Genomic DNA, 69330 nt, shown 5'->3' on the forward strand with positions numbered 1-69330 from the left:
AACTCTAATTCCAGGACTTAAGAGATTTTCAGGGTCCTGTAGGGAAAACCGGCTTTGGTTGCTGTTTTTGACTCCCTCCCACTTCGAATTAGACAAGGTGCCTTTAACAAAGTTGTTGGAAATTAAAAGTTTTGAAACTCTTATTTGGGCAGAAACTTAAGTTTGTATAAAGAATTTCAAGCTTTAAAACAAACTCCAAAAGAGAGCTTCTTAGGTTTATAAGGTCATTCACTTTTTAACTTAGGGATTTCTCACTGGTTTAGAGTTAAAGCACTTAATTTAGGTAGAGTTGTTACAGTTGTGCTGATGATAGAAGGTCAACTGGTGAATTTGCTGTGTTCTTAGGTTCAAATCTTATCTCCTGGAGTGCATGCAAGCAAGCCATGGTTTCTAGATCAAGCACTGAAGCAGAGTATAAGTCAATGGCGAATGCAACCGCTGAAATCATGTGGGTACAAACATTGTTGAAAGAACTTGGAGTGTCTGCGCCGAAAATAGCAAGGCTATGGTGTGATAATATTGGTGCAACATATCTTTCAGCTAACCCTGTCTTCCATGCTAGAACAAAACATATAGAAGTGGACTTTCATTTTGTTCGAGAGAGGGTTGTTCAAGGATTGCTGCAGATTCAATTTGTATATACAAAAGATTAAGTAGCAGATAGATTTACGAAGCCTCTTCCGGTACGACAGTTAGAAAGCTTTAGGCGCAATCTTAACTTAGATAAGTTGTGATTAAGGAAGAGTGTCAAACATATACAGCTTTCCATCATGTATCGCAACAACCTAGAGCTGTCAAGTTAGTTTGGATAGAGTAGTTAGAGATATCAGCCAGCTTGTTGCATGCGTGACTTGTAAGCCCCGGTGGAGGCTGTTTCCACCTCTATAAAACCACGAAGAGCGGTTTGAGAAGGTTCAACGCTTCCACCAATTTCGACCAGGCAAACAGGGGTGCATTTACGGGCAAACGGTGAGGGTCGGTAGTACACGACAAATTCAGAGGTTCGTAAGGAGATGAGACCTGTCTGCATCTCTGAACCTGAACGGCATTAACAAGATGCGTACAGTTTCAGGGGGCACCATGTTTACTTTCTCCTGGGCATGGGGAGGAGCGGATTCTTCCTTCCTTGGCAACGGAAGCGGCAATGGCCATTCTCCGAATCCGCACGTTTGCTTTTATCTGCGAGCACAAGCTATCGGTTGCAAGTTGCGCCGCAGACCCGTATGCTGCCGGCCGGCCATCCCCGTGCGGATGCAATGCATGCGCCTGCTACTAGTACCAGCTTTCAAGATACTGTACGGCGTGTGTGTACGGCGAAGCCTTGAGTCAAGGTACTGACTACTGAAGATAGTGTCGTAACTTCCTTGATGTGCAGGTGCAGAAAAGAATGTACCCCCGGATCTTGGAAACGTGGTACCCTACCACTACCGGTCACCAGAGCATTAAGGCATCTCCGATGTATAATACCTCCTCCGATTCTATAGATACGGCCCAAAATAATTTGATTTCACATATATGTGTAAATGGTGGTTGAATTTATAAATAGGACCCACATCCCGCCCTCCCTCTCTTCTCTCTCCCACTCTCCCCATATTATACTCTCTCCATCCTAAATTACTATTCATTTTGAATTTTCTAGATACGAAACTTTTAATATGGATCTAGATGTATGTATGTATAGATACGTAGCAAAAGTTATGTATCTAGAAAAATCAAAACGAATAGTAATTTGGAATGGAGGGAGCATTACATGGAATCTGGTCTAATTCCATATGGAATCAATCTCACAATGTATAGAAACTGGTTTTATAAAAGAGAAATATATGGAATTAGGACCTCCCAGGCCCTAACATGATCCGGTAGACGGGCAGAGCAGTACGGTCACGTGCACAGAACCCGTACAAAGAGCCTGTCACGTGCTTATCATTCATGACTAAGGATCTGTTTGGTTCATGGATTAAAGTTTAGTCACTGTCACATCGAATGTTTAGATACTAATTAGAAGTATTAAATATTTGGTTCACGAGACTAAAGTTTAGTCCCTGTCACATTGAATGTTTAGATACTAATTAGAAGTATTAAATATAGGTTGATTATAAAATCAATTGCATAAATGAAAGTTAATTCGCAAGACGAATCTATTAAGCCTAATTAGTTCATGATTTGACCATGTGATGCTACAGTAAATGTATTATGTAGCATCACATGGTCAAATCATGAACTAACCACGACTTATAATGCAATTAGTTTTATAATTAGTTCACGTTTACATTCGATCTGATCCGAATTAAAAATTAATCCATGTATCAAATACCCCAAACCAGCCATCGCCCGTCGCCATGTTGCCGGTGGTCAGCTTGCCGCGCCGCCGCAAGCTCCGCAACGGCGCCAACGGAGGAGCAGAGGGGAGCGCACGGCCGAAATGATTTGGGGGACACACGGGCGCCCACGAAACCCGAGACGGAACTGTGCCCGCACAAGCACCTCATCGTTCCGCATGCTGCCCAGAAACAGCACCCAAAAGGCAGGCAGGCAGGCAACGCGATGCGACGGGAGGAGGGAAGGGGGAAGGAAGCATCCGGGGCGGCGCACGAGCAAAATCCAACAGCCAGCCAGGCCCCGCTTTGGCTCTCGCATCGCTAGTGGCGAGCTCGTGGCTCAACTCCTACTCGCATCGCCAGCAGCGAGTACTAGGCTTTGAACGGAAAGCGCGGCGCCACCACGAGCATGCCGGCTGCCAAATGCCAACGCCTTTCCTTCCCTCTGACCGGTGTCCGGTAACCTCATCACCCTTATCGATGCCTGATCTGCAAGTAACGGTACTGAAACACAGGAGAACTCCTCGTGCACAAACCTGTAACGGGCGATCGACACCGTACCGTAGTAGTAACTGGATTTGGATTTGGATTTGGATTTGGAATCCAGCGTGCGGATATTCGCGGGACCCGCGTCCTCGGCCCCACCGGTCCGGCGGTCCCCACCGCGCGGAGAGAGAGGGGAGCGGGACGCCGGGAATGGCACGGCACGGCACGGCGCGCGGGCCCAGACCCCACCACCAGCCCCACGACACGTGTCGGGGCCGGTGCCCACCAGCCGCGCCGCGAGCGGGGGGCGGGGCCAGGTCCAGGAGGGGACCCCACCCACGCCTACCGCCGCGCAGGCCCCCACCACGCGGCGGGGCCCCGCGCCACCAGTCACGTGACGGGCAGCCCGTGCCCGGCTGGCTGGCTGTCCCCACCCATGACCCACACCCCCCAAGCCGGCGCGCCATCCCCTCTCTCTGCCTGCGAGGCTGCGAGAGGAGGGAGGGAGAAGAGGCGGCAGCGCACGGTCCGCGAGGGCGCGCGCTTTGACCCACCACCACACCACTTTGCTTGCGCGCGCCCGGGCCCCCACCACCGCACCCCCCAAACCACCACCCGCTCCCGGCCCCACCGCCGACCCCAAAGGAAAGCAACCGGCCCCACCCTCCTCCGGCCGTGTGCGTTAAATTTTGCCCCCACGTACGCACGTGCTCGCCGCTCCGCCTCGCCTCCCTTCCCTCACCTCCCTTCTCCGTGCACCTCGGCTCCACAGACCAGAGCAAAAATGGCGACACGGCGAAAACACAGAGAGATTCTCATCTCGGTTATAAATTAAAATTAGGGAAAGGTCGTTAATTAACTTGATAATCAGCTGCTCCTTTCGTTTGCATATTACATTAAATGCTGCCTGCGTCTTCTACCTCTTTCATCTTCTTCTTCTCTCTACCACTAACACTGGGTCACTGAGCGAGCCTACGACGGACGGAAAGCACACTCACACGGCCGCGTAATTACTAGTTCATCATAAGGAGGATTGCGAAAGGGGAGAAAAAGGAACGGTGATTTTAAATTAGAGGGAAAGGAACCTAAGCTTTGGGGTTGGACTTTCTGGGCGCGCACGCCGCCCGCCGCCGCCGTGTTTACTCCTCCGGGCTGGAGTCGGACACCGGCTCCTCGTCGTCGTCGTCCTCGTCCTCCTCCGGGTGGTCGACGTTGTTCCGGCCGCTGCCACCGCGGTGCTGGTCGTGGGAACCGGACCCCGGGTGCTGCAGGTGCAGCTGGTGCTGCTGCTCCGAGTTGCTGTTGTGGGACATGCTGGAGACTTGCTGCTGCTGGAAGTCGGCGACGTTCACCGCCGTCGGGAACACGGCGGCGGTCTGCGCGCCGCCGATGTTGATGAGCTGCGGCGCGGACTGGATGGCCCAGAACTGGGTCGGCTGGGTGGCCGCGCCCCCCGCCGTGGCGCCGGGCTGGGGGACCATCCACACGGCAGTGGCCTGCGGGATCATGCGGCTCCCGGCGCCGCCTCCGCCGCCGGGGCTGCCGGCGGCCGGGACCGCGAACACCGGGACGAGCCCCTGGGGCGCGCCAGAGGCGGTGATGGGGGCGAGGCCGCTCGGGACGGAGATGGCCGCCGCCCCGCCGGTGCCCTGCAGGAGCGGGTCGGCGATGACGGGGTAGTATGCCGCGGGCGCCGCGGTGGCGAGCGGGGACGCGCCCGCCGCGGCGCGCGTGGGCTGCAGCTTCCTGCGGCGCTTGTTGGCGGAGGACTCCTCGCCGTCGACCATGGCGAGGGACGAGGGGCTGGAGGAGGAGGAGGACTGCGTGGGGATGCGGAGGACGCCGTCGACGGTGGTGGCGATCGCCGGGACCGTGCCGGTGCCGGTGGCGGCGATGATGGCGGGCTCCGACTGCTGCAGCAGCCACCGGATGGTCTCGCCGTCCGACTTGTGCCCTAGCTCCCGCGTCAGCTGGAAGATCCTGGCCGCGCACGCCGCCGGCATGCGGATCCGCCGCCCGCGGCCCTCCACCTTGGTGTGCCGGTCGCGGTTCCGCGGCGGCGGCTTGCCCCGCACCACTGCCATCCCGCCGAAGTACTCCACCGGCTCCGGCTTGGGCACCATGAACCCGTGCATGGGGATCGCGCCCATCGCCATCCCCGCCGCCGCCGCCGCCGTCGCGGCCCCCACCACATGCTGCTGCCGCGCGGCCTCCCCCTCCTCCGCCCTGTCCTGCGCCTGCGCCTCCATGGCGCGAATCGAAACGAGAGAGAGTGGGAGGGGACAGAGAGAGAGATTGGATTGCGCTCTTGTAATCGCTCGCAAGGCTCGGCTCGTCCCTCTCCTCCCCGCGTGTGAACGCGGAGGTGGTGGGGCTCGCCTCGGACGGTTTACTTGGCTCGCTGCCTGCGCGTCGGGCGAGAGAGAGAGAGCTAGATTTATCGGGCGGTGTCACTTGGCGGTGGGACCATGACGCCCGGGGCCACCGCCCCACCGGGTCGCGGCGTGGGGCCACTGCTGACCTGTACAGGGGCCCGCCGCATTAATCTGCGCGCCCGGCGCGCATCCGACGGCCCAGGGCGCGTTGTCGCTTGCCCCCAGCTTCCTGACGCGCGGGCCCCGGCGCGCATGCCGGTCAAATTTGCAACGCATTCATGAATAATTAAGGTGTATTATGGGATCGGCCATCCGGATTAGGGCAAGCAATTAGCATGGGCATGGCCTCAAGATTCGCATCCGTGCCTGACTCGGGACCTCCCAGCTACTCCAAAGCCTTTCTGACAGGTTGGACCAGCGGTGGAGATTATAAAAAAAATAGCGTGGGGACTTTTAATGACAGGTGGCCCCGGCACGGGGTAAGTGGGGGCTGTGGTGGTGGTGCAGGGGCCCATCGGCGGCGGGACAGGCGGGACCGGGCTATCCTGTGACACGCGTCGCGGGATGAGTGGAGGTTACGGTCCGTGTAGCGTGTATGGGACTCTGCGCGCGGGCGGGAGCAGGGGATCCGCAGCGGGACCCACGGGGTGCGCTGGGCCCCGGATTGGCCCAGCTGGATCCAACGCGAAAAGTGGGGACCACCTGCCGGTAACCGAGATCGGGGCCCATTCGTCCAGAGATAGCGTGAGGGGGTCCACTGCGCAGTGGATATGAGTGGAGACCGCGTGCCTCGATGGTCCAACTAAAAATGAAGTATGCTTGTGCAACCTTTGGGATAGTTCATCCATACCTCAACTGTACGTTGAGTGAATATGCATGTGTTTATGATCATGAAGTGAATTGTCTTTTCAAAAGGTTATGGTTTTTCTGTAGGTTTCCGTGGGGTTTATTCTCGGTTTTTTGAGCGTAGGTAGCAAGCTCCTATCATGGAAGTATATTGGTCAAGTTATCTAGGTTTACTCCGTAGCATGTGCATGGTTTTTTTTGCTTGCTTTAATTTAGGGTAGTTCTTAAAAGACTACTGTGCATAACTTATTGCGACTATGTAAAAGATGTATTGCAACGGTATAACTTTGAGTTAGTGTTCATCACTAAGTAGTATGTATGAAGCTTAGAGATTCCTCAAGATGAAAAATAGAAAACAAAATATTAAAGGTGGAAAGAGAAAATTCCTTGTAAGCAGGGGGCATGCGCTCACCTAGTTGCATGCTAACGGCGGAGATTTATTTGTTTTCTTGCCTAACATCAGGCCAAAGAGTGCATCACCCGCCGTTTGGTCCACCTACATTGCCATGTCATGCGCTTGGGAAAGACCAAACTTGCGCCAGCGACACCTCAGTTGACGTTGGCACTGCCGGTGAGACACCCAATTTCAAGTCGAATAGTTTGTTTCATCATTGCCTGTTGTTTGTATGCGTTTTGGATGAATTTTGATTGGGTTTTTTCACATTAAATTTGTTCCTGGATAAGAAAAAAAGGTAAAGAAACCAAAATATTTTTGGATTAAGATGGAACCTGCACAAATACTTAGAAATCAATCTATTTTTTCATCTTATTCCAGATTGCTCACTATTGGATGAAGACATTATTTTGTGAAAGTACCAAAAACATTGCTTTCTCCCTCTAATGGGAAAACGAGTATGGGATTAGTGTTAATATCATCATTTTTTGTTTGAAGTTCTTTATCTCAAAGCCAATCGTATGATGGCTAAAGAAATATCTTATCCCTATCAACTCTTTTTAAAATCTGAATCTCAAAGCGGGATCAGATGGCTGAAGTTGCTAGCTTGACGATCGTATTAGTACATTTCCCTGGCTCTACATCATTTATGATCAAGTGTTTCCACGTCGTTAGTCACGTGTCCTACACTACATGAGTGGCAACACACCACCATGCATAGAAAAAACCGCCCTCGTATGAGAGAAGTCTCTCCGAAGTATGAACGAACCTTATCAAAAGAAAACTAAAGCTTAATTAAGGGACAGAAACCTATCAAAAAATTTGCAAGTTGGCCTAATGCCATGTCATAGTGCCAAAGTTTTGTAGCGGGCTTCATATCGGTGTAGTTGGGCCTAATGCCATGTCATAATGCCAAAGTTTTGTATTTGTCCCAAATTGCATAAACACACACTATTATTGTTGTGTCAAATGTTAGCAAAATAGTTAGTGTTCGGCAGTGGTGCAGTGGATATCAAACTGACACATCTCTTGGCATTGTCCGCTCACGTGTTGCAAACTTGCAATATCCTCCAAGATCAAGAGCGATGCACTAAAAGGATGCTGGTGCACGCTATTCCCACTCGCAAATGTACACAATACCTTGAAATCAACAGCAGCAAAATGCAAAATTACGTTGTTTTATATTTACCTAGTGTCTAAACTTCTACTCCCTCCGTCCCAAATTTTAAGTTGTTTTAACTTTCTGACATATGTTTAACTTAGAAAAATCAAAATAACCTGCAATTTAATACGGATGGAGTAACAAATATCTTAGTTGTGTTATTGTTCATCCAAAACGGTACCTGTATTCGTAGATGTGCCTAACCAATTCATCAAGCAAACCAACTAGTGAGTTTTTCTCCCCAACATTTACTATAAGGGCGATGCAAAATCCCAAAGACCGGTTCCACGAGACGGGACAAGAGGAGGCTGGACAAGTGGAGAACCGAGAACCCAATTACTGCAATTACCCAAGTCTGAGAGCGCACGCAGTCACAACCCCACACACCACCACCACCACCACCAAGGCGTCACGACGTCGCGTGCGAGAGCCGAGAAGCGTCGAGGGATCGAGTCTAGCCGCGGCGGCAGTCGGCAGGGGAAGGAGGAAGCCCTCGATCGACGGGATGGAGGAGCGCAAGGACGTCGGCATCCTCGCCATGGACATCTGCTTCCCTCCCACCCTGCGTCCACCAGGTGAGCCGCCCGTCCTCACCGCACATCGATTCGCTGGTCCCCGCGCGCTCTGTCTCCTGTGATGCGAATATGCGATGCTGCGGCGCATGGCAGTCTCCGAGCATCCGAATGCGGAGATCAGAGCGGTGCGAATTTTCCTGGGAACTACTCGTGATCGTGACCCTTTTGGGGGGAGTTACTGCTTCGAGGGGTTTTAGGCTCGACTGATGAAATAGTTTTTGGTTTGAGGAGGTGGTTCGCAAGTGGAAATTCTTACAAATCGTGTGCGCGCAGATCATTAGCGATGGTGAAGTGTTCTGATTTCTATAAGAGGAACTCGAGTCCGATGCACCCGCTGCATCTATCACGTCAGATGTTGCACACGCGGCCAGGCCTGATGTTTCGTCCCCTTCAGCAAGCGCGTTAATTAAGGACTGAAATCGATGCGGCGTTAGGAGGAGGGGTTGGTTCATGCACCATGATCGTTAGCGCTGACGCATTTAGTCGATGACTGCAGGAAGCGCTGGAGGCTCATGATGGAGTCAGCACGGGGAAGTAAACAATTGGGCTTGGCCAAGATTGCATGGCTTTCTGCAGTGATGTGGAAGATGTAATCTCTATGAGGTAATATTCGTAACTTTCGATTCCCCTCTTTTGTTGGAATTAGTCCTCGCAAGGAGTACTACAAACTAGCAAGCGATTATCGCAAAGTCCTATGTTCTTCATGTAGCGCTCTGGCTGTTATGCAAAATGGAAATGAAGAGAAATTCTCTCAGCTTGACAGTTGTCGCGTCGTTGCTGCAAAAGTACAACGTTGATCCTAAGCTAATTGGCCGCTTGGAGGTTGGCAGCGAGACAGTGATAGACAAAAGCAAGTCCATCAAAACATGGCTGATGCAAATTTTCGAGGTTTGTCCCCTGAGACCCAATTACCCAAAAGAGAAAAGAAAACAGACTCCACCTAACCCAAAGTTGCAAAGTGACATTTCATCATTTTACTAGCTCTATTTCAGTTTCACCTAATAATTTGTCATTGTCAACATTTGTTACCAAATACAAATACAGGAAAGTGGTAATACTGACATTGAAGGAGTTGACTCGAGCAACGCATGCTATGGTGGAACAGCTGCCCTGTTAAACTGTCTGAATTGGGTGGAGAGTAAATCATGGGATGGACGTTATGGCCTTGTCGTTTGCACAGATAGCGCAGTTTGTCACCCTAAATCACCTAGTTGTCAATGTTTTCGTTATATCCATTTTGTCCCAGTGCAACATTTAGCACTCAACTGTCTTATGCAATTATTTATGTTCAGGTTTTATGCGGAAGGACCAGCTCATCCTACAGGGGGTGCTGCTGCTATTGCAGTGCTTATTGGTCCAGACGCTCCTATCTCTCTTGAAAGAAAATATAGAGCTTCTCACATGGCTCATGCTTACGATTTCTACAAGCCAGATCTTGCTAGTGAATACCCGGTAAGGATTCTGCCTTTTTGGCTCTCATATAAATGCTTACTTTGGCATGCTAATTGGGGCTTCTCTAAATAAAAAAACATTACTTTTGGTTATTCATTTATCAGACTATAGACTTTCGACATTCCGTTGCTTATTTTTTTGGACTTGACTAGGTTGTTGATGGAAAGCTATCTCAAACATGCTACCTGATGGCTCTGGATTCATGTTATAGACGATTTTGTACCAAGTAAGATTGCTGCCATCATTAATATTTTGATCATCAGTAACATCCTATTCACGCATTGTGGCTGTGAAATCAGGTATGAAAAGCTAGTGGGACAGCAATTCTCAATATCCGATGCAGATTATTGTGTGTTTCATTCTCCATATAATAAGGTACGGTGACTTAACACTTGCTCAAAGACTACCAAATATTTTGTAGCTGACTTGTTCTTCACAATTTCCTTTTATTACTGCAGCTTGTGCAGAAGAGTTTCGGTCGACTTTTCTTCAATGATTTCATGCGCAACTGCAGGTCCATTTTGTTCTCACGCTTAAATTGCAATCATTTTCCTACTTAATGTGTTGCATTTTGGTCTGTCAGCCAAATCATGTTCTGGAGTTCTCTAAGACCTCCCATTTTTGGGGCTACAAGTTACCCTTTTTTATTTAACACTTTTAGTCCCCAGATAAAGTCTCTTATCTGTTTTGTTTTCTTTCTTCGACACTATCTCAGTTGATAACGATGCTAAAGAGAAGCTTCTACCTTTACAAATTTGTCTAGTCAAGAAAGTTACCAAAGCCGTGACCTGGAAAAGGTTCTTTCTTATTTGGAGTGAAATAACTCTTAAAGCTTAATTGATGTAAGCAGTAAGCACTAAACTAATTCTACCAAACTTTCAGGCCTCTCAACAAGTATCAAAGCATTTGTATGACATCAAAGTTCAACCATCAACTTTGCTTCCAAAACAAATCGTAACATGTATACTGCATCTCTGTATGCAGCATTGGCATCTGTAATCTACAATAAGCACACCAGTCTGGCAGTCTAATGAGTCTCATGTTTTAGTGCATGCCTTTGTGTACTTGTCAATTCTAGGCACAGCTAATTTTATTTCTTGTGCAGGCTGGCCAACGAATCATCATGTTCTCTTATGGCAGTGGCTTGACATCTACATTGTTCTCATTGAGATCACATGAGGGCCAGCATCCCTTCAGCCTAGCAAACATTGCATATGTGCTTGATGTTACAGCAAAGCTCGAGTCAAGATATGTGGTATGGTCTTCCATCCCTTAATTCTTCACTCGGTCTGATACTAGATATTGTCTTGTTGAAAAGGATAGGAACTCATCATGTATTGCATTATCATGGATCAAACTATTAACGCATATGGTATCTTGGAGGCCTATAGGGCTTCGAAATTCATTTCAGAGTGAATCACTTGGGCATGTTAGTACTATAGCTTCTAGCTAATTGCTCACAGGAACTGACCAAATATTTTTAGATGTTTCTTGACCACAACACCAGGTACCAAAACAGAGGAGGGAAACATCGCGTGCTTACATAATTTTCCTATATTCCAAGAAAAGATTGCTGAAAAATAGAAAGAAATTTTAAAGCTAACTGTGAATTTGACCAACAAACCCTGCTGGGGTTTTGAAGAATTTGTACACAAATACAGGGACACTAACTGCATCAGCCGTGCTTTGGCTCATCATGTCTCTTAATGCTATAATGAAAACGAGTTATATGAGCAAACTTGTCCCTAAAATTGATTTGATCACCTGAGAAGTTCCCTTTTCACCTTTTTTTTTTTTGCTAAGCTGTCTAACTTGATCACTTGTTTGTAACTAGACATCACCTGAGAAGTTCGTCGACACACTGAAGCTGATGGAACACCGTTATGGAGCAAAAGATTTTGAGACAAGCAAAGACATAAGCCTGTTGCTACCTGGTACATTCTACCTTACAAAAGTCGATTCCATGTATAGGAGGTTCTATGACAAGAAGGCGTCCGATGACATTGTTGGGGGGAAAATCAAGGTCAACAATGGCATAGCAAATGGCTTATAGTGGCGAAAACATATAACAAAATAATGTTGCTAGATCGTTGGCATTATTAACTGTAACTGCTGTTCAGTTTGATGTATTATGTTCAGAATTCCCAGTTTAGCCATCCTGTAAATGATTATTCTCTGAAACTATTCACCCTGGTCCTAGCCCCCTGGTTCCTCTGCTCTTTATCTTTGTTATTCGGTTGTGCTTGACCGGAACTTATGAACCCATATTCTAGATATTTTTATTTGGAAAGCAAACTCTACACTATACATCTTACAGTTTACACTGAAAGAATGGCTGAAAGGAAGAGCACGGCACACACACTGACACTGCCGAGCTGATCCCAAAAGAATGCTGCTTTACAGTGAACTGAAACTGTACCAATGCGCCAAGCTGAGCTGAAGCTGCGGCTGCAATCTGCGCTACTACACCTCGACCGTCCTCTGGTTGAGCGCGGTGTACCTCCACCTCTCCTTCTCCACGAAGTCGGCGTCCAAGAACTTGGCCACGAACGCCCACAGCCTGTAGGCGTCCTCGAAGTTGCTCAGGAACCCCAGCGACGCGTTCACCACGAGGATCCCCACGTCGCCGGCGGCGTCCTTCCTCCTCTTCCCTGGCGTGACCGGGACCGCGCCGCCGTCGTCGCCGATGTGCTCGAGGACGGCGGCCCTGTCGGCGTCGTACTTGTCGGAGAACCAGATGTTGCGCAGGAATCCGCAGGTGAGGGAGATGCCGTGGCGGTCGGCGAGCTTCTGCACCAGCGGTGGCGCCACCCGCTCGCCCTTCCAGTCGAACACGTTTAAGGCCAGCGACGGGCCCCGGTCGAACTTGACCCGCGGGCCGTACAGCCTCACTAGCTGGTGGCCGCCGCCCTCGGCGTGCGGGTGCCGCAGCTTCTGCAGCGCTACCACCAGCCAGTTGCTGATGCACCGCAGCCGGTTGCCGATGGCGATCAGCCCCAGCGCGTCCGCGTGGTCCAGCCCCCGGCACTCCACCTCTATCATGGCACTCTCTTCCTCCTCCTTCGCCGGCTGCTCTGCTCCATGGCCGCCGCCGTTCTGTGCTCCCGGCTCCTCCTGGTAGAGGAAGCCGTTCTCCTCGCTGATCTCCGCGGCGTCGTCGGGCTGCATGGTCATGCTGCGGGTGATGGCGGTGGAGCTGAGCGGGCCGGAGAAGGAGCTGGTGGTCTCGACGTCGGCGTCGTCCAGCGGCGGCGGCGGGTCGGCGAGCTTGGGGAAGCTGCGCGAGTGCTCGAGCTCGGTGGAGTAGCCGTCGTGGAGCGACCAGCGTCGGGCGGGCACGATGCTGACGATGCCGATGCTGCGCGCGATGACGGAGCGCTCGAGCGCGGCGAGGCCGGTGGACCTCTTGACGAAGAGTCCCGCGAAGCCGGAGGGGTTCTCGCCGAACACCTTGAAGAAGTTGCAGACGATGAAGTCCGGGCGGATGAGGGAGAGCCCGAGCGTGTCGAGGTCCTTGGTGCCGAGCGCGCAGGCGTCCAGAGCCACGTGCCACCCCTGCTCCTGCGCCGCGCTCATCCACAGGTACGGGTACCTGGCGCCCGTCATGCGGGAAGCCAGAGGGAACACGAAGAGCCCGCGCCCGCCGCCGCGCCGCCGGCCGCGGCACAGCTTCTTGCGGAGGTCGGCGCCGTGGATCCGCATGCTCGGCCAGGCGAAGCTCGCCGGCGTGACCTCCGCGCCACGGCGGCGCGCGCTGTCGGCCATGGCGGCCACGGCCTCGCTCTCGTAGTCGTACACGGGGAGCAGCTGCTTTCCGGGCTGGAACGAGTAGGACTCAGCCAGGAGCCGGAACGCGGTGGTCCGGTTCGCCGTGCACACCATGGCGTACTCGTCCTCGGGGATCTTGAGTGACGCCATGATGCGCCTCGTCACGGCGGCGCCGACCCCCGTCGCGGCGTCCCCGCATTGCACCTGTGCCCGCAGGCTCGCCGACTTGTACGCGATGTCGAAGAAGGGAGGCTGCCACGCGACGGACGCCGCCGATGCCGGCGGAGCGGAGGTGGACGGCAGGGACGAGTTCATCTGCGCGTGGGAGAAGAGGTTGATGCCGGTGTAGTCGAGGCACACGTGGCGGTCGAGGTGCGGGTACTCCTCGTCCCGGATGGCGTCGGCCCGCGCCAGCGCGCCGTACAGCGGGAACGCGGCGGCGAACTCGGCGTAGGCGTCGGGCAGCGGCGGGAGCGACTCGTGGTTGGTGAACTGCGCCCCCGCGAGCAGGCCCGACGCCGCGGCCTTGACGAAGTTGTGCCGCGACGTCCTCGTCGTGGTGGTTACCGTCGCCGCCGACGCCGCCGTGGTGCTCCCCCGCTTGGCGCGCACCGGCACGCAGCCGGGCAGGCACAGGTAGAGGTCGCGGTCGCGGTCTCGGTCTCGGTGCTCCCGGTTGGAGGCCGCCGGCGCCATCTCGTCTCCGCCTCCTCCTCCTCCTCCTCCTCCTCCTCCTCCCGCCGGGGCGTTCTTGCTCCTGAGGTATTTGTTGATGAGCACGAGCATGGTTGCCTCATGGATGGGGGGAGCTCTTGTCCCCGCGCTCGGCGAGTTGCCGTCCGCGAGCTGTCACGGCGCTGGCGACAGCGACGGCGCGGCCGCCCAGTGGCCGCATGCGGCGCGGCGGCCGGCCGCGGCCTGCCTGCCCCCTTGCCGGGTCGCTTCCCCCTCCCCCTTGCTGCTGGCTGCTGCCGCTGGCTTGATCAACGCCGGGGTGTGCGCCAGTGGGCTCTCCCGCTGCCGAGGAAAGCTTTGTTTTCTTTTTCGCTACCGGTTTTCAGGTAGCAGAGGTGCGTGTGGCTCGCGGCCTCATCACTTCATCAGAGTGACAGCAACCTACAGAGCAGAGAAAAGCTTCAAGCATCCGGCTCCCCTACGGCCTCATCGGGTCAATGACATCGTGCTGACCAATGACATGATTGCTCACTCCGTGTTATTTTCTGGGAAAAAAGAAAGAAAGAAGCGATCTTTCTGATTGGGTGTGAATGTCTCCGACTCGCGGAATCCACGGCTTGATGTCTTCCACCTCCTGCGGTGCCGGCGCTGACCGGCTTCGTTCGTCTCGTCGACCTCCATCGCAGCCGCCGTACAGCATGTGTGTGAATCCAAAGGAATTACGGCGCGGTTTTTTTTCCCTTCATTTACTACGCTGATGATGAAAACCTCGAGTCGTGCGTGCAGTAGGTCGTCGCTACGAACGTCGACACGCCGCGGCGGGCACCGAAAGAAGGAAGAGGAGAAAATTCTCGATAAATTGGGGGGGAGAGGAGAAAGCAACCGCCGGCAGGGGGACCTCGCCCGTCTCGTCGGATGCGACGGCAATTCCGACCACACGAAGCAGCGACAGCGGCGATCGCTCGCGCGCGCTGACTGGTTCAACATAGTATGGCGCGCCAAAAACAGCTGCTCTGTTCTTCCGGGGGGGTTCTCCGTCACTGTAAGGACCTTCGCTTCAGCTTATAAGCTGGCTGAAAAGTCGAAACGGCTGATTTGTTGTGAGAGGAAAACACTGTTTGGTGGCTGATAAGCCGACCGAATAAGCTGAAGCGAACAGGCTCTAGACTATAGGGCGACCGCGAGCGGTAGAAGAAAAACGCACGGCCGGAGAAGAGAGCGGAGGTGACCGGTAACAGCGCCGTGTGCCGGCCGGGAGCGCCGCCCCCGGGAGGGTGGCGGCGGTTTTGGGCTGACCAGTGACCAGCAATCGCCTCGGCTCTGGCAACCATTGACGGGGCCTTCTTCCACTGATCGCGCGGTCGGCCGGTCGGCATTGCAACTTGCGACATGCATGTGGGGCAGAGCATGACGGCGGGCGGGAGGGGGCCGTGGCTAGTGGCGCGTCCACGTCGGGGAAAGCCCCCGTGGCCGAACGGCACATTCTGAAACAGGATTGTTAAACCGGTGCAGGAGTGTTGTCAGTAGACGATAAGATTCCTGCTGATTGGATGATGATGCTGTCTACAGTAGCAATCACCATCTGGTATTTGCGGTTTGCCGGAGGAGAGAGAGCGCAGCAGGGCCAGATTTTCAGCAGGATCCCAGTTGACTGTTGACCCGGGAGTGGCTGCCTGGCTGCTACAAGCCTACAATGGCATGCACTCGTTCAGACTTGCATTGGTTGCAGCCGCCTGAAACCGCTACAGGCAATCTCGTCGTCCTTGTCGTTGGACAGGAGGGAGGGCTGAAAGAGAAGCAAAAAGAAAGAAAGGGCAGCCGTTTGTTCACAGCGATCGATAGCATGATTGATCGGAGCCGATGGCAGTGGGCGATGGCCACGGCGATCGGCGAGTGAGGGCAAGTGAAGTGCCAAGTGTGGTGGTGGGGGAGGGGTCGCGTCCCACTCGGAAGTGGACCGCACGCCAGCCCGCGCGACCGGTTCAACGATCGCGACGCCGGGAGAGGCGGAGCCGCCGCCGCCGCGCCCCCCCCCCAAAAAAAAAAATCCCACGCGGTTTCCCGGCCTGCTCGGTGCTCCTGGTCCGCGCGGTGCGCCGACCTGTACGTGTCCCTCGGTGCCGACGTCGAGGGTCCGAGACCACCACCGCCAAGCCACGGACTTTTACGACGGCGATGCCGATGGGGCTGATGGGACGGTAAAAAACGCCACGGTAAACCTGTCGGCGCCTCCGTGCTGGGTGGTCAGCCCCGCGCCGTAGCTTGGCCATCGTCCAAGTAGCGACTGCGACGGCGAAGGTGCCGACGATTACACTTGCGTTCGGCTGTGGGTGGGCGTCTCTCCTCTCTCCCTGCAGGTGGGGTCGCTGGGTGTCAGAGAGTCAACCATCAACTGTCACCTCTGCGCGTACGGTAAGGAATGTGAGAGGGTTCCTATTCCATGGAATGCTGCCCCTGCCCTGCATCCGCAGGTACAGTAGCGACATCGTGCTAAACGCGATGCTGATCAGGGACATGCACTGTACCTTGAAGCCTGCAAGGCGGGGCCGGGCACAGGGACATTCTTCTCATGGCGTCACCATCGACCCACGTGTCTTTCCTTCACGCATACACCACTCCACTCCGATCCAGATCCATCGTGAGCGGTTTGGAGTCGAACGTGATCCGGCGTGTCATACTCTCTCCATGCCGGATTACTGATCGTTTCGAGTTTTGGCTTTTCAATTCGGCACGATCGCATCGGTGGTGACGACGACTGGACGAGACGAGAGGGCAACTGGGCTACGGGGCCTTGGAGGGCCGTGTCTGTTCCCCTCCGCGCGAGCAGTCGTCGGCCCAACCTCTTCCTGGAGACTCGATGATTAACGTACGGCCCATCTCACTATAAACTCTCCAGCGCGAAAAAAGAAGAAGAAGAAGAAGAAACAGAGATAGAGAAAACGTTCGGTAGCAGACACTGACAGTGCGTCCGATACTCCTATTCAGAGTTGAGGCCTGCGTCATTTAGATGAGAGAAGAAGCTTTATTTATTGTATTTATTATAAAAATTTAGAAGTCCAACCCCTGCAATATTCATCAGAATTTTTTTAATAATCGTCATGGCATGCTCAATTATCTCTTAACCTAGCTATGCTAGGCTCTACAACTATTGTTGTAGCTCATCATATGTGCTCTATGCCCCCCTATCCATACCTAGCTACCGACTATGGTACACAACTTTCCTTGTTCACACACCACATGTGGATTGGCGGATTTCTAAGGCCTAGTTTGGTTCGGTTGCTTATTTTTAAGCACCCGTCACATCGAATGTTTAGATACTAATTAGGAGTATTAAACGTAGACTATTTACAAAATCCATTATATAAGCGGAGGCTAAACGGCGAGACGAATCTATTAAGCCTAGTTAGTCTATGATTTGACAATGTGTTGCTACAGTAAATACTAATGATGGATTAATTAGGTTTAATAGGTTCGTCTCGCCGTTTAGCCTCCACTTATATAATGGATTTTGTAAATAGCCTACGTTTAATACTCCCAATTAGTATCTAAACATTTGATGTGACATTTGCTAACCAAACGTCCCCTAATAGTCGGTGGTGCTGCACATGCAGCCATTTTTATGGTAAGAGACTATGATCCATTTCTACGAAGCTTAAGGATGCGTCTCGTTCGTCGTCAGGCTGCTGTCGCCGCCGGTCACCGTCTCCCGGACGCGACGGAATCCAAAAGATTTGGGCCCTACCACGAGGATACGTGGACATGATACGCATCTCGTGCGTGACAGATATTCATTCATTATCCCAGGATCACGCAACAGATACCGTGGCAGACATGTTCTAATCCCTGGCTCCGTCCATGGAAGCACAAACATTTTGCGGCCGGGGCCAAAATAAGGGGGGTGTTAGTCCCTCCTAAAATTTCTGCGACATCAAATATTTAGATACTAATTAGGAGTATTAAATATAAACTAATTATAAAATCAATTGCACAGATGGAGACTAATTTGCGAGACGAATCTATTAAGCCTAATTAGTTCATGATTTGACAATGTGATGCTACAGTAAACATGTGCTAATGATGGATTAATTAGGCTTAATAGATTCGTCTCGTGAATTAGCCTCCATCTGTGTAATTAGTTTTATAATTAGCTTATATTTAATCCTTCTAATTAGCCTCCGAATATTTAACGTGACACGAATTTTAGGAGGTCCAGACATCAAACACCCCTAAACCACCGTGCCAGCGGATGCCAAGTGAACCCGGCGGCGCGACCACAGGAACCAGAGCGCCTGCGGCTCAACCGGCGGCTGCGTGAGAGAGGCAAGAGGCGAGGCGGGCGAGGCCAAAGATCTCACGCGCCCTTGGCTGTCCCTTTCCACGCCGCTCTCAACAACAGATAAGCATGGCACCTCAGGCCGCGGCGTGGACGCTTCTCGGCTTCGAGATGCCGTCCGCGCCTGCGTCGGCATCGGCGCCGGCGTCACGCCCCCGCTATAAATTCGTCACACCGCCCCACCTGCTCCTCTCACTCATTCACTGCTCTGAGTACAGTGCCTGCCAGTCAGTAGGTGAGTGAGGTCAGTGAGCGAGGGGCAGGGGAAGGAAGGGGGAGAAGGAGATGGGGAAGGGATGTCAAGGGAGCGGCGTGGCGGCGGCCGGCGAGGTGGAGGAGAACATGGCGGCGTGGCTGGTCGCCAAGAACACCCTCAAGATCATGCCCTTCAAGCTTCCGCCCCTCGGTACGCGATGAGTCTCTGTGTGTGTCCGAGTTCTTGCTGCTTGGCTGATCTTGTTCTCCTAGGATTTATATATTCTGCTGGCAGATTAGTACTAGTATGCCTTTTGTTTCCCCTCTAGAAATCGACAGGTTATCGTGCAAATCGGTCCCCGACCGTGCAGAAATCTAGGTAGCCCTGACAAGATTCAGTCTTTTTTACATTATCCTGTCCTGGTTGCACGTGTTGTAGTCAGGAATCGAGATCCAGGATTTGGATCCGCCATGGTGTAGAAATTATGGCCTGGTTTAGTTTACCTGCTTATTTTTAAGCACCCGTCACATCGATATTTAAATTAAACGTAGACTATTTACAAAACCGCGGAGGCTAAACGGCGAGACGAATCTATTAAGCCTAATTAGTTCATAATTTGACAATGTGTTGCTACAGTAAATATTTGCTAATGATGGATTAATTAGGCTTAATAGATTCGTCTCGCCGTTTAGCCTCCACTTATGTAATGAGTTTTGTAAATAGTCTATGTTTAATACTTCTAATTAGTACCTAAACATTCGATGTGACACGTGCTAAAAATAAGCAAACGGAACCACTGCAGTGTCAGACAGTAGGCAAGAAGGCATGCTGATAGTAGTGTTGTTTTGGATAGTCTGTCAGAAGCCAGAACGCGATTACTGTGGTGTTTAGGCATGCTGACAGTGAGAATTTGGCATTTTCAGGCCCCCATGACGTCCGTGTGCGCATGAAGGCAGTGGGGATCTGCGGCAGCGACGTGCACTACCTCAGGGTGCGTGCGTTGTTCATCGATCCATGGATGGATGGAGTTTAAGAAAAAGGAAATCAGATTGCATTCGTAACATGGATGTCACTTCCTGAATCATCGCAGGAGATGCGCATCGCGCACTTCGTGGTGAAGGAGCCGATGGTGATCGGGCACGAGTGCGCGGGCGTGATCGAGGAGGTTGGCGCCGGCGTGAAGCACCTGTCCGCCGGCGACCGCGTGGCGCTGGAGCCCGGCGTGAGCTGCTGGCGGTGCCGCCACTGCCGCGGCGGTCGCTACAACCTGTGCGAGGACATGAAGTTCTTCGCCACCCCTCCCGTGCACGGCTCGCTGGCGCACCAGATCGTGCACCCGGCGGACCTGTGCTTCAAGCTCCCCGACAGCGTGTCCCTGGAGGAAGGCGCCATGTGCGAGCCCCTCAGCGTGGGCGTCCACGCGTGCCGCCGCGCCGGTGTCGGGCCGGAGACGGCGGTGCTCGTGATGGGCGCGGGGCCCATCGGCCTCGTCGCGCTCCTCGCCGCGCGGGCCTTCGGCGCGCCGCGCGTGGCGATCGTGGACGTGGACGAGCACCGGCTCTCCGTGGCGCGGTCCCTCGGCGCGGACGCGGCGGTGCGGGTGTCGTCGAGGCCGGACGACGTGGGGGAGGAGGTGGAGCGGATCCGGGCGGCGTTGGGCGGCGCGGAGATCGACGTGACCCTGGACTGCGCCGGGTTCAGCAAGACGGTGGCGACGGCGCTGGGGGCGACGCGCCCCGGGGGGAAGGTGTGCCTGGTGGGGATGGGGCACAACGAGATGACGGTGCCACTGACGTCGGCGGCGGTCCGGGAGGTGGACGTGGTGGGCGTGTTCCGGTACAAGGACACCTGGCCGCTCTGCATCGAGTTCCTCCGCAGCGGCAAGGTGGACGTGAAGCCGCTCATCACCCACCGCTTCGGGTTCTCGCAGCGGGAGGTCGAGGAGGCGTTCGAGGTCAGCGCGCGCGGCCGCGACGCCATCAAGGTCATGTTCAACCTCTAGGCCGCGGCCGCCACCGCCGCCGCCGGCGGCTGCGCATAAAATAAAGTACTTTACCGGTGGCGAGTATATGCCATGGCGTTGGATTGGATTGGAATAACCATCCGTGGCTTTGTTGCTGCTTTCGCTGTGGCTGGTTGTTTGTTGCTGTCTGGTCGGTCTGACTGAGGGAGGGCTTTCAAATGAACTGGAACGGGCTGTCCAATTTTTTGTTGGGCCAAACGTCGCCTCTAATTCACAGGAATGGGCTTCAAGTCCGGAAAGCCCGTTCCGCAAAGATATCCAGCCTATGGGCCTTTCCTTAGAGCTTCGGCCTGCGAACGACTTGTCGAAGCTGACGTGTCCGCCCATGTTACACTGCAAGCTGCCGCAGCTCAGCTCAGCAGAATAAGATGCAGCTGTCAAGTGTGATCGCGACGGCACGGGAGCAGCGTATTACGGGGCGTTTCAGCTTTTTTAGTAACGATTATCTGGAAATCTAGCCACTCTGAAAAGTTGTTGTCCATAAAATCTGCTAGTAAGAGAAGTAGAGTGTTTGGCAACCTGATTTTCTGTTAGGGACATGAAGCTCGACGGTGGGGTGGAGCTCAGCGGCCGACAGTATTGACGGGCTGGGATTCTTAAATCTCCGGTCGGAGGGGCCATGGCTGACGCCAACAGGAGGTAGAGGGGGTAAAGGAGAGTGTGTGTGAGAGGTTCGATCGGCAGCCACGTGGAAAAGATGGTCGGAGCTGGGAGGGGTAGGCCGGCGGGTGGAGCTCTGTTTGGCATCGGTCTTCGGGGGCGTTGCTGCTAGTCGATGCTGAGGGGTTGGCGGGCTTGAAGTCCCGATGGTCGGGAGAGCAGCAAGGCGCGGAGGGGTGGGCGGTGGGTCACGGACTGGCCGGGAGGGGCTGGCGGAGGGGCCGGCGGCGACGCGCTGACTGGCCGAGAGGGACCAGCGGCAAGGTGCGAAGGGAAGAGGAGAGGGGGGTGCTAGAATCTTCAGGATTTTCCCGCAATCGGTATCCCGCCCGATTCTGAGGTCACGTTACACGTTCGCTCCAGAGAAAATCGATTGCTGTGAAATCAAACGTGAATTGCGGCATTTGGGAGGGGTTGTTTGTTTTTTTTCCAATCGAATCCGGCCAGAATGGGAAACAAAGAGACCTACATGTAGCTGGCTGGCTGCTCGGTCTAGCCATCGGCGGAGGAAGACGACAAGGATCGCCTTTTCCCAGGAACACGAGCCCATACAGCCAGGCCCGGCCCGGGGGGGGGCCTGGGCCAAAAAAACGGAGGGGCCCATCCCATGTATGCATGTATAGTACAGGACTATACGTCTACAAGCAGCAGGCCAACAGTTGGGCCAGGCCCATAGCAGAAGCAGCAGGCCAACAGCTCCACCAACCAACGGATGAACGGATCGAATTCGATCAATGCCCTCCGTCTGCCTGTTCGCGTACCCTGAATCCCTTCGCATGCCCTCCGCTTGATTGACGCCTGCGCGGCTGCGCCTGACGCCTAGTCGGTGAAACCCTGACTCCCTAAGTTCCAGATGCCTGCGGCCTGCGCCTGACGAGTGACGCTTGACGACCGTCGGCCCACTGGCGAGTTTGCGAGACTGCGAGTGACGACACTCCTCCGTTCCTCGACGGCTCGACGGCTCGACGCCTCGACTCGACCCTCATCTCCTCTGCGGCTCCGCCGACTGATGCAGTGACGCAGTGACACGGTGAGTTCATTATTCATATCAAGATTCCTACGAGATACCAATCGAATTTGACCTTTGGATGTCCTGATCCGATTGATCTCCATTATCCAGGGACTTGCCTCCGACCTTCCGACGCCGACGAACGCCACAGTCCACACAGGCAGCCACCAACTCACCGAGCCACGGTCAGAAGTAAAATAGAAAACTTATATAATTTACGAATAATTTGATTAAGTCGGTCCTATACGTTAGTACATTTGTAAGTTACTAATTATCTTGTGAAAAATTCTAGTGCCCTCATATCATCTAAAAAGCATGCATCGAGCAGTAAGAAAAGGAAAGGGAAGAAATGTTAGAAGAAATTTTTGATGTAATATAAATTGTTTGATATGAATGTTGCTTTTGGACACATGATCTAAATATTTTATTATAATTATTACTGCTACCACTACTTTTATTAGTATTGGACCCCTCTTTTAGTTTCGCTCCGGGCCACAAAATTCTTTAGGACCGGGCCTGCATACAGCCTCCAAAGGCAAGTGGAGTGGTGGGAGTGATGGGAGAAGCACGGTTCGATGGAACAGTAGTTGCATTCATTTTCCACCCGCTGCTGTCACTTGTTTTTCGTTGTTTTTCGTTTCTTGAGGAACGATCACTGTCACTTGAGATATACAGTACTCCTATGCAACATGTAATGGTTCATGTAGCAGTTCATTCTGTGGCAGGCATATATGTTCGTTCGACTTGTTTTGATCACTAGTGATCCGAATTAAATTCTGACCTGTTGTTTTGGTGGATAAAATGTTGAGGCTTTTCTTTCTTTATTTTCTGTAGTCCTCAGCTCTCAAGTGCATTCATTCATCACTCATCAGGCCATGGATTCTTCAGGTTCAAGTAACGGTTCAACAAAATTCGATCACCCGCAGAGCAGATTATGGAATGTAATGTAATTTCAGTTCCATAAAAGCTAGTCCAGAAACAACGGGGGAAAGATCTTATTGTTTAGTTCGTGAGCAAAGCTAGTGGTGGTGCACAGTATTGTAAGTAGAAATCGGGTGCGGGGCGGAGTCCCCCCGCGCGGAGACTGGAAGCGGGCGTCGTCTTCGCCGCGGCCGGCCGGCCGGTTGCTTAGCCGCTTGGAATGCGCGGTCGGCGGCCTCGCCCAGCCAACGGTGTCGCGGCCTGCCCTGGTTTCCAGGACCCGGGTGTGCGTGTGCCGGCATTTGTTTAGCTTAGATTATTTGGTCTGGCAGCGACACGAAATGGATTGGGTTGAATTGCGGCGACCGACGTCCGTGCCGGGTGACCGACGCGTGCACCAGCGCGGCCGCAGCTGATTTGCCAGCTACTTCCGGTACGCCAGGGCGTCCGTGGGCGCGGCCGCCGCTGCTGTTTTCTTTGACACTTTTGGGCAGGCTGCTGGCCGATCCAAGATGGTACTTGTACGTGAGGAAACCATGGCCAAGTTGTACAGTTGTGCTATCGCGATGCATTCTTTATGCTGAGGTAGCAGCCGCATGGTTATACAAATACAATGCCTACCACTCGTGTTATTGCCAAAAAAATGCCAACCCAAGACCCGTCTACGTACAACCCCCCTCCCCTCCTGCTGCGCTCCTTTCTCCACGCGCACGGCACTGCCTCCTCGCCTTTCTTCTCGTACCCAATGGGGGGGACTCAGGGGGCGTTTTCTTCCGGTGACTTATTTTTAGCACGTGTCACATCGAATATTTAGATACTAATTAGGAGTATTAAATGTAGACTATTTACAAAACCAATTACATAAGTGGAGACTAAACGGCGAGACGAATCTATTAAGCCTAATTAATCCATCATTAGCAAATATTTACTGTAGCAACACATTGTCAAATCATGGACTAATTAGGCTTAATAGATTCGTCTCGCCGTTTAGCCGCGTCTTATGCAATGGGTTTTGTAAATAGTCTACGTTTAATACTCCTAATTAGTATCTAAACATTCGATGTGACGGGTGCTAAAAATAAGTCAGTGGAAGAAAACGGGGCCTCAATGTGGAAGTATTGTGGAGAGGTAGGGACTAGGCAGGGCCGTCTCCAGGAATTGGAGGCCCGTGTGCTGAATGTAGAATGTGACTCTTAAATATTAAAAAATATATTCAATATAACTAAGGCACATTTTCAAGCTATGTCATTTCACAATATTTAGAAATACTTCAAATATTAATGCTAAAAAATAAAAATAGTACTAACCTCATGTTCGATTAAAAAGCATCATCCGTCTAGTATTTCTTGCAATGAAATTTTCAATTATGTCTTCGTAATTAATCTTCTCCAAGACATCATTTTCAAGTGCTATTGTTACCAATCCATTGAGTCTTTCTTGTGTCACAGTAGAACACAAACAGGATTTCAACAACTTGAGTTTAGAAAAGCTCCTTTCTGCAGAAGCGACGGTCACATGAATGGTTAACAAAATTTTGTATGCGATAAGGGTATTGGGATAAAAGGGGCGCTTCTTCAAAAACTATAGGATATCAACAGAACCCATAGATTCTTTAAGTAAATCTTGGATGACAATTAATTCTGCAAACAATTCTTGAACATCAATGTCTTTATGTTCTCCACTCTTAAGTGTGTTCTCAAGATTGACACAAGCAACCATCAAATTATTATCATCCAAGGATCGCAGCCTATCTGAAGTAAACAAGAAATCAAAAGTCTTTTCATACCCTTGATATTGTTCAAATCTCTTGGTGACTGAAACTATAGCTTGATCAATAACATATATAAAATAATTGACCTGAAATGACTCCTCATCAGATTGTGAAACATTTGATGCATCATCTGCATCCTCATCCAAATGTCTTTTGATTTTGCGCTTGGGAGTGAACTCTAGGTGAATATCCATCTCCATTGCAATTTCTTTTGCGGCTTCCAATGCTTTTGAAAAGCCAGTTTCTCTATACTTCTTAAAAAATATTAGTCCATGTACAGACTCAATTGCAATATCAATAAGCATATCTTTTGATTGTAGCTGCTTGCTGATCAAATTAACAGCAGATAATATTTCATGCCAGATGATTATTGCCACTAAAAACTCAAAGCTCTCACACTTTCTAAGATGAGACCAGTCATTGAACCCCTCATTTGCTAACTAACCTCTCACAAGGCCATTCCTCAATAATTTGCAGAAAAAACAAAATACCTTGTCAAGTTCTTTGCTGTACACAAGCCATTCTCTCTTGATAGGAACCCGTAGCATTGAATCCTGATCTTTCGATGAGAGAAGGTGAATAACTCGATTTGAGGATGGAGACGACGTTCACGGCCCGACTACAACCATCCAAGGATACTACGTCTTAGCAACCGATACACCACCTCCAATGGTCGCCGCGATCTTGTGGAGCACGATCAACCAAACCACTAAGGTAATTCCTGCAAGCAATCGAGGAACAAGCACGGCGGTTGGAAGAAACAACCGCACTTTAATATTAGGTAATATTAGGTAGATAAAGTTGTCAACGTGCCAACGCATAGTCACCTCACCGAGGGAGAGAGGAAAGGGAAATCCCTAGCACCCACCACTGCACGCACGAAGGAAAACTAATTGAAGGGCACATATTTTGCTTCCCCTAAAAAAGAATTACATCCCACTTGGAGCTGGGACCAAGATCTGGTTATTATTACATGAGATGGTCAGCACGAACGCTTTGGAGCTTACTCAATTTCATCATGAATTGTTGACCAAAACTGATCTGGAGGTTGCAGTATGTTTTGCTTGTTCAGAGTACATAATTCTGTAAGAGTTTCATACAGAAATTAAACTACATCAGTGAAATCAAAACCTGCAATGCCTTTTTTTTAAAAAAAATCAAACACTGCAAATTCCAGGTGTTCCAAGTGGGACTTTGACAATCCGGCCACATGTTTTATCAGAGACTCGATCCACGAATCGCAGCACTGCAGTGCTATGCTGTTCAGTTTGGTGCGACAGAATGTTCAGATTACTTCGCCATGGCTAGGATTTTGGGATATTCACATTTCCTAAAGTAGCAAAACGTACAACACCAGCGCACAAACCCAAAAAGGAAAGAGCGAAAACAGATGTACAAAGCGTACGTATCGGTATCGACTTGGGTCTCAGTAGCTCCAGAGCGGCACGACAGCGTCGCCGCAGTCGGGGTCGTCGCAGCACGACGCGTCGTCTGACGCCGGCGGCTCCACGAGCAGTCCCTGCGCCAAGCTCGCGTAGTACAAGCCCGCGCCCATGTCGCTGAGCACGTCGAGCTCGAATGGCGTGGCCCCGTCTCTCTTGGCGGAGTTAGCGTCGTCGTCGTCGCCGGCCGCGGGCGGCCGCTCAGACGTGGCGGACATGTCGTCTTCGTCGGCTGCAGGGCGCAGGTGCATGAACCGCTCCACGGCCCGCGCCACGGCGCGCCGGACGTCGGCCTCGGCCCGGAGCGCGGCTGGCGGCGGCACGTCGAGCAGCCACGCCGAGTCCGGGAAGTTGAGGCACCCCGCGGCGGCGGCGCCGCAGGCCCCGCGGAGCGCCAGCATGGCGGCGTCGTGGGCGCGCGCGGCGGCCTCGGGCGCGCCGAAGGTGCCGAGCCAGAGCCTGCACCCCCGGCGGCCCGGCACGCGGACCTCGCACACCCACCGCCACCGCCCCCCCGCGCAGCCGCGCCGCCGCACGCCGCGGAACACCGGGTGCCGCGTCTCCCGGAACTTGGTGCGCCCCGCGGGGCGCTTCCCGCGGGTGGCGGTGGCGGCCGGCGGCGGCGGCGTCCAAGCCGTGGAGGAGCTCGTGGGCTCGCAGGACGAGCTCGGTTCCTGCTTGATCTGGCACATCGTCCTGAGTGGCAGGCAAAGCTTGGAGTGTAGTGGTTTGGCGGGAAGCGGCGGTTTGTGGGGCGGGTATTTGTAAGTGCCGGTGAGGAAGACAAAGACAAGTGGAGTCGAGATCGAGCAGGGCGTGGAAACTGCCTCGTCGTCCAGTGGGCGAGGCAAGCACACAGGTGAGAGCCATGGAGGTCCCCGTCGCGTGCAGGCCACAAGTGACCAGACTCCTGTGCCTAACCGGCTAACCGTTCCGGTCGCGTGTGGCCACTCGCTCGCTCGCTCGCTGCCAAACCGTGCCCCCAAACAGGCGCGCGTCCACCAGCGGCGGCACGAAAGGGAACCGGGGCTCATTATCCGTTCGGCCGCCGGGGGAGGTGGACTCACCTGGGCCAGAGAAACCAGCGTCGCGGCCAGGAGTGGAAAGCGCCCACAAACCTGCGTGCCTCGCCACTTGCACAGCAGCCGGAAACGGCCGGGGGCCAGAGCAGCGGTCGGTGGTGCCCTTCCCGCCAAGCTTGCAGGAGGAAGGACACCGTCGTCGGCCGTGGTCTCGAGCTGACGAGGGCTCCACCGCTGAGGTGACCGATTCTTTCTTTATTATAAAAGTAGTTCACTATTTTAATGGGTTGTTTGGATTTTTGAAGTGTAGTCCATGTGACATCAAATTTTCGAAGTCTAATTAGGAGGACTAAACATGAGTTAATTATAAAATTAATTACACAGGTGGAGGCTAATTCGCTAGACGAATCTATTAAGCCTAATTAATTCATGATTAGCACATGTTTACCGTAGCATTATATTATCAAATCATAGACTAATGAGGTTTAATAGATTCGTCTCGCGAATTAGTCTCCAACTGTGTAATTGATTTTTTATTAGTCTATATTAAATATTCGATGTGACAGGACTAAAATCTTGCAAACCAAACGGGAGTTGTGGTTCAGTGTCGCTGTCGGAGAAGGGCAGGGCGCCGGGGCTTCCGCTTTTGTACTGGCGGCAGCGGTGGGGCAGCCGGAGGTAGGGACACGAAGAAGTGAAGATCAAGGACCATTGACCCAAGAAATACTCGGGTATTCTTTAGCTTTTCCCTTTTGATTAGTTCCTGTCATTAGCCAGTTAAGTACGGTTCCTCTCCCTCCTCCCAGCGAATCTAACAGCCAGCGGTAAGGCGGACTAGCAGGCTGGAGCAGGGCGAGTCGCGCCCGGGCAAGCGGCGGCGGGAGCGGGATCCAGCGCAACCAGGCACCTCCCCATGTCCGCCTTCCCTTAGCATGCGGCGGCAGCTCCCCGTGGCGCGGTAGCCCGCGATGCATCTCCTCCTGGCGTGCGGCGGCGCCTCCCTCGGCCACCTTCACCCGGCGAGCGGCGGCCCTCTCTAGACCGCGTTCAGTCACAGGCCATCGGTGCGGCCTCGGGCAACTCCAGCCCCGGCAGTGTTGGTGACTGGCGCAAGCTACTTCGGCATGGGTGGCGACCCTCCGGCGAGGGAGCGGTGGTGGAGATGGAGGTGGAGGTGCGGCGAGAGGCAGAGCATTCTGAAGACTTTTTAATTTGAAGATAAGCGACGGTCATGTTGCAATAGGTACCTCATGGTGTCGCAGTAGAGATTTTTGGATGTTGCAAGTACTATAGATGTGCGATGATGTTGCACGGTTGATTTTTTGAGATGTATCGATGTTGCAATAGTTAACTTTTGATATTTCATGTGTCGATTTTTCATGTTGCAATATTTGTTCCCGTACGAGTTCAAGCTCAACTCAACATATGATAATTTGTTTGAAAATATTGCAGGAAACGTGTGTTCGACGTTGCGGTGGAAATTTTCCCTCACAAATATTATGTTTATGTTGAGCTATTTTTTCACATCCTTTTCATATTACAACCATAAATTTTTGATGTTACAGTTATTTTATTTTGATATTACAATGGAGCGTTCGATAATTAATAATATTTTATTATGCTATAATGCATGCGTCCAACGGCGGGCCTAGCGGAGGACTGGATGCGCCCGATATGCAAATTTGAAAAGAAGAGAGAGAAGAAGAAAAAATCTAATCGCGACCCGGACCAGCACGACGCGACTGGCGCCGAGCTCATCGACGCCGTCCGTCACCCGATGGCAACGCACCGCAGCCGCTCAATCCCGGCCCCATCTCATATCCTCTCGCCACGCCGCGCGGCCGCGCTGGCGCCACCCGCCAGAAGCGCGCAGCCGACCGACCAGGATGGCAGCGGGGCCCACCCCATCCGCCACGGCGGCGTCGTTCCGGCCGCCGATCCCGCCGCCGCCGCCGTGCTTCGACTACCGCGCGGCCGTGCTCGCCGACACGCGCGCCGCTGCCGCAGGTAACCCGGCGCTGGCCGGGCTGGTCGAGTCCGGCGCGCTCGTGCGCGTCCCGCGGCGGCGTTTCGGCCCGGTCCCGGCGTGGCGCCCGCCGGACTTCGTGGAGCCCGAGGAGGTCTGGATCCTCGGCACCTCGCACCTCTCCCCGGAGTCCGTCGCCGACGTCGAGCGCGTCCTCCGCGCCGTCCAGCCCGACAACGTCGTCGTCGAGCTCTGCCGGAGCAGGCAACAACTCTGTAGACTTGATTCGCCCGAGCAATGATGGCGGCCATTTCTTGTTCCTGTGCTAATCGATGCGGTTGCAGAGTCCTCACTGCAGAGCTGGGATTATGTACGTGTCCGATGCTTCCGACGAGCCGCTCTTGAAGTCCAACATGTTCTCTCTCGGTGGCGCCAAGTTTTTCGGAGCAGTCAACCGAAGCATCAACCTGGGTAATAGGAATTAGGAATCCTCCCAGTGACTTGTGTTCGTCACTGCTCCTCGGCCATGGAGCTAACTGAGCCCTGCTAATTTTAGTGATCTCTCTGGATACTGCAGGTGGACAGAGTGCTCTAGCTCTGCGTTTGCTCCTCGCTGTTTTCTCTTCAAAGATCTCTTCCGGCGCGAATCGGCCATTCGGAGAGGAGGTCATTCTTCATGCCATTGTATCCTGTAGCCTGTAAGTTCTGTTCAGATGCTATGTGAAAATACAAGAGCTAAATTCTGCTACCGCATCTCCTGTCAGTTTCGAGCAGCTAGGAAGGTGTCTGAAGATATCGGAGCTCAGCTTGTTCTTGGGGATCGTCCAATTGAAATAACTGTATATGAATGCTTTTTTTTTCTTCAATAGTATTTGTACACTAATGTTGGATTGCGAGCTCTGCACAAGTTTAGTCGCTAGAATTTCTGAAGCTCATACCTGATTGTTCCTGCAGCTTGAACGAGCATGGAAATCCCTCACCTGGGATCAAAAGACAAATCTAGTAATTTCATTGTTCCGTGGAATTACTGCAACAATCGACACACCGGTAAGTAGTAACCTTCACATTTTCCAGTTTTATTTGCCTGTACAAGTTCAGTAGAAGAGGATGTGAGTATGATGCGTAATGTACCATGAATCAAATGTTGAGGAATCAGCCATTACTGCCATTGTCTGTTGAAATTCTTGTTTGATTATTACTACTCTAGCAGGATGGGAAAACTGCTGTCAGCCCATACGAGCTATATGAGAAACTGAGCACATCATATCCCTCACTGCTGCAACCTCTCATACATGAACGCGACATGGTATGAGCACTCAACAGCCTATCCGAAACTACGAATCTTTCAACTTTGCAGAACATGCAGCTATACGAACTTTTCATCAAAAAAGTTTCTAGCACTCGAGTTGAACCGCTGGTGCTTTCTTTCAGTTCCTTGCATGGTCACTGAAGAGGAGCAAAGCAGTGAACAAGAGCAAAACTGTCGTCGGAGTCGTAGGGAAGGGGCACATGAATGGCATCGTGTACGCGTTGATATCTGATCAAGGGGACTTGAGGTTCCGCGACCTTGTCGGTAGAGAATCATCTGATACATGGGTTACCTCACTCATCAAGGGCCTGGTCAGGGACACCATGATAGGATTGGTTCTCTGGGCTTTGTATGAACAGCTGCAGGCTGTGCTATAGACATTTCACACTTTCACATTTCACACAGAATCACCTAGCTCAACCAGCAGGAATTGGAAACTACAACAGTACTGAATATTTTTTTTAAGTGCAATGCAGCAATACATAACTTTTCTTTACTGTCAGTATTGCGGCAATGCTTCAGATTGATTGGGACATGCCGCTCGCCCTCGACAATGGGGAGTTCACTGGGGATTGTAAATTTGTAATGGCGAACGGTAGAGCTGAAGTTCTTGCGAAGAGGGATCGTTGGCGGCGGGCTCGGCGGTGGCCGGTGCTGAGCCGGCGAGGTCGATGGTGGCGGAGCCACGCGGGGGAGCTGCCGCAGATCTGCTGCAGTGGGCGGAAGAGCGCCGCCCGGCACAACCACGAGTGGCTGCTGCGTAGTTCAGGGGGGCAGGAGGCATTTAGGGGGAGCTGGTCGCCGTGGAACGGTGGTGGTGGAGGCCGCGGGCCACGGCACAGCGAGCGTCGGGGAAGAAGATGACGGAGTCAAAGCCGGCGGAGAGTTTTTCCAAAACGCACCCTGGTTGGCCGGGCTGGTCGAGTCCGGCGCGCTCGTGCGCCTCCCGCGGCGGCGGTTCGGCCCGGTCTCGGCGTGGCGCCCTCCGGACTTCGTGGAGCCCGAGGAGGTCTGGATCCTCGCACCTCTCCCCGGAGTCTGTCGCCGACGTCGAGCGCTTCCTCCGCGCCGTCCAGCTCGACGACGACAAGAACTTGGTACACTTGACACGCTCAATCAAGGATGGCGGCCATTTCTTGTTATTGAGCTAATTGATGCAGTTTCAGAGTCCTCGCTGCAACTATCACTGATCATCGGCCATGGAGCTAATGAGACCTGCTAATCTTGTTGATCTCTCGATCTGGATGCTGCAGGTGGACAGTGCTGCTCCTCGCTGTTTTTTCTTCAAAAATTTCTTCAGGAGCGAACCGGCCATTCGGAGAGGAGGTGAGTCCTTATGGCGTTGTAGCCTGTAAATTTTGTTCAGAGGGTACATGAAAAAAACACAAAACATGAACCGGTTTCGCCGAGTCGTTGACACCTTGGAGCTGCGTGACATACACTTACATGGGCGTACATACACTTGGAGCAACGAACGATCTAACCCGACGATGGTCAAACTTGATCGCGTGCTCGTCTCGGTGGACTGGGAGGAGCTCTACCCCCATTGTTTCCTCCAGGCTCTATCCTACGAGGATTCTGATCACTGCCCTCTGCTTCTGCAAAGCAATGCGGCAATCAAAACAAAACCAAGGTTCCACTTCGAAATCTTTTGGCCCAAGTTTGATGACTTCCTGGAATCGGTGGCAGCGGGTTGGCACTGCCCGTATGATGGGGCGTTCAGGCGCCTTGACTGTCTCATCCGGAATGTGTCCAGGGAGTTGCAAAGTTGGTCTGCCAAGAAAATTGGCTCGGCCAAGTTCCAGCTCCTGCTGGCCAAAGAACTTGTTCTGCGCCTAGATCGTGCCCAAGAAACAAGGAGGTTATCTGAGGCTGAGAGCGATCTGCGAAAGCAGCTCAAGCGGCTAACTCTGGACTCGCCTCTCTTGAGCGAACCATCGCACGGCAGCGCTCGAGAATTCTATACCTCAGCGAGGGAGACGCGAACACTCGTTTCTTCCACCTTCTTGCCAATGGGCTCCGGCGCAAGAATCACATTGCGCGGATTTGTGCTGATGATGGGGTGGTGTTCACAACACAAGCAATGGCGCAGGTCTTCTTTGAACACTTCGACACGCTGCTAGGCTCAGATTGGACAAGACCGTGCACGCTAAACATGGACTGTTTGGGAATATCTCCTCGAGATCTGTCTGCTTTGGAAACTCCGTTCTCGGAGGAGGAGACCTGGCAAGTAATCAAGGAGCTCCCACCGGATGAGTCACCAGGGCCGGATGGTACGACGGCAGCATTCTATCAGGCAGCATGGCCGGTGATCAAACATGATGTGCTCATGGCGGTCAATGCCTTCTTCGCGGTGGACCAGCGTGGTTTCGCCTGTGTTAACGTGCTCTCCTGACGCTCATCCCCAAGAAGATCAACGCGCGGCTACCTAGGGATTACCGGCCGATCAGCCTGATTCATAGTTTCCCAAAATTGTGTCCAAACTCCTGGCGAACCATCTCAACAGGTTCATCGGAGATCTTGTCCTTTGCAACCAGAGCGCCTTCATTCGTGGTCGGTCTATCCTTAACAACTTCAAATATGTGCAACGATTGGCGGTGATGCTCAAGAAATATAAGGTGCCAAAACTGCTGCTCAAGTTGGACATCTCGAAGGTCTTTGACACTGTCTCTTGGTAATTCTTGTTAGAAGTGTTACAAGCTTAGGGTTTCGGCGCACGGTGGCGCGACTGGATCTCTATCCTATTGTCCACGGCGTCCATGAGAGTACTGGCAGTCGGGTCAGCCGATTGAGCACCGCTGCGGCCTACGGCAGGGCGATCCATTATCGCCAATGCTGTTCATCATCGTTATAGACGTGTTGAACCGACTCTTCTGCAAGACGGCCGAAGACGGGGTGCTGCAACCGATGGGTCTGCTTGCTATCAGGCACCACTGCAGCCTTTATGCGGACGATGCTATTTTGCTAGTGGCACTAATTGCAGCGGAAGCTAGAGCGGTGAAGCATATCCTGCAGATCTTCACTGATGCGTCCGGGTTGCAGAGATCAATTTGGATAAATGCTGGGTCACACCTATCTTTGGCAACGAAGAAGGGTTGCAGGAGTTTCTGTCGGTGCTGTCCTATCTAGTTCAATAATTTCCAATCAAGTACTTGGGGGCGCCATTGTCAACCAAGGCCCTGCCTAAATCCCAATTTAGGACATTGATCGAAAAGACCGCGGCTAAGTTGCCGACATGGCAGGGTCTGCTTCTGGCCAAAAGCGGCCGCCTAACCCTGGTCAAATCGACGCTATCAACCATGCTAATCTACTTGATGATGTTTGACAAGCTGCCGCCGTGGGTCATCAAAGAACTTGACGGTATTCGTGAAACTTCCTGTGGAAAGGAAATGATACTGCTGTTTGGGGGAAAAACGTTGTGGCATGGCCTACTGTTTGTCGTCCGACAAATTGGGGGTGGTTTGGGTGTCATCGACCTCAAGCTGTCCCTGAATTTGCCCTCCAGGTGCACTGGCTATGGCTGCAGAAGACACACACTACAAGAGCTTGGTCTGCATTGCAAATCAATGTCGAACCTGAAGTGCGGGCCTTCTTTGACGCATCGGTCACGGTTCGAGTTGGCAATGGACAGCGTGCCTTATTCTGGAACGATTGTTGGATAGATGGCGTCTCTGTTGCCAAGCTTGCTCCGAACCTGTTCGCCACAATTCCTAAGAGAGTCACCAAGATCAGAACAGTGGAGCAAGGATTGACTGATCGGTGCTGGATTCGAGACATCCATGGAGGATTGTCTACTCAGGCGCTCGTTGAATACGTTGACCTCTGGCATCACCTCTCGGAGGAGCAGCTGTTGGAAGATAAGGAGGATGTATTCCTCTGGACGTGGACCGCTGATGGAAACTACACAGTAGCATCAGCCTGCAAGAAGATGCAGGAGGGTGGCGTCAATACAGGGCAGCAGCCGCATTTGGAAGAGTTGGGCATCGCCAAAGATCAAATTCTTTGCATGGCTGGCAACCAAAGGACGCCTCTAGACAGCTGGCAGACGACGACACTATAACCTGGAGGCTCACGCATCCTGTTGGATTTGCGACCAGGAGCCGGAAACTGCTGATCACATCCTTGTTAACTGCTCCTACGCGAAGCAGACCTGGTGGGGAGCTTTGACTTGGTTGGGGTGCGTCTACACATTCCAAGCTGCTAATTGCTCCCTGCAAGACTGGTGGGCACATGTTAGAGCATCGCAACCAAGGGAGAAGAGAAGAGGAATTGATACACTCTTCATGCTAATCATCTGGAGCTTGTGGAAGGAACCTAATGCGCGTCTCATCGACAACCGTGAAGCCACGGTGCAGAAGCTGCTGAGCGCAATCAGACGTGAAGCACTACTATGGATCGAGGCAGGAGCAACTAAGTTGGGTGAACTCAGTAGAGAGTAATAGGGTTCTAATACAAGGTCGTCGGTTTTTCTTAGTGCACTTAGTAGTGCTTAATGCTTATGGCGTGAGGGTCATGCTCCGTGTCATTGTAAACAACTTTCTCGAATTTGTTTCTATCTTAATACAATGATACGCAACTCTCTTGCGTATTCGAGAGAAAAAAAAACACAAAAGCTAAATTCCGCTGCTGCATTTTCTGTTAGTTTCGAGCAGCTAGGAGAGTGTCTGAAGATCTTGGTGCTCAGCTTGTTCTTGGGGATCGCCCAATTGAAATAACTGTATGTGGATTGCTATCTGTACAGTGATTTCCCCCCCAATGCTATCTGTACACTGATGTTGGATTGCTAGCTCTGCAAAAAAATGGTTGCTTGAATTGCTGAAGCTTATATCAGATTGTTCCTGTAGCTTGAACGAGCATGGAAATCACTCAGCTGGGATCAAAAAACAAATATAGTAATCTCATTGTTCCGTGGAATTACTTCAACAACTGAGACGCCGGTAAGTACTTGCCTTCATTTTCAATCTTGTTTGCCTAAAAGAAACTGTTTTCAGTATTGTTTGCACAACTGCACAAGTTCAGTACAAGAGGATGCGAGTACGATGCATAATGTACCATGAACCAAATGTTGAGGAATCCATCAGCTATTACTGCCATCGTCTGTTGACATTCTTATTTGATTATTACTACTCTAGCAGGATGGGAAAATTGCTGTCAGTCCATACGAGCTGTATGAGAAACTGAGCACATCGTATCCCTCACTGCTGCAACAACCTCTCAAGTCTCATACATGAACGCGACATGGTATGAGTATATTCTCAACAGCCTGTCTGAACCATGAATCTTCAAATTTTGCAGAGCATGCAACTATATATGAACTTGTTAGTTGCACACTACCGGAAACAGAATCTTTGCCGAGTGCCAGAGGCACTCGGCGAAAGCCCAAAAACACTCGGCAAAGGCTTTGCCGAGTGTAACACTCGGCAAAGGCTTTGCCGAGTGTAACACTCGGCAAAGAGCACACGGCAAATTTTGTGTCGGCAAAGACTAGTTTGCCGAGTGTCAAAACGCGAGCACTTGGCAAACATTTTGCCGATGGCCAAAAAACACTCGGCGAAAAGATGTACTCGGCGAAATACGCGCTGACGGCGTCGGGGGTAACGGCGGGTTTGCCGAGTGCCAGACGGGAGGCACTCGGCAAACACCGGGTCTTTGCCGAGTGCCAACACTCGGCAAAGACCGGCCCTTTGCCGAGTGTCACGGACTGTGCACTCGGCAAAGCCGGATTTTTTGCCGAGTGCCGTGTCCCGGGCTCTCGGCAAAGACGAGCCCTTTGCCGAGTGTTAGGGTGGGCACTCGGCAAAGCTGGCTGCCCGGCTAGCTGGGAATTAGGTCCTTTGCCGAGTGCCTCGCGCCTGGCACTCGGCAAAGACCCCTTGTTTGCCGAGTGCCTTGTCCCTAGCACTCGGTAAACAAGCTTTCCTACACCTGGGAAATGCCCCTTTGCCGAGTGTTAAAGCCAAAACACTCGGCAAAGGGCCCTCTTTGCCGAGTGTTACACTCGGCAAAGTGACCAGAACCCCCCTTTTTCGATGTTTTGCCACGTATAATGGACCCCTCTCAATTCACAATACACATATCACAGGCATTTGTAATAAACAACCACATGCATAATTCACAACCACAGGCATAATTCATAAACACCACAGGCATAATTCAACATAAGCACGAAATAATCCATAAATCCAAGTTCTTGTCACAATTTAGTTTCCACATTGTTCACAACCAAGTCTACTTCCGTGGAGGCCAAGGAGACCACTGCGACAAATCTTGATCTTCATTATTCGAAGCCGCCGATTGATTCTGCACATAGGATAGGACATTCTGAGGTAACATCTAAAGTTGTCAAATTTAAAGTATTAAATCTTAAGCACAATGTGTCAAGTGACTCACAGGAGTAGTCGTGGGTGGCTGAGGCGGAGGGAACATCATCGGCGGTGGCGGAGGCAAAGACTGTCCCATGCTCGAAGTAAAGTTCTGCATGTACTGGAACATCTGCTCCATTCTAATCCGGTTTTCCTCCTCCATCCTCCGCCGCATTTCCTCCATCTGCGCCTCCATCTACGCCTTAATCTCCTCTTGTTTCTTCCTTGATTCTTCCACCTGGGCCTACAATATTTCATTACAATGTTATAATGCAAAGCTAAAGTATAACAACAAACGAACGATGAATGGAAGAGAAAGAACCTGTAGAGCCTCCATCTGGAACTGTGCAACGGTGGGTCGTGGCCGTACCGCCGGGCTCGAGTCCGTGCTCCTAGCTCGGATCTGGGAGAGAGTGGGAGTAGAGGCCGTGTCGATGACGCCGTCGCCAATCCAATATCGGCCATGCTTCTTGCCTCCTCCCACCCTCATCACGATTTCTCCATCAATGTCCTCGGAGCTCGGATCGAAGTCTGGCCCGTGAACCTCCCTAGCCATCTTTGTATACTCGCTGACGCGGCTGTGTATGCTAGGGTGGCTGTACGCCTCGGACGGGTCGTCTGGGTTGAAATCTATATCGGCCGTCGCCTTGCCCTTTTTGGAGAGGACCCATGCCTTGAGCTGGGAGCAAGGTCGGCCATCATGTGACGCCGACTGCGGCAAAATACAAAATCATTAAAAATTACGTAGAACTAAACGTTACAATAAAGAATTGAAGTTGCGTACCCATTTTTCTCTATATTCATCAAGGCTTAGGCTGCCTTGATGGTGTGGTGCAGTCGGCATCTGCAAACGCCGCTGCCGGCAAGCAAGGTGGTTCTCCAACCACCCGGGCTCCAACCACACGTCGACCATCCTCTCCCAGCACGGCATATGCGCACGACACCACCACGGAGGCACCTACATCATCAAGCGTGTGACATATGAAAAAGAAAATGAGCCTAATTAATCATAAATAGTAAGCATCAACGTTCTTTACTTACCCTCATGAATTGGTCCTTAGTCATGTTCATTGTTCTTGCCTCCTCTTTTCTAACCTTCATATGTCTGTATTGAGCGTGGAATTCGATGATGGCCTGGATGCACGCCTCGTAATGCATGTCCTTCACGAGCTTCTTAGCAGCTACATCACAGACGGCCTTCGCCTTGGCCTCGAACCCCTCCTGGCATCTATAGAAGTCCTGCATATACACGCGTATACAGTTATTATTTCAAGAATGTCGAAAGTAGGTGATGTATTGAGCAATTTAGTACGAGGAGTACTTACCCACAGCTCGGCCTTGACCCGCTCCGCTATGTTGGGGAATCTTCTCTGTTGACGATCAGGGACGTCGGGGGCGGCGACGTAGTGGTCCCACGTGTAGGCCGGCTGCAGCTGTCCGGCGTACACCACCAAGCCAGGGAAGTGAACCCTGCACAAAAGGCCAAGGATCCCATTGGCCTTACGGTTGTGGTCACCCCCACTGAGCTTAATCCAACTCCTGCACAAGTCATTAATATGAATTATTAGTTTTTGTAACTTTCAACATAAGAACAATATTAAGAATATTTAAAGTTACTTACTTGGTCCCAACCGGTTTAATCAGCGGGCGTAAATGCTCAGGTATCGGCCGCTTCGGGAGGGATGAGGGACCTCGCAACCATATCTTGGACTGGGCATCCCCTGCCTCCCCGTCCCCCTCCTCCTCCTGCTGCTCCTCCTCCTCCGCCTCCTCATCCCCAGAGGCGTGTGCGGAAGGTACCTCCTCCTCCTCCTCCTCCTCCACCTCAGGTTCAGGCGACGGGGGCCTCGCCGCTTTACCCTTCCCTCGAGGCCTCTGGACCACCTCCTCCTCCTCCTCCTCCTCCTCAACCCTACGTCGAGGCCTGCCTCGACGCCTCCCTCGACCGCTCCCTGAACGTGACCCTGACCCTGAACCAGTCCCTGCTGCGGCCAGTCTCTCGCAAATCGACGTGAGCTTCCTCATACCGCCCACCATTGCTTAATGACCTGCAATTAAAAAGAGTACACGAGTCAGCATAGGCAAACAAAACATAATTACAAAGATATGCAAATTATAATTAAATTATAACTAAATTAGTACGAATCATACATGTATTAGAAATAATCATCACTAACAATCATTTTTGTTAGCAAAATGTTCACCTGCAGTTGGCCAGCTTCGTTTGTATTTCTGAGAATTAAACAATCATTTGGCCACACGTTCGTAGTTGTGTTTCCTTAGCAAAATGTTCGAAATTCCTTTTCATTTTCTGGGTGAGACCTCAATTTGGACTCACTAACATGAATATGATTTTTCCACTCATATTATTCCATTATTCCAATCACCTGCAGTTCAAATTTGACTTAAATCAAAAAATTACTCTAAATGAAATTAATTGATTAAATATAGCAAACAGGTCAAAAAATAGTCCACCTTCTACCATGCAGTGCCAAATGCCATACATGTGGAGTGTAAAAAATTTGGAGGGTGGAGGAGGGAAAAAAAAATTACTTTTGCCGAGTGTGTCGAAAAACACTCGGCAAACCCTAAAGTATGCCGAGTGTTCCCCCTAGCACTCGGCATACTCGCCACTTTGCCGAGTGTCCCATGCCGACACTCGGCAAAGTAGTAGGTTTGCCGAGTGTTCCACCACGACACTCGGCAAACTAGTGGCTTTGCCGAGTGCCCCCCGTCGACACTCGGCAAAGCCTAACGTCCGTCACGGCGCCGGCCCGTCGCGGCACGGGGAAGTCACGTGCTCATCACTTTGCCGAGTGCCCCGTGGGTGTTTGCCGAGTGTTTTTTTGGTGGCACTCGGCAAATAGGCTCTTTGCCGAGTGTATTATGTTTGCCGAGTGTTTTTAGTATTGCACTCGGCAAACCGGTCCTTCGCCGAGTGCCCGCAATAATACACTCGGCGAAGTAATTACACTCGGCAAATTTGAGGTTTCCCGTAGTGGCAGCAAGCTTTGCATGATACTTCTACCCTAAGTTTGTAGCAGTTTTTTTTTCTTTCAAAAGGTTTCTAGCACTTGACTCGATCGAACCACTGGTGCTTTTTCTTTCAGTTCCTTGCATGTGGTTACTAAAGAGGAGCAAAGCAGTGACACAAGAGCAAAACTGTCCTCGGAATCGTAGGGAAGGGACACACGAATGGCACCATTGATATCTGATCAGGGGGACTTGAGGTTCCGCTACCTTGTCGGTAGAGGATCATCTGATACTCATCAAGGACCTGGTCAGGGACACCATAATAGGATTGGTTCTCTGGGCTTTGTATGAACAGCTGCAGGCTGTGCTATAGATAGTTCACACTTTCACATTTCACACGAAATCACCCAGCTGAACCTCAGTACCGAAAGGAATTCGAAGCTACAGCAGTATTCAATGGTAAATGTAAATTACATTGTACTATAATCCAGACAAACCCTGTATTCCTGTACTCGATACTTGTCGATCCGTGGTCCTCGTTTCTTCTTATCTTGTGCAGTTGTGCCTTCCACTGTCCGTTGATATGCATGTACCGTGAGCACTGAAATATCAAAGACGACAGTTGTAAACTAATCTAACATGATCAGGACATGCACATTCAGGTGTTAACCATGTTCATGTCAACCCATCAGTACTTGCTTGTTCCTCGGTTCAGAGAGCACGCAGCTTTGCCATTGACGCTCGGGAGTTTGCAGGCAGCTCAGAGGTGAGACCGCTGGGCAAAGAGTGAGAACAAGCAGAGCTTGAGTGGTTGAACCTGTTACTATTTGAAAAGAACTGGTTCCGATAATCTAAAACACCAGTTTTATGGGGATGCATGAGCAGTTTCAAATGAATGAGCAGAGATAGGGCTTCAAATGAATGCCCGCACGGCCCGAAGGCCGAAGCACATCGTACGTACGTGGTGAGATCTTAGCTCCGGCGCCGCCCGTCTATCTGGGCGAGAACGTAGCTCCGTCTCCGCCAGGCATCAACAAGCCCTGCACCTCGCAGTCTCGCCGGCTCGCTCGCCGCCCGCGCCGTACATGGCGTCAAACCGCGCCGCCGCGACGGTGTCGACCACCTAGATGAAGGCAGTCGATGGAAACTTGTCCCTGGGAAGCTGGAACACGCTTCGAACCATCTTGGCCCCAGGAGAGCTATCGGCGGAGGCATGGACGGCGTGGCCATCGTCAATGGCGCCGCCCAGTCGGACCCTAGGGGGGTGGACGGTATCTCATTTACCGTCCGGGGTGGACGGTAAATGAAATACCGTCCACCCCTGGGCCTGTCCAGGACGCTGGATCGGGATTGTACGGCCGAGATCGGCGAGGATATCTGCAAGCTAACGAGGCCCTCTCCGCTTTCCCCGCGCGACGCGACGCCTGCCGTTCTCCTCCACGCACGACGGGCTGAGCTCTCGTGCGCCGCGGCGCGTGCCACCGCCCAAGAAAGCAGCGCCGGCAAGAATCGCCGCCCGTGTTTGGCAGAGCCAGGGAGCGTCTACTCTCTGCCGGCGACCGCGGTGTCTTGCCGGTGCGCGGTGCCGTGCCCGTCCATCATGGCCAGCAGCTACAGCATTGCATTTACAGTGCTCAGACGCCGCTCGCCAATGGCCTGAGGTCCTCGCATACTCGCCGTCGGCTTCTTCCACGACCACGATGACCCGGAGGCCATTGTCATCAATCCGCTGACCAGATAGGTGCCACTGCCACCACCTCTGAATATATCCAGGAACAGGAAGCTCCGGCCTCCTTAACCACGGCGCCGTCGTGTTCCATATCTTGACGGACAAGTTGCGGCTTCACGAGAACGAGACCAGGCCAACCGGGACAAAGTAACCGTACGTGCCCGTGACGTTCGCGGTGGGCTACCCGGAGTTCGCCGGCGGCTGCGCCAGCTTTGCGGGCGAGCACGGAGCAGAGAGCACCCGATCGAAGTGGACGGTGAGGAAGGATTCTTATCATGTAGCTCCTGCCACGGAAGGTTGCGCAGGGGGTCCGTCCTCTTCAACCCGGTGACGGGCACCTTCCGGCGGATCAAGAAGTTCCCGGGGGAGCCTCACCCCGCCAGCCCCGTGCCGGTTGTCCCCCTCGGCGTCGGCGGCGACTCCTTCCACGCCGGCAGGAACGAGGTCGGCGTCTGGCGGGCGGAGGACGACAAGTGGACGGTGCGGCACGTTGGCTACGCCGAGTCCCTGCGCATGGCGGCGCTCTGCGGCGGCAGCGTGTACGCTCTGGACACCGAGGGCTACACGTTCAAGATCGAGTTGCCGAGCCTCTACGCCACGAAGGTCGCCGAGCCGAGCCTGCGTGACAAGCACCACACGGCGCTGGCCGGTGCCGTCGAGAAGGGCTACCTGGTCGAGGCCGGCGGCAAGATCCTCTTCGTCTGGCCACTCTACACCACCAGCAGAGTTAGAGGCAAGCGTGACTTCGACCCCGAGCTCTTCGACTCCGACGACGATGACGGGGAAGACGACTACTTCTTCGATGACGTGACGACGCTGAGCGGCTTCGACGTCTACAGGCTGGACATGGAAGAGATGCGGTGGGTGGAGGACCGGCTGGCCGGTGACGTGGCGCTGTTCGTGAGCCGGTGGTCGTCGTTCTCGGTGCGGGCGTCGGAGAAGGGGTGCGTGAGCAACCGCGTCTACTTCGTGTGCGACGAGGGTGCCGGCAACACCTGGGGCGCCTTCTCGTTGGCAGAGAGAAGGATGCTGTTCGAGCACGCCATTGGCGCTGGAATCTACAAGGAGAGGCTGTGGTTCTACCTGAGTCCAAAAGAACCAGACCAGGAGGACATGGATAGGAGGTTAGATGAGATAGGGTATATATGACTGCTGATTGGAAATTACCAGGACTTAGCTTGTTCTTAGGTTTGGATCGATCTCAATTTTCATCGATTTATTTTTTTTGAAACTATAATTTGAGCTTGTTTGGTGATGATGCTTAGTTCCCTCTGTTCTACGACGGAGCTTTGAGACTATCTTTCTATTTACTGTGTCTCTGCAGCTTTGATCAGAAATGCCATTACCGTAATGGTTCATGGTTGCAAAAGAACATCTTTGCTGCTAGTAAATGCAATTTCTTTGTAGCATATCAATCATGCACGTACGTGTGGCATACTGCAAATCTGTTACTCCTTTTTGCATGACAAAGGGCAATAGTTGCATCTGCTAGAAAGCATCCACCATGTTCATACCATCAAAATACGAACTCTGAAATCCATTTAAGTTTACTTCTCGATGCTTCCTCATCAAAGATTCCTTCAGGCGCGAACCAGTCCTTTGGAGAGGAGGTGCTTGTACATGGCACTAATTTTTTTCTTCAGACATGCGACAATTGAACAACTGAATCCATTTTCTAAAAAACTGCGACAATTCAACAACTGAACGTAGGAATCTACATATTAATCAGGACCTTAACATCTAGAACATAAACACATCTTAGTAAAAGGTTAGAAGCACAATCAGCGGCAACATTGTGCTACTCAGCCATTGGAGTCGAGGACGAAGCTGGGATGTTGTCGCCGTAGTTGTACTAACTCATAGATCGCATCGACCCTCCGGCCTCCACCTCGTTTGACCAGGGACGGCGGCGGCCTCCTTCAGATGGCTCCAGCGCCACCGGGATCGGGATGGCAGTGTAAGGTGGCGTGCGTTAGTTTTGGAGTACGTTGGACTGTCAAAACCAGCTGGGCCACCCTCCTTTTATATGGTGTTGGGCAATCTGAGGCCGCAACCACGAGTTGGTTGTGCATCCAATCAAGGCGCGAGGCGGCGCATCGCGAGTTCGAGAGTCCTGGGCGTTTTCCTTATCCTCTTCTTTTTCTCAACCTTTTTTACCACCTCTGAAAATTTTCAACACTGAATTCTACATCCCGCCACCCTCCTTTTATATGGTGCTGGGCAATCTGAGGCCCCTGGGCGTTTTCCTTATCCTCTTCTTTTTCTCAACCTTTTTTACCACCTCTGAAAATTTCCAACACTGAATTCTACATCCCTATTTTTTTAATAACCTCGCTTATGAGAGTACAAGTTGTAGTATCCGAACTTACACATTGACACACATCCCACACACGCACCTAACACTACACCCACACACCTATGCGCAGGCTAAAGCCATGATCTCAGACACCATTTCCCAGCACGTGTTAAGGCTACAACAGTCCAAGAAAATTCCTGAAAAATCCCCCGAAACCCGCTTCCAAAGGAGATCGAACCTGAGACCTCCTATCGAGACCGGTGCTACTCAGGCTTCTGGTGACCAACTAGTCCCAGCCGGTTCGCAATTCTACATCCCTGTCTTTTGGTAGTTCCTGACTTCTGGGCTCTAGCCCGATAGGAGGATATAGAAGACATCGGCGCTCGCCTTGTTCGTGTGGATTGCCGGATTGAAATGACTGCGTCGCTAGCTATCTGTACACTGCAAAATATAGTTGATAGATTTTCTTAAGCAATCCCTCAGCTAGGACGGAAAGGCAAAGCTAGTAATAAATCACTTTTGCAGCTGACGCCGGTGGCTAACAATTTCGTGATGTTGGTCTAGCTAGTGCAAGAACATAACTTGCCGTTAATGGAATGTTAAGAGACCAGCTTTTGCAGTTGCGAAGGACACTAAACAAGGATGCTAAGCAAGGACACTTCCAACCTTTGTTCCTTCGTTTGAAGAAGCTTAAATGGGCCCTTGTTTTCGAGTGGACCGATTTTGGCCCATGCCTCTGATTTTCTGACATCATTGTTTTGCTTTCATGCATGCCCATTGCAATTTCATGAGTCAGTAACATCTGTTAATTTTCACGGGACATGTTCCATAGGAATAGAAAACTATGTGCTCACATTTATCCATAAATTTCTAACAGTTATGTCCCTCAAAAATTAACTAGCTAGCGCATAGAGGAGCAAAAGTTGTCGCTAGACAATTCATATGCTATTAAATTACCTTAAGCTCATTGAGTGGCTTCACGAGCAAGGAAAGGACACCGTCCAAGTTGGAGGAAGACGATGTGGATCCACGCCAAAGGCCACGGGTACTTAATTTCTTTGAAATCAAGACAATGAAGATTCATAATGCATGTGAACAACTGGATCAGAGTAGCTATAACTCTTTTTAAATTTTAAAAATCAACTTGACTATAGTATATATAATATTGAAATGCAATGCACAGCGTAATCCTCGTACTGATCCACTTACGTACGAAGAGTAGCTGACGCCTTTAAACATCTCATGTGGATGATGATTCGAAGGAAAGGAGATGAAGCTCGGATAAAGGGGGACAGCTCTGGCCAATTTGCCAGAAATCAAACTTAGCTTAAAAAAAGTGGGAAAATACCATCTCCTCGAGCACTCCTACAGATTAATGATGATGAACTCAATGGTCAACCTCAGATGTATATAATATTGTACGAGGAATCATGTACAATCATCAGGTACAAAACGTTAGTAGAGTATTTGAACTTGACGGCAACGACGACGCAGTTGAAATGGACGATGAGCTCCAAAAGAACCGAAAGGCCACCCTAGCCGTGTGTTGACTACGTGACCCATTATTGCACGATCGCATCAGCACGTATATGTGAGTAATTAATTAATGTACCAATTTTTTTCTTACGAAGAATATACATATATAAACGTTAGAATTAGGGGAAAGCTAAACTATGCTCGAGCATTTTTCAGCTTCGCACACTCGAATTTTTGCTTCCCCTGTCTCTCCCTTCTTCTCTAGCTCCAGCGAGCCCCGACGAGCTTTTAGGGTTTGGGTTGGGGGCGTACTTGTCTCTGGTGAACCTAGAGGAAGCTCCAGGGTGGCAGTATAGCGGGCAGTGGTGGCGGTAGAGATGACGGTGAGGCGGGGTGGTGGGGGCGCTGCCCGTCGGGGTAGCGATGGACCCCTGGTTGGGAGGTGGAGGGGCGGGGGCGAGCATCAGCGATGAATTAGCGTGGGGGCGGTCGAGACGGCGGCGGGGGCAACTGGCACCAGGGAGGGACCAAATGGAGAAGGGGGAAGGAGGAGGAAGGGGCGGTGGAGGGGGCCTCGCCTCGCCGGCGTGGGCGAGGCTACGGGGCGGGGGCAGCCGGCGGCTTTGAGACGGAGGTGTCGGGCTGTTCGAGTGGATAAGGCTGACAGAGGAGAGTTGGAAGAAGATAAGAAAGAGGATGGATCCATCGCAGCCGTTCATTGGGATCTAATGGTTTAAAATTTTGAGTTTGGGAGGGATCTTCTACACCCAAGTGTGGTGTAGACAGCCCCTAGAATCACTATGAACATAAGAACATTTGCATATTCATTATCGTTGCACTAGTCAAACTCCAAATCCTAATTTTAGTCGGCTAGCTAATTGTAGTACATGTTGCCAAGCTTAAACGGAAATGATGGAATGGCTTATTCCCGGCTCCCAGAAGAAAAAAATCGATCACCCAATGCAACAAATTAAAGGCTGTTGATTCCTGCGAGGCTAGCTTGCTACTCCAATTACAGCCGGTGCACGCAATCGGTGTGCAGACGGCACCGGGGGCTGGCTGTCCCTTGCAAAAGACGGCCTCTATTATTGGCGCAGCAGCAGCCGGAGCCGGCGGCAGGTAGCAAGCACGGCCCCAGGTCAACTCGATCACAGCCTTCGACCAGCCGGCCGGCTCCCACAGGACACGCGTGCCCTCTTCCGGTGAACAGCGCCGCTCCATCATCGTCTCGCTCGAACGATTGATCCGCTAGCTCACTTTGGGCAGCAACCACTATGTCAGAAATGATTTGTGCTAATGTGCTGGTGGGTAAAATTAGCACCCGCCAGCACAAAAGTGATCAGGGTCGTCGGGCTAGTGCCCGCTAGCACAAATGGCTCTGTGTTGGCGGTTATCTAAGCGCCCACCAGCACAAATACCGCCTAGATAAAGCTGCGAACAGCTTCTTCCCTAGCTAACCTTCCATTTGGAGCTTGCCCAAGAGAAGCTCGGGAAAAACTCCAAAAATACCAATCTAAGGGGGAAGATTTTGCTTTTATTTTCTTTGGAAGAGGTGGCTATAAAAGGTAAGTTTGTGCCATTCCAACCTTCTTTTTCAAATTCTATCCATCATTTCTAACTTTATTAGGTTGTCATCTAGATTGATACCTAGAAGAGGGAGGAGGGAAGAGAGAGAAAATAACTAGAGATGGATTATTTTTGAAAACAAAATTCTATGATCATATTATAACCATTACAATGCTATGTTTGTAATTTTAATGTAATATAGAATTGAGTTTGATTATATGTTTCCTAATTATTAATTATTACATTTGTAGTTTTAATTAATGAGTTGTTGAATTTAATATATAATTGAGTTTGTTTTTTTTCCTTCTACTTATTAATCATTACATCCATGGTTTAATTAAGTTTCATTTAGGGTAATAGAATTATTTTTTATTATATTTCTTCTTACTACATCCATAATTTAATTAAGTTTATAGAATTGCGACCCATAGCTCATTAAATTAGTTAATATAACATAGAATTGTTGTCATAGATTGTTAAAGATGGATCATAGAGCATGGATGTATGGCATACAGAGACATTCGCATACATTTATGTCAGATGTGTCAAAGTTGGTGGAGGCTGCGGAGAAGCACGCTCGCATTTGCAAGACAAAGCAAATAAGTTGTTCATGTTTTGACTGTAGCAACAATATTGTATGGGAGGATACTGATGTCATTAAGAGGCATTTGATAAAGCGAGATTTTGTGGATGGATACACAATTTGGTCCCACTATGATGAGGTAGGAGGTACTTTCAATGACACAGATATCGATATTGGCTCTGATGAATTGGGTGGTGACGATGCAAATGAAAATGATCATGTTATGATGAAGGATGATTATGACCGTGGAGATCAAAATGGTGATCAAACAGATACGCGTGTGGAATCACATGTGGACGAGGAACGTGATATTGATATGGAGGATATGTTGCGCCACATTGAACCGGAAGTGTCGCTAGAGACTGCTAAAGGGTCAAAAAATTTCGAGACACTCAAGAAGGCAGCAAAGAACCGTATGTATGAGGGATGTGGGAAGGAGTGGATAGTGTTGCGTTTCGTCCTTCATCTTCTGATCCTAAAGGCTAAATTCGGCTGGTTAGACAATAATTTCACTGATCCCCTTACTCTGCTGGGCAAATTGCTTCCAAAGCCTAACTTTGTGCCAAAAAATACATACGAAGCAAATAAGATTATCAATCCATTGAAGATGCGTGTGCAAAGAATACACGCGTGCAGGAACCACTGCATATTGTATAGCGGTGAGTACGCAGCATTGAAAAAGTGTCCAAATTGCAATGCTAGACGTTACAAAAGTAATGCTGATTTCTGTGAAGACTGTGCTGGTTCCTCCATCGGGAATAAGAGGAAGAAAGGTGCAAAGAAAAGTGTTGGTGCTTAAGTACAGGACGAGTCCTGTATAGGTACTGATATGATGACTTAGCGTAGAGTCCGTACCTTGGTAATGTGGTACATGCCGGTGGTGGACCGTCTGAAGCGTTTATTCTCAAACCCAAAGACCGTGACAGTTATAAGAAGCGCAACCGTTATAAGAAAAACCTTAAAGACAAAATGAGAGAAATCGCCAAATAAGAGTTCTTAGAGTTCTTGGCCAACCAGCACGTAGCAACAGTAGTTGACCCGACAGTATCCGATGGTCAACGATAGGCAGAACCAACCAACCTACTTGCCCAGACAAGATTCGTTGCTCCGAGTAGTGCTGGCTCCATTGCAATCGTGAGGTATTCTGTTGATGACATACAAGTGGATACACCATGCAGGTTGGTTATACCTTATGGAAGGAAACAAAATAAGTTTCGAGAGGTCGCAACCAGCATGACAGCAACAGGTCATGTGTTCCCAAAGGCACCCCCACCAGAATACGCCTGGGTGCAAGTTATTACGGTGTTGGATAAGTCGTGCGACATAAACATCCTAACTGATGAGGGGATTGAGGTTCTCGGTGATGCGATGAACCAATACATACTGTGGCATTGCTGAGAATATCGTTCTGAATGCATCGCCAGAAATCTCACGGCTGAGCCAAGAACTACCTCCTTTCAGATTCAAATGTTGACACGGAGCAGCCGACACTGTCACATGTCCAGGGATCTAACAATGAGGACGAGCAGCCAATGCTATCACCTGTCCGAGAAACTCTCAATGAGGATGATGGGACATCAGCACTAGAAGGAGATGAACGGGTAGATGATCTAGAAGTTAATGATCCAACATCGGCTTCGCCAGGATCTCCACCTCCCAAGAGGCCAGCGATACCTCGTATGGTCAGCACATATGAAAAGACTCTGTTGGCGCTAAAAGTCAGCCGATTGACTCTCAGCGTCGGACACACGACCCGGGAGAATCTGCTTAGCTCCTGTTCGGGTGATCGCCTTGGTGCAGTTCGCGCGGCGTGCCAGCCAATCTGACCTGTTGATTGGCAAGGAAGAAACGTGTCAAATTCCAGGGGTTGCGATTGGCTAAGGTTCCGATCTCGAGGTAGCGTATCAGCGAATTGGCTGATTTGCTATAACAAGATAATTGGCTATGATACAACCGATAACTATGCAGCGATTATAAAGAAAACTACAGGAGTAAACTAGATAATGCTACAGGAGCAACACTTGAAAATAGGTCTAATCGGCTATGCAAAAATAATAGATGATGATAATGACAATCAAGCCGAAAGTTCTAATCTCAAGCTGGATAACTGATGATAAAACTAGAACGACAGATAAAACCTAGAATTCTAGTAAATATCGATAACTGGTGAATAAATCTAAACGAAACGACAGCAATGCGCCCGAAGTTAAAGATTAGATATTACTCGACAAACGGAACTTACAGAATCGGCTGGAGATCGTGTCGATGCAGTCCTGCCAACCTGTACGAACTCGTGAAAGAAGAAAAGTATTGGCGAAGTCACCGACTTGAAAGTAAAGTACGAGGAAATAGTAGATTGTTGTATTGATTTGATGTGTTTACAGATCTCTAAAGGTGGCTATTTATAGCCTGTTACAACCAACTTCCTAACCGACTAGGATCTATCTCCAATTTTAAACGAAAACGAATATTTACAAGTACAACTCGTATCGGAGTTGGTTATTGCACTCCTGCGGGCCAATCCCCCTTCGTCTTCTCTTTTTGATCCACTTTAAGCCCATATTGGCCCAACTGCTCCAACCTTTCAATCGGCCGATCTCTACCAACTCTATCCATCAGAACACCGCAGTGCCAATCGGCCGATCTCCAACTGTAGAACCAATCGGCTGATTCTCAACAGTGACCTCTTATCTTGCCGCATCGGCCAATCCTTTCCTTATTGACGCCGATTCCATACGTGTCAAAATCTAGCATCAACAGACTCCATCAACAAATGTCGACAAGTTTTTAAATGTATTGAAGAAGAAGGCTTCATCTTCCGGTGAAAAATCTGTAACTCGCAGCGCCTCTCGGCAAAAGGAAAAGGACCAAAACCTCAATTTTTTTGCGTCAGATGATGTCCCAATGGATGAATATGGCAAACCATTCTTGTATCGGTGGGATCTGCTGGAGGGTCCATGGGAATTGAATAAGCTGCATGGATGGATCATGAATGCAATGAAGCAAGGCATTCGAGCAATCACTGCACATGTCCCAACTAAGGTTTTCCTTAGCATTCTCTCGTACCAGATTGTGATTGATTTTGAGGATTTGTACGGACTTTACCGTCGACAACACCTCGACGTGAATCTCATTTCCATATGGTGCTTGTAAGTCCACATGTACCGCATACACGAGTTTTAAATATATACATATTTTATTTCAAGTACCTGAGCAACCTATTCTACATGATGCACTGGAGGGAGGAAATTGACACACGATAGGTTCAAGGTAGCGTACCTTGACCCAGCACGAATAAGTGAGCCAGAGCACAAGCTCAAAATGACGGAAACGATCAAAGCACAAATAGAAGCAGTAGAGACACAAGCGGAGAAAGATGCTATAAAAATAAAAGCCTACAGAGAAGAAATGCACAAAGTGTCCGTGTACATTGCAAAAGTAATGAAGAAAAAGGCTAACAAGGATTATATCATGGCTCCTTACGGTTTTGAGTAAGCTAGTTTTAATTACTATATATATATATATATTAGGTGCTATTTAATGCCGTCTATAATATAAATTATTTAATATAATGTAGAGACTACTGGATTTGCATCATTATTTTACCCAAGCTAGGAGAAGCAGTGGTCCTCGACTTAGCCAGCTATCATAGACATAGGTATAAGGATTTTATAGGCATTATACAAAAGTAAGATATTCTGTGGCAGTACTTAAATGCATGTTGACATTCTATGCACCTAAGTTGTATTACTAACTCTTCTCTTTATATCCTCAATGTGCGTACAAGCTTTACACACTAAAAGGTGGGGTCCACAATCCAAAAAGAACAAAAGCTATGAAAATAATATATCATAGATTGTAAGAATATAAAAACTTGATTTTTTTTTTCATATAATGTAGACTTGTCATTAATAACAAATCATCATTTTTCTATTTGTTTGCAGTGCCACAAGTAACCTCCCGGCTCTGTACTATGCAGATATTACGTGTGCGAGTTCATTAGAAATAATGGGAGGTACCGGACGAACCCTGAAGACATGAATCTTTTATACACTACCATGTCCTAACTTCCTAATTTACTGTATACCTGCAAATGCCTATCATCGATAGTAACTATAGCAAGATCGAAGACAAACAAATCGACAACATTTGTATGGACATGGCGAGGTTCATCCTATGCAAGATTTGTCATGAGGATGGAGCATTCTTTGATAAAGATGGCGTGTTGATGGCGGATGAGTGCACGAATCTTCGTAGATGAGCATAGTAGTTTTAATATTAGCATGGCAAAGAATAGCTCTATTCCAAATGTTGGATTTTTAATAATGTGAATTATATGTTATGTACGATGCAGTTTTTAATAATGTGAATTATTTATTATTCAAGTTTGTTGTTACGTGGTTGGAGATATATATTTCAATTTGACGGCTAAAAACTGGCGGAAAATAAAAATTATAAATAACTCACGGGAAATAATATATTGAATGAGAAAAATACATATTCCTGGTGGGCGGCATAAGCACCCGCCAACACAGAAACCATCTGTGCTGACGGGTGATCTAACCACACCGCCAGCATAGAAAGCATATGTGCTGTCGCGTGGCTAACGTCGTCCGCCAATAGAGAGCGGTTTGTGCTGCCGGGTGAGCACCCACCAGCACAGACCGCATTTATGCTAACTCAAGATTGCTTACAGGTGCGATACCCACCAGCACATACATGTCCTAGCTACCAACACAAATGCTTTCTGGCACAGTGAGCAGCAGCAGCTAACCACCGTGCACTGCAGGCTGCGGGCATGGGCCTGCCGTCGTCGTCGTCGCGTTGGTCCCCCATCGAGGAAGATAGGAGAGCTGGCCGCCGGGGCCCCGGGAAAGTGATGATCTGGGCCATAGGCCACTAGCATCACTACGTGTGATCTCTCTGTGTGCTTCGCTCACTGGGTCGATCGATCACTGCAGCTCAGCGCTGTAGTACTTGCAGGGACGGGGCCGCACCACTTGCAAGTACTACTCGCCCTGGACGGCAGGCGCGCGGCAGCTAGTAGCGTCCTTTTGCGCACGCGGCCCTTGTCCGGCCGGGCGGGGAAGAAGTCTCGCGAGCGTGGGGCGGCACGCAACTCGCAACGGCGGCCCCGGCCGGCCGGCCCGACCCCGGTGCGAGAAAAAAGTGGACAAACTAACCAAAAGGCGCGTGGAACCCCGTGCGCGCGCGGCCGGCCGGCGCCCCGGCCAACCGTGCCGACGCTGGCGAGCCTAACCAATGGTCCAGTGCCCGTGGGCCGTGGGCCCGTGGCAGATGGCGCGCGGCATGCGTCGTAGAAACTAGAGGACGGGAAGCGCACACGAGAGACGAGACTGGCAGGAGCCAACAGGTTTGGTCTGGTTGTGTAGTTGTGTACGTGTGCACGCCAGGGCGTGCCGCATGCAGCTAGCGTAGGGCATGTGTTAGATGACGGGTCGCTCTCCGATCCCGCAACCTAGAGCTAGCTACAGCTCGCCACTCTCCGATCCCGCCGGCTAATGGCGCATGTGCCGATGATCTCCGGCTCGCGAGGACGCATGCTCCGATGTGTGATCGATACGATTGATCCCCTGGCATTGATCGGCCTGCCGGTCGGTACGTCTCCGTCCTGCTGCCGCTGCGGTCCATCCATGGCTCGGCGCGGCGCGGCGCGGCGCGTGATTTAATTGCCAGGAGGAGGCGCATGCGCATGCACGGGGGATGGTCCTGCTCCTGCCGCCCGCGCCCGCGCTATACCTAGCTTTGGTGGTTCCCCATCATCGGTCCACCGGCTTCGGCTAGCTTGATGGTTGATGGAGGGAGGAGGTGTCCGTCCTGTACCGCGAGCGCGAGCGCGAGCCCCAGCCCCCCGGCCGCCGAAGAGCATGTGCCCGGGCCTCCTGGACTCGTGGGGATCGTCGGAGGCTCGTCGTCGCGTTTCTTCTCGTCTCAGGCTCTCGGCCGGCGCCTGAAACGGCCGGCCTGATCGATCGGATCGGAGACGACGACACTACTGTACGTGCGCGGGCCCGGCCTCGGTCGACAGGGACGTGCCATCTGATGACAACGACGACACACGGAGTAAGATTGGCTCTGTTCCAAGTTGCATATATGGATCGGATGTTGCAGCAAAAAGGTGCCCACACTGCACTGCACCTAGCTAGCTACAGTTTGGCCTCTCATCTCTAACTAACAACTCGGCCGCGCCCGCTGGTGAATCACAGACAGTCTACATGCTCCACATTATTGGTGATCCATGGATCAGGATCATGTCGCGCTCGGCTCGCATATGATCGAAACGGAGTTCACTATCCCACTCTGGTTGCTAGCTGCTCCCTCCGTCCCGGATTACTATTCATTTTAGTTTTTTAGATACATAATTTTTACTTTTACTATGTATATCTAGGTCTATATCAAAAGCTATGTATCTAGAAAAATCAAAATGAATAATACTTTAGGATGAAGGGGTACCTAGGGATTCATAGGTCACGATATCTAGGAATGATCGATAGATCACGAGTCAGCACTACGATCGAGTGCTCATCGGCACACACATGATCATCTGGCTAGGTAAAGCTTGTCAGGTTCATCCAATAAGTGGCCAGACTACTGATGGTTCTTCACAGATACATGAGTGCCTCCCGGCCGGTACGGTACGGTGTCTGGACCATCCGGGTAATCGCCGATCGATCGAGAGAGCACACTGACACACATGCCTGCAAACTGGCCTGCCGGATCCTCCTCCTCGACGACAACGTCCGGGCACAGTAACGCGCACGTTGCTGCAGCAAGCCCACATGGCCACATGCGCGTACGTGCGAGCTAGGCTGGCCAAAGCCTTCGCTTGTTCGTGCGCGCGCACAGATCGATCCATCGATCCATCGAGCGGCAGGACACACAGCAGCCAGTACAGCAACAACTTCGTCGCTGATTGGCATCATTGCGAACAAGAAAGTGCACTGGTGAGGCCTTTCCAAAAGCTCATCTGAATGATACACACTGATGGTAGATTTTTATACACCTGCAGCAGTTTATCACTCATTAGCGGGAGTACTAAGCCGTAGCAAAGTTGTGTGCTTGTGCACATTTAAGTAAGCTTAGCAGCTTTCCATCCTTAAAATTTTCTTTTGGCAAAACATTGTCAGCAGCAGCCAGTTCATCAGCCGTCCCTGCTGCTGCTGCTGCCCATGTGTGTGTCCATGTACATTCTTCAGGTCCGATGAGATGAACTATTTTGCATTGGACGACCCTTTTGATCAGTGTTGTCTTTACAGCCGATCCATCCATTTCCTAAGTTCTCCCGTGCACACAAAAGGCCATACACTTCCTGCAATATTTTACTACTGCTTTAATTCGGATTATTTTGTGCTATTTGGGTGGCCCTTGGATATCCTCAGGGGACTGCTACTGAATTCTCTAACAACATGTTCAGCAGCAATAATCTAGAGGGAGCTACTGCCTACATTGTACTTAGGTTTATGATGGTACTCAACTAGCTGCTAAACAATGGATTGACGGGCCAATAAGGAGCTCTTGATATGCAAATGTGTTTTTGTAATCAACATGGGCACCCTACTATAGTACAATTGCTTATGTGGATCACAAGGGCTACGTCCGGTTGATCTCTGCTGTTGCATACGCATGTATTCATGCGCTGTCCCAACATTGTTTAACCCTCTGACAAAAGCTAATGCCTTCTTGCATTGTGCCCCTGACAAGTTTTATAAAAAAAAGTTGCAGATGTAATGTGAGTACTCCATGCACGGCCTTTGTTGGAACTCGGTGGAATCTCCCTCGCACCTTTTCTGAACATGCTCCTTTGGATGAAACAGGCTAAGGTATTGGTGCACATAAACTAACTCAACCCTAACCGAGGTAGCACAGCTACAGGCTACTGCAAAGTGAATGAAGCAGCTGATCCATACAATCAGCTGGGATTTCTAGTCTACTCTAGAAAAGAGAGATGTAGATGGTAGTTTCAACAGCACTACCTGTTGTATATAACATTTCAGGACAAGTGGACAAGGGCAAATAGCAGAGATGGCGACAAGAAGAAACAACAAAAATTCACGTTCGCTTAGCACCTACCTTACAGCAGCGTTATTACTACAGAAAACACTATCCCCAACAGAAGTTTTCTTTTTGATGAAGCGATGATGATGAGATGTGGTAATTCCATCAATAGTTAAAAAAAAGAAAGCAACAAAGCAATGCAAATAAATTTCATTATTTTTTATTAACCATAATTAGCAGTAGGGTAATATGCATGGCTAGCCACTAGCTCCAAGTTGTCTCCTGATCAGGAATCCAGGGTGGCTCCAGTGTGCCGGGCCAAGCAGGTCGTGTGCATGCTCCTGCATGCTCTTGCATTATCAGCAGCTCTTTCCTGTTGTTGAGAGGGATGGCTTACTTGAAAGGTACATTTACTTTTAATCCTGCTAATGGCAGTGAGCCCTTGTACTTGTGGATGCAATTATGAGAATAATTCAACACACAACAAGGACAGTGGTTTTTTATAGATAAGGTGCATGCATGTGAGCCAGCATGCACGCTCCACACCGACAAACGCATTGTTCACTGAGAGTGAATGGTTTGTCTGATTTGTCCTGCATTATTCATAACCACTTTAATTTGGCTAGCGTAATCATTTGGATTCTTTTTTTATTCGAGAACTATTCTCTCGCTTTTTTTTTCCCTAAAAAACAAGGAATGATTCAGTTTCAGGAACTATTCTCTGCTTAGGACGTACAGCTGGTAATTCAGTTACTTTAAGTACATTTTTCATACTCCCAATGTCCCCAAATATAATTATTTCTGAGTTTTTCCTAAGTCAAACTATCATTTGATCAAATTTATAGCTAACAACATTAACACCTACTACCATGTCAAATAATTAATTTGGTGCAACTTAGGATAGTTTAACTTAGGACAAATTCAGAAATCCTTATACTTTGGGATGAATGGAGTATGTACTAGAACATTATTTCTTCTAAAAATATTAAGGTGATGCATGATAATGTAAATCACTACATTTTTTGTGATTAGTTGTTAAAGTATGAGCAAATGCTAAAAAAACTGAAAAATGTGCCATTTACTATGTCAGTAACAAAAGAATATAGTTCAAGGAGGAGATTTATTTCAGGATTTAACCGGTACTATTCTTTCAGTGGCCCAATTGTTCTCTCTGCCTACTTACCAACCTTTGCCTTGCTTAGGGCTACACTCTACGTTCCAATGTAGCATTTGTATTGGTCCCTTATTAGAGATATGAAATTAGTTGGTTTCAAGTACTAAAAAAACTATAGCAAACCCGGTGAAAAGTAGGGCGGCATGCATGACACTTTCTTGACTCTTCCACACATTTTCCCCGCTTAGCATGGTTTCGTGCCAAAAATAAAAAAGGACAAATGATTAACCCTGACAAATCACTGATCGGTACAGGTTATAGCTAAAAATGTTGCACGCACATGACACGGACATATCTGGGCGTCCAGTGTCTAATCACTCACAAGTTGCATTGGAAACCACTCTTTTCTTACATACAAGTGCATGTCATCTCCACGCTGTATAAAATAGGGCGAAACAATTCTGAGGTCACCACGTTTGCAGCAGACATCATCACATCGTCGTGCATGCTTTTTCCCAAAAAATTTCTCATCTCTTCAGTACATAATTCGAAGAGGAAAAAAATCGGTAGGATGGATGCAAATTAAATGCTCCCAATATTCATCGTTCCAAATGCTAAAAAAATACCACTGGACGTTCAAATAAGGGTGAAAAAAGAAAGAAGCAAAAAAAAATTAAGAATTGACGAAGAATCCTCCGTGACGATCAAGTTAGCACGGTCACCACGAGCATGCCGTTGTCCGCCTTTACTTTGGCCGCGTCTGCATGCCCGCCTTTGACGTCGGCGACGACGACCGTGACGCCGCCGCCGCCGGTCGTCAGGTCGCGCGCGCGGGCGGCCTGCTCGGGCCAGTCGGTGCGCTGCACGGCGTGCAGCATCAGCGCTGCGCACACCAGCTGCGCGGCGAGCATGCCAACCCACATGCCGGGGAAGTCGAGCCGCGCGGGCCAGAACGCCAGCGCGAGCGCCGCGGGCATGCCGACGCCGTAGAAGGCGGAGACGTTGATCCTCGCCGCCTCCCCGGGTCGCGCGCTGCCGCGGAGCACGCCGCACCCGGCCGTCTGCGGGCAGTTGCCGAGCTCCGCCGCGCCGAGGATGGGCAGCGCCACCGACGCCAGCCGCAGGACGGCGGCGTCGGCGGTGAACATCCGCGCCCACACCCCCCTCACGGACGCCGCGAACGCGCACGCCACGATGCCCAGCGCCGCGCCGCCGCAGAGGCCGACGCGGGCCGCGAGGCGCGCCCGCTCCGGCCTCCCCGCGCCGAGCTCGTGGCCGACGCGCGTGGACATGGCGCAGCTGAGGGAGTGCGGGAAGATGTAGAGCAGCGACGTGGTCTGGATCAGGATCCCCATCGCCGCCACCGCCGCCTTGGGGTCGGCGAGGAAGCCGCAGAGGAGCACCATGATCTCGTACCACCACCACTCCAGGCACACCGACATGCAGCTGTGCACGGAGAGCCTCAGCAGGCACCCCCACTCGACGGCGCCATCCTCGGCCGCCGGCGTCGTCGCTTTGCCGTCGCCGTCGCCATTGCCATGCATTAGACCGGAGAGGTAGACGTAGGCGGCGAGGAACAGCAGGAGATTGAGGTTGGCGCAGACGGCTCCGAGCGCGACGCCGCGTATCCCCAGGCGGAGGCTGTGCACGAGGAGGCAGTTGATGGGGACGTGGAGCGCGAGCGCGGCGGCGGCGGCGTACGTGAGCGGGAGCGTGACGGACTGGGCGCGGAGGTAGACGCGCAGCGGGTGGAGGAAGGACTGCACGGCGAGGTCCGGGAGCGAGCAGAGGATGAAGTCGTAGGCGGCGGCGGCAATGTCGGGGTCCTGTCCGGCGGCGACGAGCACGCGGCGCATGGCGAGCCAGAGCAGGGCGATGGGAACGGACGCGGCCAGGAGCAGCGCAACGGTGCGGCGGAGCGCGGCTGCGAGGACGGAGGTTCGGCCGGCGCCGAACGCCTGGCCGCACACGGGGTCCATCCCGGCGGCGAGGCCAGAGAGCACGGAGTAGCCGGTGATGTTGGCGAAGCCGAGCGCGAGGGAGCCGCCGGCGAGGGGCAGGCGGCCGAGCCTGCCGAGGAAGAGCATGGACACGAGGGAGCGCATGTACATGAGCAGCCCCGCGCCGACCATGGGCGCGGCGAGGCGGAGGATGGACGCCGCCTCGGTAGCAGCGGCGCCTCCGCCTCCGCCTCCGCCTCCGCCGTCGCCGCGCCGCGCCGGCCTCGGCCGGTCACCCAGCGCGGGGCAGGCCTTGGTTGGCGGGAGCAGGAGCTGGTGGTGGCATTGTGTCGGCTCGGAGCACTGGCACATTGCTCCGATATGATCCGCCCCGTGCGTTGTGCTCGCTGTTTCGGGCAACGCGCTGATGTTGGATTGCCGTTGCGAGGTGAGCGAAGCGAGCGAGCGAGCGATCGAGCAGGGGGGAGTGATGGAGAGGGAGTTAGGGAATTGGACGTATATATAACGGCCGTGCTGACATCTGTTTGAAAATTTTGGGCCCTGGGCCCACCGCACGACTTTTCTTTATAAAAAAAATATTTTTTTCCTTTACCCTCTAATAAAATACTCTTGTATATATATTTTCCCCTTTGGATTCGACGTGTGTTAATCTATTCATTTTATTGCTGTTAAAAGGGAAGCTGCTGCCTCTCTGCATCAGGACAAAATGCATGGACTAGACTCCAATGGCCCCTTTCCTCTGCAAAAAGCCACTTCAATCCGTCGTTAACTCCTCTCTGATAATGCCACCTGCTCGTGCTCAAGGGTCTCTAGCGATGCCACCTGCTGAGCTAAAATCATCGGTGGCCAGGCCACTACAGTCAAGCAATGAGATGAGCCGATGACTGTTGTTGGCCAGGCCATTTTGTAGCCTCACCGTTGTTGAAAGGGTATATGAATTATCCATTTGTCGCTTGTAGCATTTTTTTTCTCGAATACGTAGGAGAACTGCAAATCTTTATATTAAGAAGAAGATATGAAGTGGGTTATAACAGCGCGTGGCAACTGGTGTGCACACGACGACCTCGTCGCTCGCAGTATTTGAAATATTTCAATACATCTACTCTAGTGGAGAAATGGAAATTCTTGGTATAGGACCCAAAGAAGTTGATGGGTCAATTTTAACTTTACAAAATATCAGGTTCAAAGTTAGAAAGGAGTTGATTTTGTTTTATCAAGTTAAAAATTTCAGGGTTCAAGTTGAGAATCTCAAGTTTGTTTTTCTTTTATGAAAGCTCAAATTTTTAAGATACTTAGGTTGAAAGCCTACGAAAATTGTCCGGTTTCATGTGGCATGGGTAAGGTTCACTAGTTATTGTACTAGAACCACTAGTGTCACCTTGTACCTAACTTTTCCTGCAACCTGACGACACATGTACGTATAAAGACATGTGCCACAAAACTCCCTACAAAATCTTACCCTCAGAGTACAACATTTGCAAAAAGATCAAGACAGAAACTCTACTCGATCATCACATAATATTAAAAAAATCAAAATATTGACCCCATTGGAGTCACAATAAAATTATTCTTGTATGATAATCTGAGTGAAGCCATGTCCAAACACTGTGCTCATATGCTGCTCCGAAAGACATCTGAAAAAGACCCCGAAACACACATTTGGCTACTTGCAATTTCAGGATCTACACATGCAGCTTTGTAGTGCCCAGCATAGAGATACTCTCCAAGAGGAAACATGATGATCAGTGGCGTCGGGAGCGAGCGATAGATCGCATCATTTTGGGTGTGACTGGTGACGGGAAACGAACGCCTTGCCATTATGATAGCTTAGCTTTTCCTAAAGCACATTATAAGCAACAGTTCGTGGCCCTTTTCCTCGCACAGCGTTTTCAGCCCTTCTTTTCAAGTACACCTTGGAGTTCAGTTCATCCATTGGTGTTGCATGATAGCAATTGGCGCCGAACATGAAAACTTGTCATGCATAGCAGAATAATTGGCTGGATTCAGAGATTGAAAGACTCTGAATGGCCTGGTATTTGCGACGTGTCGCGTCTGCATTGAACTATGTCGACTCTGAAGCCAAAGTGTTTTTCGAGTTCTTTTCCGGGGTTATAATTTTTGTAGAGCTTTTCCTAGGTTTAGCAAACACTTTTTTTTTGCAATTTTCAGAATAAGTGGAATTAGCTGTGATTTGGAGAGTGAAGTTATATTCTACTCCGTACTAGTGATGGCGGTGCTCCTCTCATGTCCGATTTACAGAGGATTCAGCAATCCTAAGGTTGACTATACCTGTCATTAGTTTTTGAGTCATTTGACCAATCATACCAAGCAATATCTCGCCAAATCTATGTAAAATATTGCATGATAAACTCCGAGGTTTGACTGCTACAATCCCCATCACTGTTGGGGAAAGCGCCTTCAGTACCGGTTCCTAACCCCCCTTTAGTACCGTTTGTGCAACCGGTATTGCTACTTCGGTACTAAAGGAGAGGCTTTTAGTACCGGGTCAGATAACTGGTACTAAAGGGGTATTAAAAAATAAAAAAATTAACAGCGCCCGGCCTCATATCCCGCCGGCCGTGCCCGACTGCCCCGCCACCACGCCTTGTCGGTGCCGGCTGCCCCTCCCCCGTGACCCGCCAGCCACCCCTTCTTCCCAGCCGACTGGCCGACCGCCGCTCTTACTCGCCGGATCTTTGAGGCGCGCCTCAGAGGTTGAGTGGCCGCCGGCCGGGAAGAACGGGTGGCCGGCAGGTCGCGGGGAAGGGGCGGCTAGGCGTAGCTGATAGGATGCGGCTGGGAGAGGAGCAGGTCCGGCAAGGGAAGAGAGAGAGGGAAGCCCCCGTCACCACCCTTGCCTCCTGCCGCCGCCCTTGGCCCCATTGCCGAGAAAGAGAGAGGTTGTCGTCCTTGCCCCGTCGCACACAAAGAGAGGGTGAGGCCCCTTACCTCGTCGGCCCGCCGTGCCTCGCCCTACGACTCCCCTGCGCTGGACGCAGCATCCTCCACCGGCCCCGTCACTCCTCTTCCTGCGCCTCATCCTCTACCCGTGCCGCTACTCCTTATCCTGCGCCGCATCCTCCGGCCGCCGTCTTGCCCAGTGCTACCTCCACACCTCACCCCGCCGCCTCTCCTCACCGCTAGTGAGGGGCGAGCGGAGGGGGAAGGGAGGGGGAGCAGCCTCGCACCTTCGGCGCGCCACACTAGAGGAGGATGGGATCCAGGCGGTGGTGCAGAGAGAGAGAGGACAGAGAAAGAGGAAGATAGGGGGGTGGAGAGAGGATGGGAGCGGGTAGGGGGGAGTGGATAAGGCGGATGGGGCGACGGGGTACAAAAGGTTGGGAGCTCCTTTATTACACTAGTAGAAATGTTTTCATCAATGACGATTAGGTAGTGACGGTTGCAAATTTCGTCACAGAATGGTAGCATTCTATGACGAAAGTTGTAGGATCGTCACTAGTCAGTGGTGACGGAGCTTTGCCGCGAAGAATAATGACGAAACTGGAATAATCGTCATATAATAACAAAAGTAAATCGTCATTGATTTGTTGGGTCGTGTACCACCCGAAGGACATGGCTCAATGGAGCCAGCAGCGAGTCCCACCTGGAGGACGTGGCGAAGCAGACCCACTAGTGGGTCCCAACTTTGAGGATGTGGCATTGTGGTCCCACCAGCGGGTCCCACATGGAGGAGTGGCCATGTGGTCCCACCAGCGGGCCGTGGCAGTGTACACGTGGCGCCGTAGGCCCACGCCCTTGGTCCACTAGCAGTCTGCCCCCTCCCTTGCAAAAAAATGACTCAAGGGGCCAAGGGGGATCGAACCCGAGACCTGATGCTAGAAAGGGAGGAGCCTTACCGCTGGAGCTCTCGACACTTTGTGTCCCTAATGTACACGTTTTTCTTTTTGTAGGTATAAAAAGTTATTTTGGAATATTTTTTATCGATGGGCCTGATGGGCCCTGTACACGATCGTGTATACGTCCGTGGCTACTGGGCGATCATACGTCCATGACGTCTGATCGCGACGACGTCCGTAGGGCGCAGCAGCGGCGGCGCCCGTGGGATAGAGCAGCGGCGACGGCCGTGGGATAGAGCAGCGGCGACGCCGGCGATCGTTGGTTGGGTGGAGGAGCACCTAGTAGCTGCTGCGCCTGTTGGACAGTTTAGGGGAAGACAATTAACTAAATATTAAACAATGGTTGATGCTGACTAATTATAACAAAGAAGGGGACAACAATGGCTGATTCTGACTAATTAGTTTCATATTAAACAATTTCCAATAGGCCAGTGGAATTAACTAAATAATGGAAAGACATGTACTATGGCATAACTGGAGCAGAACAAATGTATTACAACAGTAGTACACACTGAAAGCTTGTTTTAGTTGAAATGGCATTGTTGTTTTAGTATGGACCAGTCACACTGAAAGCTTGTTTTAGCTGAAATGGCCAGGTTGACATAGTATGGATCAGTATCATGTCCCACTGTTTACTTGGTTCTCCCAACATGATTATCCTAAATTCTAGTATGGATCACTTCTCTATTTTCATTTACATATGCACTGACTAATCAGAACATGCTTGCCAACATGCTTCATGGGTGGTACAGAGCTTAGTCTGTTCCTTGCAACCAAACAAGCCACAGTGGGAACTGACTAACCAACCCATCATAAAAGCCACAGAGGTTGACATAGTAACACATTCAAACTCAGATTCAAACTCAAACACACATTCAGATTTGGGCTCACATTCAGAGTCATGATCAAACGCAGATGCATTCACATTTGGATTGAGGAAAGAACACAGGGATGGAGGGGGTATAGAAAAGAACGTTAACTAAATTTGGTTTAATTAAAATTGTGCTCGAGTACAGCCGAACACACTTGAGTAGCGCAACGGTAAGGCTCATGTTATTCACCCTGAGCTCCCAGGTTCGAACCCTGTTGGAGCCAATTTTTTGTTATAGCACCTCACATGTATCATTGGCACGAGTGAGCCATGTTCATGCTTGTACAAAGACGTATACTACCACCTTGTCGAAATCGTTTGAATTTTTTATGGGATGTTTATAGAGCCAAACTATGATGCTTTGTGCATCTGTGCGATTTTCTGACCAATTTTTCCTATTATTGAAATTTTTGTTGGATTAGTGAAGCATAATTGTTAAAATATGCTAAGATAGCTAAAAAAACTAAGTGAGGGTTGTGCATAATGTTGACAATAAAGTTTCAACTAATACCTAAGTGAGAGTTGTTCATGCTTTTACAAGTTGTCTAGTACCACCTTGTCAAAACAATTTGAAATTTTAATGGGATGTTTGTCACTAGTAGAGAAATGACTTTCCATCCACCCCCTTTTGTCCCGGTTTAAAGTTGGCCCGGGACAAAAGGTTCACCAACCGGGACTAAAACTCGGTCACTGGTGGGGGGCTCACCAACCGGAAAAAAAGGGTCAAGAGCCTTTTATCCCGGTTGGAAACACCAACCGGGATAAAAGGGGGTCATTTATCCCGGTTGGTGTTTCAAAAGGGTCAAGAGCCTTTTATCCCTTTTTTTTTTGCAACGCCGGCCGTGGGTGAACCCTTTTATCCCGGTTGGTATTACCAACCGGGACAAAAGGGGGGGTCTTTTATCCCGGGTCAATCTAAGATAGTTTTCTTGCACATTATCACAAAGCCAAATTTATAGATGGGCATAAAGCCCGAGCCCATGAGCCCGGCACGATAGAATGAAAATCTATGAATAATGAATGAAAATCTGAGGTTAATCATTATAAGATTATTTTATCCATCTTAAGATATTCTAGATTTTATCCTTTATGTATTCACAAAATAACTACAATAAAAGAAAAATCATGTAATAAGAATTCTCAAATAAATTGAGGTTAATCATTAAGCATTATTATACTAATGTAATATATAAAGCATCGACTAAAAGAGGCGAGCGCAACCACCGAGGGCGCCAAAAAGAATTCACTCCTGAAAAAAATACCGCCAAAAGCCCAAAACACCGATTTATTTATCCATATCCCCCACTACTCGTCAACCCATCCTCCAGTCATCCACTCCCCCCACCCCGATCCATTTCTCCAAGTCTCCAACCCTAGCCGCCGCCGGCGGCACACCGCCATCGACGACCTCCTCACGAGCTGCGTCCACCAGTGGTCCTCTGTATCCCTCCCCCTTTCTGGAACCCTAGCCGCCGCAGGTGGCTCACTTCCGCCAGCGACCTACTTCCTCTCCCACGAGCTGCGTCGCCGCCGCCATCAATCACCGCCGGTGGATCTGCTTCCCCGTCGACTAGGCTTCACCGCACCACGTCTTCTTCCACTTTGATGACTATAGCCACCAAGAAACTTGTCTACATCCGCAACTAAGGCACAACCGCAATGGTGGCGACAAGAGGTCAAGGTAGGAAGAGGTCTGCAGAAGAAGATCAAGGTAAGCCACAACGTGTTCTGTTATTTGTTCAAGTAGTACTACAATTTTGTTGGTGCTCTGGTTTAGGTGCACAATACATGAGATATAATGCAACAACACAGTACAATGCAACAACACTTTGATGAATTTTTGTGGCTGTTATCCACTTATCCTTTCCTGTTTTAGTTATCTGAAATCAATTGCACTGCGCAGTAAAGTAAAACCTAGATCTTTTAAAATGGGTGCAGTAGCAGTTGAATAAGAGGCTGAATCATAATAGTGGTTGTGTATTTATGATGTTCCAAAATCATGATAATGGTATGCCTCTTGGGATAATTAACTTAGGCATTTTGAAAGGATTGACAATCCTAATTTCTGGCACTCCTAGTATTTCTTATTGTTTTGAGCCCAAACTTTTACAGTAGCAAGATGGCTATTTTATTTATACATGTCCTGTACTTTTTCTGATTCCATATCTTACTGTGTGGTAGGTCGAGTGGATTTCAGTGCCATATTGTATATGTGCTGATCCTTAGAAGTTGTATTGCAATCATACTGATTGTACTCTGATAGTTGTGATGCTAGCCCTTATGATTTTTTTAATACTTCTTGTGTCCATATAATCTTGATCCTTAGTATTACTACCCTACAACCTGTTGGTGATAAACACCTAGATAAGACAGCCTGTTAGTAGACTATAAGAACTGAACTTTACTACTTCTAAATCAATTGCACTGCATAGTAAAGTAAAACCTAGATCTTTTAAATGGGTGCAGTAGGCATTTCGATGTGATAATTAACTTAGGCATTTCGAAAGGATTGACAATCTTAATTTTTGGCACTGCTAGTATTCCTTATTGTTTTGAGCCCTTATGATTGTGTTAATACTTCTTGTGTCCATATAAGCATGATCCTTAGTATTAATACCTTACAACCCGTTGGTGAGAAACACCTAGATTAGACAGCATGGGAATAGACTTTCAGAACTGAACATAACTACTTCTTGTGTCACTGATCTGAATGTGTCACCTTTCTTATAGTTGCATTGGTAATGAAATTTCTTACTGCCTAAAATTTCCAACATGGACTGGTAGTAGCAAGTTAACGTCAATCACTGTTTCACTGCTGTACTTTCTTATTGTAATAGATACAAGGGTAAATGAAAGTAAAGAACCTCGAAAAACTGATTATGAGAGAAGGCGGGATGCACAAATAGCGGAGAATGCTAAGGTGTTTGAAGCACTTGGACTGCTAAATCTATCTACTGAATTTAATAATTCTGTACCTGAACCTGCAACAAAGAAGGGGAAAAAAATCAGCAAACCAGAAAACAAATAGTGAAGATTCGGATTCATCGGAATTTCTCCTTGAGGACAATGATCAAGGAGATAGTGATGATGATGACACTGAATCTGATGAGCAGCCACAACCCACTAAGGTGCTTCTTCTATCTTCAAAATACTGGCTAGGAAAAATTTGCATTGCATTAGATTGTTTTTAAACTGTTCTTTAATATATGCCCTTGCTTTGTAGATACCTATTCTTTCTTTCTTACATGATCTTTAATATATGCTCTTGTTTATTAATGCACATGACTTACTACATTTTTCCCACAGTGTCCTGCATGCTATAAGCGAAAAGTCCTCGCTTCAAAGAAGAAGAGAGTTTCCAACATGGCTCAGGGAGTTAGGGCTACTAAGAGAGTGAGGGCACCTCAAGGTTCGCAGGTGCAACCTACTAGGGCCGAATTAAGAACATCAAAAAGGCTTCAACTGTCAGCAAGAGATGGGCAGAGTGAACATGCTCCTACAGATGGTCAAGATGAAATACCACCAAGTTCTTTTACAGATGCAGAGCAGGGCAATGGAACTGGTGTTGAGGACATTATAGCCACAGAGGAAGATAGTGGAGCTGGTGCTCAAGACATGATACATGCTGATGTAGACACTGAAGGCAAGTTATTGTTTCTTTATCATTGAAATAGATCAACTCTTTTGCTGATTTCCATGAAACTAAATCATTTAACTGCAAATTATATTTTGTAGCTCCTGCACAGAGAGCCCCAAGGAGACCCAGGCCACCCACCAAGGGAACACAGCTGGACAGGATGACAAAAGCTATGGGAAGGAGAATGCCCGTAGCTGTTGCTGAAGGGAAAAAAAAGGCCTCATGAACCTGTTCAAGCAGCCAAGTTTGCATCTGAGGCTGGTGTCATCATTCGGGATAAGGTTCCTGTGCTACCACATTGGAAATTATATAAGAAGGATGATCAACATTACAAAAATTTTGTGGGAAAAATCTCTGTAAGTGCAATATTGTTTTCTTGGTAAACTTGTAGACTTGCTAAACCTAAATTAACTAACTTATGGAATTGTCAAATGACTAGGGGCGCTTGGCGATTAACACTAACGACAAGCCGACAGACGATGCTTGCACCGATGTGATGCGCTCTGGGGTGCGACAAAGGCGTTATCGGCTCAAGCAGAAATACTTCAATGGTGTAAGTGCTAATGAGATTAGCAAAACTTCTCCAGTTAACTGCATGTCTGATGAACAGTGGAGGGCACTAATTGCAAAGTGGTCTGATCCAAAGAACATGGTATATTTTATTCTTGTCAATTATCATTTCTCAGTCAGTTTCCAAATTATCTTCTCAATGTTAACCAATGATCTCATCTGACATTTAATTCTCTTATAGGAAACAAGTGAAAAGAACAAGCTGAATCGTGGTAAAGTCAAGTATCATCAGACTACGGGTTCTCGCAGCTATGTGGCACACTTACATGCATATGTAAGTATTTGATTATCTACATAAGACTGACTTTGTATCATAAGACTGATGACACTTTGTTGCAATTGATTCTCTGTGAAACAGAAGCATCAGAGGAACAATGCAGAACCTAGCACAGATACCCATGAAGAACTTGATGTGGTGGAGGCCTTCACTTCCTGCCATACCAGCTCCAAACATGGTCTTAGTGAACCAGCAAGAGAAGCAGTTGTAAGTCTCTGCATCTGTATCCATGCATGTTAGTTGATGATTACTAAAATAAAGTTGTAAAATCACCTTTAGCTCCATCACTAGACCCACCCTGCTAGGATTATTGATTACAAAAATATAGTTGAGATGGTCATGTACAAGTAAAAACAAGTATCCATGCATGTTAGTTGATGATAATAAGAGAGAATGGCTGCAATTGGTTATCCAGATTGATTATATGTAGTTTGAAACTGTATCTAGATTGATTAGAGAATGAATTGTTCAAAAGTTTGACAACACTAGAGTAATCCACATTGATACTTCTCTGATGTCACAATCAATTTGGCTTGTATTATTCATAGATGCCACAATCTTCAGATTTACACTGCAAGTACAAGCATATGCATATACCAGGTTACAATTTTTAGATTTTTACTGCAAGGGTTCTGACTTTAATACTACATGCTACATTGCTATCTGAATTTCCAAATAAAATTAGCACTGCTATCTAAATCTTAAGGATGTCTAGTCTACATCATCACTTTGAATTTTACACTAAAATATTTAAGCTTAGTGATGCTGCAGCCTTAGCAATTGGAAACAAGCATGCTGATCAGGCTGATCATGTTCTGGTAACAGTACAATAGAATCATTGCATTTCATTGGATTGGCTTGTGGTGCTGATCTGCTACTGAAATAGGGACATATTTTTGTCCTTTATGCTATATTTTATTCTACCTCTAGTACACATCTTGCTGTTTTTATTTTATAAAATACATCTTGACTTATATTTCCTCCTCAGATTAATGCAATAATTATCAACTAATGATGGATCATTGTTGTTTTAGACTAATATGGAAGCTTTGAGGGCACAACCTGTGGCTGAAGGTGAGACAAGAGTATCAAGTGTGCAGGTTGTGTCCCAGGTGCTCCCCAAGAACAGCTCAAACAGTTTCCTGAAGAGTGTTGGCATCAAACCAGTGGGAACCTCCCAAGCATCATCATCATCAAATGAAATCGAGCTACGGGAACAACTAGCAGCTGAAGCTAAGGCTGCTGTACAAGATGAACTCGAGGATCTCAAGAAGAGAAGTGAAGAAGCTGAGGAGAAGCTGGCGAGGACAGAAAGAGAGCTGGAGGAGATGAAGAAGCT

General features: G+C 50.0%; 7 protein-coding genes and 2 pseudogenes across 10 annotated transcripts; 5 read left to right on the top strand and 4 right to left on the bottom strand.

The window, feature by feature from the left end:
* Window positions 1-3641: 3641 nt before the first annotated feature.
* Window positions 3642-5204, bottom strand: LOC117859594 (transcription factor PCF2). The gene has a single exon (XM_034742733.2). The coding sequence runs from the start codon at window positions 5051-5053 to the stop codon at window positions 3944-3946; it is 1110 nt and encodes a 369-aa protein (XP_034598624.1). The 5' UTR covers window positions 5054-5204; the 3' UTR covers window positions 3642-3943.
* A 2686-nt stretch (window positions 5205-7890) lies between these two features.
* Window positions 7891-11807, top strand: LOC117860997 (hydroxymethylglutaryl-CoA synthase). 3 transcript variants are annotated; one of them, XM_072294399.1, is made up of 10 exons: window positions 7893-8156; window positions 8653-8759; window positions 8912-9044; window positions 9201-9344; window positions 9449-9608; window positions 9761-9834; window positions 9908-9983; window positions 10067-10122; window positions 10714-10863; window positions 11443-11807. In XM_072294399.1, the coding sequence occupies exons 4-9, from the start codon at window positions 9307-9309 to the stop codon at window positions 10754-10756; spliced, it is 447 nt and encodes a 148-aa protein (XP_072150500.1). In that variant the 5' UTR covers window positions 7893-8156; window positions 8653-8759; window positions 8912-9044; window positions 9201-9306; the 3' UTR covers window positions 10757-10863; window positions 11443-11807. The 3 variants fall into 3 exon arrangements, with proteins under 3 accessions (XP_034600337.1, XP_034600336.1, XP_072150500.1); XM_034744446.2 differs by having other exon boundaries at window positions 7891-8156; window positions 8866-9044; window positions 9201-9608; XM_034744445.2 differs by having other exon boundaries at window positions 7892-8156; window positions 9201-9608.
* A 55-nt stretch (window positions 11808-11862) lies between these two features.
* Window positions 11863-14709, bottom strand: LOC117860995 (uncharacterized). The gene has a single exon (XM_034744444.2). It carries the CDS (start codon window positions 14160-14162, stop codon window positions 12072-12074), a length of 2091 nt encoding a protein of 696 aa, XP_034600335.2. The 5' UTR covers window positions 14163-14709; the 3' UTR covers window positions 11863-12071.
* Window positions 14710-18454: 3745 nt separating this feature from the next.
* Window positions 18455-20883, top strand: LOC117862131 (sorbitol dehydrogenase). The gene is made up of 3 exons (XM_034745647.2): window positions 18455-18790; window positions 19504-19571; window positions 19671-20883. The coding sequence occupies exons 1-3, from the start codon at window positions 18670-18672 to the stop codon at window positions 20580-20582; spliced, it is 1101 nt and encodes a 366-aa protein (XP_034601538.1). The 5' UTR covers window positions 18455-18669; the 3' UTR covers window positions 20583-20883.
* Window positions 20884-26142: 5259 nt separating this feature from the next.
* LOC117859670 (dehydration-responsive element-binding protein 1I) lies at window positions 26143-27319 on the bottom strand. The gene has a single exon (XM_034742835.2). The coding sequence runs from the start codon at window positions 27096-27098 to the stop codon at window positions 26391-26393; it is 708 nt and encodes a 235-aa protein (XP_034598726.1). The 5' UTR covers window positions 27099-27319; the 3' UTR covers window positions 26143-26390.
* A 1980-nt stretch (window positions 27320-29299) lies between these two features.
* On the top strand, window positions 29300-31205 carry LOC117859669 (uncharacterized). 2 transcript variants are annotated; one of them, XM_072294387.1, is made up of 7 exons: window positions 29300-29658; window positions 29753-29865; window positions 29972-30060; window positions 30159-30233; window positions 30349-30441; window positions 30602-30700; window positions 30826-31205. In XM_072294387.1, exons 1-7 carry the CDS (start codon window positions 29315-29317, stop codon window positions 31078-31080), a joined length of 1068 nt encoding a protein of 355 aa, XP_072150488.1. In that variant the 5' UTR covers window positions 29300-29314; the 3' UTR covers window positions 31081-31205. The 2 variants fall into 2 exon arrangements, with proteins under 2 accessions (XP_072150488.1, XP_034598725.1); XM_034742834.2 differs by having other exon boundaries at window positions 30605-30700.
* An 11-nt stretch (window positions 31206-31216) lies between these two features.
* Window positions 31217-40411, top strand: LOC140223264 (uncharacterized; annotated as a pseudogene).
* Window positions 40412-57264: 16853 nt separating this feature from the next.
* LOC117860272 (protein DETOXIFICATION 49) lies at window positions 57265-59238 on the bottom strand. The gene has a single exon (XM_034743536.2). It carries the CDS (start codon window positions 59128-59130, stop codon window positions 57523-57525), a length of 1608 nt encoding a protein of 535 aa, XP_034599427.1. The 5' UTR covers window positions 59131-59238; the 3' UTR covers window positions 57265-57522.
* A 7632-nt stretch (window positions 59239-66870) lies between these two features.
* The window catches only part of LOC140223265 (uncharacterized), a 3171-nt pseudogene continuing 711 nt past the window's right edge, over window positions 66871-69330 (top strand).

The sequence above is a fragment of the Setaria viridis genome, chromosome 6 (genome assembly GCF_005286985.2).
Source record: "Setaria viridis chromosome 6, Setaria_viridis_v4.0, whole genome shotgun sequence".
Classification (NCBI taxonomy): Eukaryota; Viridiplantae; Streptophyta; class Magnoliopsida; order Poales; family Poaceae; genus Setaria; species Setaria viridis.

Coding starts and splice junctions, on each gene's coding strand:
- LOC117859594 (XM_034742733.2), bottom strand. CDS start 5,053: ATGGAGGCGCAGGCGCAGGACAGGGCGGAGGAGGGGGAGGCCGCGCGG.
- LOC117860997 (XM_034744445.2), top strand. CDS start 8,719: ATGGCTTTCTGCAGTGATGTGGAAGATGTAATCTCTATGAG. Junction 9,045..9,200: donor GGCTGATGCAAATTTTCGAG/GTTTGTCCCCTG, acceptor ATACAAATACAG/GAAAGTGGTAATACTGACAT. Junction 9,609..9,760: donor ATCTTGCTAGTGAATACCCG/GTAAGGATTCTG, acceptor GGACTTGACTAG/GTTGTTGATGGAAAGCTATC.
- LOC117860995 (XM_034744444.2), bottom strand. CDS start 14,162: ATGCTCGTGCTCATCAACAAATACCTCAGGAGCAAGAACGCCCCGGCG.
- LOC117862131 (XM_034745647.2), top strand. CDS start 18,670: ATGGGGAAGGGATGTCAAGGGAGCGGCGTGGCGGCGGCCGGCGAGGTG. Junction 18,791..19,503: donor CTTCAAGCTTCCGCCCCTCG/GTACGCGATGAG, acceptor TGGCATTTTCAG/GCCCCCATGACGTCCGTGTG. Junction 19,572..19,670: donor GCGACGTGCACTACCTCAGG/GTGCGTGCGTTG, acceptor GAATCATCGCAG/GAGATGCGCATCGCGCACTT.
- LOC117859670 (XM_034742835.2), bottom strand. CDS start 27,098: ATGTGCCAGATCAAGCAGGAACCGAGCTCGTCCTGCGAGCCCACGAGC.
- LOC117859669 (XM_072294387.1), top strand. CDS start 29,315: ATGGCAGCGGGGCCCACCCCATCCGCCACGGCGGCGTCGTTCCGGCCG. Junction 29,659..29,752: donor GTCGAGCTCTGCCGGAGCAG/GCAACAACTCTG, acceptor TCCTCACTGCAG/AGCTGGGATTATGTACGTGT. Junction 29,866..29,971: donor CAACCGAAGCATCAACCTGG/GTAATAGGAATT, acceptor TGGATACTGCAG/GTGGACAGAGTGCTCTAGCT.
- LOC117860272 (XM_034743536.2), bottom strand. CDS start 59,130: ATGTGCCAGTGCTCCGAGCCGACACAATGCCACCACCAGCTCCTGCTC.